Raw genomic sequence first — 62,659 nt, forward strand, 5'->3', positions numbered from 1 at the left:
CTCAAGTAGGCAGGGGGCTGGGAGGTTGCTATACCCAGTCCTGCATTAATCCACACATGTCCACTGAGTACCCTCCTGTCTGGGCACTCTGCTGGAACTGGGACTGCCCAGGCAGAGTAGGGCCAGCACCACCTTTCCCAGATGGGAGGGCAGGAAGAAACCATGCATGACTTCTGACACCCTCCACAACCCTTGACTGACATCGAGTTCAATCTGAAACACTCAGAGACAGTACAGACATTTCATTCTTCTCTCAGAGCCCAGGACTGGGGGATAGAAAAACAGTGGTCCAGCTCAACTCCCTGACTCATGTGTGACCCTGGGCAAATCCTATCCATCCTAGAGACCTCAGAGAGGAGAAAGGAAGGGCAATGGGGGCCAGTTATGCTTAAACCTAACCCTAAAACTAAGGAGCCCTAATCTCTAACCCTAACACTCTAACCCCAGACCTGTAGACCCTCTACTCTGACTCTCAAACCCTGACCCCTGACCCTTAAACCCTGACCTGACTCAAATGCCAGACCTAAACCCTAGCCCAGTGGATACTGAGGGACAACAGTACTCTGGAATAAACCAAGGGATTCATGACCTTGCATTTAGCAATAGTTTCTTAGATCTGACACTAAAGCACAAGCAATGAAAGAAAAAAAACAAATAATCTAGAGTTTCTCAAAATTACAAACCTCTGTACATCAAAAGAGGCTATCCAGAAAGTAAAAAGACAGCCCACAGAATGGAAGAAAATTTAGGCACATTATATATTTGATAAGAGTCTTTATCCAGAATATATCAAGAACTTTTACCACTCAGTAAAAGAGCAACACAATATTTGAAATGCACAAAGGACTTGCATGGACTGTTCTCCAGACAAGGCATACAAACGGTCAACAGGCACATGAAAAGATGTCAAACATCAGTAGTCATGATGGAAATGCAAATTAAAACCACAATGCGATACCCCTTCCCAACACTATAATGGTTATATTAAAAATAAACAAAAGTAACAAATGTTGGCAACAATGTATGGAAATGGGGACCCTTAACCTTTACTTATGGAAATGTAAAATGGTGCAATCTATGTGTACAAAATTTTGGCATTTTCTAAAAAATATAAAAATGTAATTATCATACGTTTCAACAACTCCACTCCTAGATATATACCCAAAGAACTGATAACGGGTGTTCAAATAAAAACTTGTACACAAATATTCATAGCAGCACTGTTCACAATAGGCCAAGGTAGAAACAATTAAAATGTCCACCAGTGGGTGAATGGATAAGCAAAATAAGGTAGATCCATAAGCTGCATTATTCTGTCATATAAAGGAATAAAGTAAAATTGTGCAACTGCTGTGGAAAACAGTATGGCGGCTCCTCAAAAACTTAAACATGGAATTAACATATAATCTCTCAATTCCGCTCCATGGTATATACCCAAAATATTAGAAAGCAAGGACTGGAACAGATATCTGTACTCCCATATTCATAGCAACATTATTCACAATAGCCAAAATGTGGAAGCAACACAAGTGTCCTTCAACAGATGAATGCATAAGTACAGTGTAGTATATACACAATGGAATATGATTCAACCTTTAAAACTAAGGTAATTCTCACACAGGTTGCAACGTGGATGAACCTTGAAGTCATTATGCTAAGTGAAACAAGCCAGACACAAAAGGACAAACATTCTATGATTCCACTAGTATGAGGTATCCAGATAAGTCAAATTCAAAGACAAAAAGTAGAATGTTTGCCAGGGGTTGAGGGGAATAAGTATTCAATGGTTACAGTTTCACTTCGGGGGAATGAAAACGTTCAGGAGATGGCTGGTAAGGATGTTTTTACAACAACGCAAATGTATTTAATGCTATAGACGTGTATACTTAAAATGACTTCAAAGATAAATATTATGTGTTTTCAATCACAATGAAAAAAAATGATACATGTTACAACATGGATAAACACTGAAAACATCCTAAGTGGAAGAAGCCATACAGGAAAAACCACCCAGATCATTCTCATCTGGTACACTTTAAATCCATGAAGGTTTTTTAAATGAGGGAAAGCCCCAGGGATGGTTCCAGAAAATGAAAACTGGATTAGAATGGACAAAGACATTTCCACAAAGTTGGGGCAGCTGGTGAAAGCTGAAGTGGTCCTGTGGATAGGATTATATTGTGGAAACCATAATTATCCCTCATTTTGAGGTTATGTCCTGGTTCCCTGGGAGACTGGCCCTGTTTTGGCTAAAACACACTGCAGTATTTGGTGTGAACGTAGAAAACTTTGTACTGCTATTTAAAGTTTAAACATTTGAAATTTACTAGAAAATACTTTTCAATACAGCCATGTCAGTAACATGGCAGCAAATCAGAGATGACATCAAACATTGCTAAAGAGGCCAAGACTCACCCAGACCAAATTCAAACAAAGCGGTGATGCTAATCACTTTGTCCACATGGTATTAAGAGGCACTGTGGGAAGATAATATTAGGATTCACTAGGTCTTGGGTGCTGTGGATGACCTGGATGTAGTGGAAAACAGTGGGATTTGTGAATTCTAGGTTTCCACATAAAACCACCAAAAAAATGGTCAGAACTAAAAAAATGAATTCAGTAAACTGCAGGATCATTTGTGATTCTATACCCTAATGACGAACTATCAGAAAGAGGAATTAAGAAAACAATTCCATTTATAATTTCATCCCTCAGAAAACTAGGAAAAAATTTAACCAAGAACTTGAAAGACCTGCACACTGAAAATGAAGACATTGATGAAAGAAACTGAACAGACACAAATCAATAGAAAGATATCCCATGCGCATGGGTGAAAATATTGCAAAAATGTCCATGCTACCCAAAGCAATGTACACATACACGAAACCACTACCAAAATTTCAATGACATTTCATAGAAACAAAACAATCTTAACATTTGTGTGGAGCCACAAAGGACCCAGAAGAGCCAAAGCGACCCTGAGGAAGGAGAACGGGCTGGAGGCATCTCGCTCCCTGACTTCACACTTCATTACAAAGCTACAGTCCCAAAAAAGTGGAATTGGCACAAAAACAGGCACACAGACCATAGGAACAGAGCAGAGAGCCCAGGAATAAACCTGAAGGCATGTGGTCAGTTAATTCACAAGAAAGGAGCCAAGAACATACACCAGGGAAAGGACAATCCCCCCAATAAACAGTGCTGGGAAAACCAGATGCCACACGCCAAAGAACAACACTGAACTCTGTCTATATCACAAAAAATGTGGCCAAAAACCCAGTTTTCCACATCAAGCCCTTCCCCTCCAGGGTCCTCTGAAGACAGACACCCTCAGCGGTCAGCCACACACAGGAACCTTCTCCCCACTTTTCCTCACCTTTTCCCTCAGTGCCATCACCTCCCGGCAGGTCCTGAGGAGACCAGGCTCCTGTCAGAGAGAAACGGACTCCACGATGTCCCAAAGCTGAAGGGCTAGCGGGTCCTGAGGAGACATGACTTCCGTTAGTGTGCACTGGACCCCGGGTTGTCCCAAAGCCCAGCCGTCAGCATGGACTCAGCCCCCCGTGTTCCAGAAGCCAAAGGCCCATTGGGTCCTGAGGAGACGGGGCTACCATCAGCTGTGCGCGGAGCCAAGTCCGAAGGCTGAACGCACATTCCAGCGGAGGGTCGGGGAAGCAGGCTCACGTTCCCTGCCAGCTAATGGGAACGTGCAGACCAAGCCGCCTCCCAATTCAGTGGAGGCCCCGCCCCCTGAGGACACTTCTGAGGCATCCACTAAACTGTGGAAATTCAAACTGAAATACAATGAAGTATCCCATGACTTCTCCAAAATAGTTAAGGAACAATTAACTGGAAACTGTATGAAATGACTGTAGACACAAACTTTAAAACTTACGCCAAACTCACTCAAATTTATTAACAGACATTTAAAATGTGAAACTGTAAAAATTACAGAGATAATCCTAGAAAATCTACATAACCTTGGGTTTGGTCTGGAGATCATGAGCTTTGAGTTTTAACACACAACACAAAAAGTCAATCCACAAAAGAAAAAAGTAATCATATGGACTTTATGAAATTAAAACTTTCTACTCTCAAAGACCTTCTTCAGAAAATCAAAAGACAAGCCACAAACTGGGAGAAAAATATTTGCAAAACTTGTATCTGATAAAGGATTTGGATTCAGAATAGACAAAGACCTCTAAAACAACCCCATAAAAAATGGGTTAGGATCTGAACAGACATCCAGACAAAAAAGATATACAGATAGTAAAAGTCATAATAAACATGGTCAACATCATACACCATTAGGGAATTACAAATTAAAATCATGAGATATCACAGCACACCTATTAGGACTGAGGCAGGAGATAGATGGGCTCCAGGTTAGACATTTACAACTGGCCTCCTGTTCACACTTCCTGGGGTGAGAAGAAGATGGGCTCCAGGCTGGACATTCATTACCAGCCCCCTGTTTACATTTCCTGAAGCAAGAGACAAATGGGCTCTAGGACTACATGTTTATGACTGGACTCCTGTCTATATTTCAAGATCTGCACCTCAATATAAAATCCAGCAACAGAAACAGGGTAAATAACTGGACAATGGATATTTTTATGGCAAGGACAGAGTGGGACTAAACCCTGTTAAAAGATCAAGAGGGCATACATTTTCTATCCTTGGGGCAAGGGAAACATTGCACATGTGCAGAAAGGCTCCTTGGGGGTCAAAAAGGAAGGGGCACCACCCCGTAATAGGTAATGCTAAGGCCACCCCATAGGTCTCTGGGCTGTAATCCATCTTGGAAAATGTTGCACACGTATGTTGGGCAGGGTCCTAGGGCAGGGCTGGTGTGGAAAAAGAAACCAGGTAATTGGCCAGAGGTAAACAGAGACCCGGAAGAACTGCCCTATATAAGTGACTTAACCGCCTCCTTACTGCGCTTCTCCTCATTGGGGGGATGCCCACACCCTTTCCCTCTGGGTGTGCATCTCTGCCTTGCTTCTGTCTTAACTAAACAAACTGTTCCTCTGTGTGCTCTCCCACCTGTTGTTGTGCTATGTCTCTAATAATAAACTTTGTACCTGTTTTTACAGTTTTGCCTCTGTAAGAAATGCATTTTTCACTGGGGGCAAGAGCCAGAGGGTGTAGTGGTTAGCATTCCTAGTTTTCATCCAGGCTAGCCAGGTTCAATTCCTGGGCAGGGAATTAAGATCTCACTTCACGCCACCACTCACTGGTGCCTCTGCAAGATCAGGACAGCCAAACTCAAAATAATGACAAGACCAATTGCTAGAGGGTGAGGAACAACAGGAACTCTCCCTGCTTATTGGTGGGATGCATGTGCAGCCACTTTGTAAGACAGTTTGTCACTTCTTTCCAAAGCTAAACAAGTCTCACCTTGGGATCCAACAATCATGCTTCCAGTATTTAGGCAACTGCTTTGAAAATCTATGTCCAAATGCAAACAAAGATGCAATTATACACAGCAGCTCTACTCATAATGGCTAAAAACTTGAGGAAATCAGAATGTCCTTCAATAGATGAATGCATAAGCAAACTGGGGTACATCCATGTCAAGGCAAGTAGAATATGCCACCCCAAAATATGCCTCTCTGGCATAAGGATTATTTCAGTTTGCTTTAAAAAAAAAAAGGAATCTCAGAAAGCTGAGTAGAGATTACCCTTTTCTGAAGGACATTTACAATAGAGAAGTCTCCATTTATAAGGGTATGTCCCTCTTTGCACCAGAAATAGAAGGATAATGAAATCTCAAGTAACTGTTATCAGTGAAGAAGTCCTGACTTAAATGTGCAAACAATCATACCCTTGTTTACTGTGCTACGCATGATAACCTACCATAACTGGCTTCCCCCTTCCCAACATCTTTCTTCTGTTTTTAGCTGAAGATGGTATTTAAGGTGATGGCTTTGGTCATTTCAGGGAGTGACTCATTTTTCCTTGGTATCTCCCCTGTATACAGGGGGTATACATGTTATTAAACTTCTGTTTTCCTCCTGGTAACCTGTCTTTTATTATTGGGGGGTGGGGGGGGATCTCAACCAAGAACCTAGAAAAGTAGAGGGAAATTTTTTTCCTCCCATACATGTGCAGTGGAATACTACTCAGCAGTAGAAAGGAATGCACCATCAACCTATGGAAAGACACGGATAAATCTTCAGTATATACTGCTAAGTGAAAGAACCCAGTCTGAGGAGGCTGCATACAGTATGATCCCACTGATGACATTCTAGGAAAGGCAAAGGTACATACATGATAAGCAGATCATGAGGTGGGGGGTTTGAAGTATTCCACGTGATACTCTAGGATGGATACCCGTCACTATGCATTTGTCTAAGCCCATAGATGTGTATAGTCCAAGGGGTCAATCATATAATCTATTCAAATTTAGTTATTTAGAATGTAGGAGTGTTGCAGGATAGAATACATAATGTGACAGAATCTAACTGTATTAGAAATATATGGAAAAAAACTCACTGTAGGTGATGGGGTAAAAGGTGCTGACCTAAGTTACCTTTGGAAATGAATGGAATCTGTAGACTAAAGGCAAAATGGACTGTACATAAACAGAGGGCTTTATTTTATGAAATTCTTTCCAGGGTGTAGTAGCTAACAATTCTGAAACCTCTGCACATGTAACCTGGAAAGGAGCAATGCATAGTTAAATGGCAGATGCTGGGAGCCAGGCTCCTTGCTGTGGGAGTGGGAAGTTACAAGTTATCAAGGGGAGAGCCTCTGCCCTGGTAATCCTGGATCTTCCTGGGCTTCCTGGGAGGAGGCTGACTGGCCGGGAGAATTTCACACCCCATCTTTCCACCCATACCTTCTGGAAACACTCAGTCCTTCATAATCAGTCAGTTGCAGATTTTAAGACATTATCACCCGTAGGCAGATAAAGGAGCATAAGGGTCTTGCTTACCCCTAAGCTGTCCCAGAATCCAGGCCCTGGGAATGGAGCCAGGTTGGAGATTCCTGGGCCTCTGACCAACAGGTGAGAGGAAGGAGGAGGACCAGTCCTGAGGGCAGAGGTTCCCTGAAGTCTGTGAGCCACGGTGCCCCGATGGGATACATTCCCAGTGCAGACATGGGCGGGGCCTGCAGTGGTTCTCTGTTCCCCCTGGGCCCTTTGATGAAGCCATGGCAGCACTGGCCCAAGAAGTCTCCTGGTGCTGTCTCAAACTCTGACACAGTGGTTTTACAAAAGAACAGGAGAATGAAGCTGAGCCCCTGACGGTCACTCCTTTCTGGCTCTGAGTTGCTTCCAACAGGACCGCAGTCACCTGCACGTAGTCAGCTGTGACTTACCTGCCCCCACTGGCCTTTCCTCTCCCTCCCTGCAATGATTCCAGTGACATTTCCAGCCTGGACCCCTCTCCCAGGCCAGACACCTCTGTCCAGCCACTGCATCCCCATCTCACCTTGGGGGCTAACAGGGCCCTCAGAGGACTGTGATCCTGCAGCTCTCCACACCCAGGAGCAGCCCCACCTTCCTGGTTTGCTGAGCCCAGGCACCAGGTGTAACCGAGCAGAACCCTATGGGGCCTTCCCAGGACAGACCCCTCCCCCACACCCACTGCTGTAGCTCCTGTCTGAAGTACCTGGATAATAGTATCTAATGAACGCTTCCTGAGTTGTTTTACAGATGCTAAAACCACCACCAAGTGGAAGAAATTAACTACTTGATGATCATGAACAGGTAGCCCCAGAGCTTCTGGTGCCTAAGAATTTACAGTGTTAACTGCCTGTTACCTCACCATCAACCAGAGAATTGTGCACCAGCTGATCACATACCATGTGACACCCCCCTCCTTAAACTGGCCTTAAAAATGCTTTGCTGAAATCCCGCAGGGAGTTCGGGCTTTTAGAGCACAAGCCACCTGTCCTCCTTGTATTGACACTTTTACACTTAAAGCTCTACTTTCCTTCACCACAACCGGTGTCTGTTGATTGGCTTTACTGCACTCGGGCAAGCGGACCCAAGTTTGGTTCGGTAACACTGGGGCCTCCCAGGCTCTCACTGTCCTTGTGCCCCAGTGACTGTCAGCTCCTCCTCCAGAGTCTGTGGCCAGTCCCCACACTATTTCACCTCTACACCCACAGCCCTGGCCCAAGCCCGATCCCTCCATTAGGCCCTGAAAATGCTCCCTGCCCCCAGGTGCCACTCAAATCCCACCCCAAAGAGTGGTCTTTCTGAAGCATAAATGAGACTTTGACTCTCTCCCACCTGTACACCCCCGCAAAGTTTTTCTCACTTTTTCTGATGTGTCTGGTGAGAGAGGCATCCATCATGGCCCTGAGAGTCCCCGGCATCCCCACTAGGCTGTTGGCTCCTGGGTTCCCTGACAATGAACATCTCAGCAGGCCAGGCGACACGGCACAAAACCCCAGAACTGTTCACCTCAGGAAGGGACTAGCAACACACTGTCACTGCCTGATCAAAGAGAGCAGAGAAGTGTTCCCCAGCTGGGACACAAACTCTGCACAAACTCTCCCTGAGCCATCGCATGATCCCCGTGAGACTTGAGGGAAGGAGAGACTGAGGCACATATTAGTTCCTAAGCAGAATGGTGTAGGCTTGGCCATGTCCCCCACAAATTCACATGTTGAATCCCTAACCCCCAGGACCCCAGGATGTGGCTGTATTTGGAGACGGGGTTTTCAAAGAGGCTATCAAGATAAAAATGTGGTCACTAGGGTGGATCCTAATCCAATAGAACTGATGTCCTACACGAGGAGATTAGGACACAGATAGGCACAGAGGGAGACCATGTGAGGACATGGGGAGAAGATGGCTGTCGACATGCCAAGGAGAGAAGCCTCAGAAGAAACACCTTGATCTCAGACAGCATCCAGGACTGGGAGATGTCTGTCGTTTTAAGCTGCCCTGTCTGTGGTATTTGTTTCGGCAGCCCCGAGCAGACTCACACACAGGGTAACTCAGGGCTCAGACTGGACGGGGCCCACTCTCCATTCCCCTGTCCATGAGTTACCGGAGCCTCAGGAACTGAGGAGGGGGTCCCCGAGGGGAGGCACAAGATAGAAGATGTTAGGCATTAACATGATTGCACTCATGTTAAACGTGCCTGAACTACATTCACACGAGATGGTTTTGTCCTGTATGTACATCGGCACCTTCAGTCTGAACTGCGGATATTTGGCTTCACCACCTCCACTGACAGCATTAGCTTTACCTGCGGTGGACCATCTCCTATAGGATTTCCGGAACCACAAAGCATCAAAGCTTCACAGGACCCAGAGTCTCTGCGCTAGCATCTGGGCAGCCCTCAGAGGAGAGCTGCCCAGCTGCCCATCAGAACCCATTTCCCTTTTTCCTGTTCACGGCTACCCTGCACCCCCAGCCTTCCTACCCCTTACAGCTGAGACCCAGTGTCTCGTGTTACCAAGGGGAAAGGGTGGAGGTGGTGAGGGGCTTGGCCAGCCTGCATTCTAGGATGGAGGGCATGATGTCCCCATGGTCACCCCACCCTGCTGGTTAGAGCCCTCACCTAGAAGCAGGGAGGAGAAACAAGGGGGACAGGGCCTGGCCTCTGACACCCACCTGCCGTGGACTCTAACAAGAAGGGGACAGAGACATCTTCAGCTTTGGCCCATTTTTGGGAGACACTTTGTTCCAGCAACAAACCTTTGCTCTAAAAGCCAAGGTGCTTTACAAACCCCTCCCCAGCTGTCACAGAAAGTCAGGCTTGATCTCATCACACTTTTCGCAAACTCCAGCTCATGATGAGACCACCACTCAGGTGATGGTGCTTCAGAGTATCCCATTTAAAGGATCCCTGGAGTTCAGCCCTCCCAGCCCTACCTTCAGTTTAGAAGAGAAGCTTCTTTGACAACCTTGAAAAACCTGCTCAGTTTCCTTGACAACCAAGCTTCGCAATCTCTCAAACTCTTCTCCTTGAAACATTCCTAATCTAGGCTTGCTGTGCCTAAACTGACAGTGCTCTCATCACGTACCAGAAAGCAATTCCTCCAAGCCCATAGTTATTGGTTACATGATGCTATTGATTGTGAAATCCCAGAAGAGCCAGCTTTGCAAGGTAACCACTTCAGGACTTGGCACTGGGTCCCTTTCCACGGACAGAGTGGAGTGGCTGTTTCCACAGGCCCCATGGTGGAAGAGCTCACTTTCTGATGAAGCCAGGCTTTGATCCTTTCCAGGTGACTCTAGGGTCCTCATCATCACCAGACCCCCCCACCCACATGACTGTTGTCTGTACCAACATATATGAGACCTTGGTAATCTCCTAAAATGAGGGTTATTTTATACACAGATAATGGATTGAATGGTGGCCCTAAAAGATGTGTCCCCCCAGAACACGTGAACAAGACCATATCTGGGTAAAGGGTCTTCGCACATGTAGTTAAGGATCTCGAGGGAGGTCATCTTGAGTTAGAGTGGCCCCCAATCCAATGACAGCATCCTTGTAAGAGACAAAAGAGGAGAGACCTAGATACAGGAGATGCCACGTGAAGACAAAGGCAGAGATGGGAGGGATACCACCACAAGCCTGGGGATGCCTGGAGCCCCCAGTAGCTGGAAAATGCAGGGAGAACCGTATCCTGGAGCCTCTGGAGGGACATCAGTCCTACAACACCTTGATCTCAGATGTCTGAACTCCTGGACTGGGGGAGGATGAATTCCTGTTGTTTTAAACCACCCAGCTTGTGGTCATTTGTTAGAGAAGACACAGAACAATCACACAGACCCTGCTCTGTAGGATCCTGGAAATGTGGGTCTCACTAAAGGCAGACAGAGGCTGGATTACGGAACACTTAGAGTCAGCACTGGGCCCCCAGAAATCCTAAAGCAGTGGTTGGACACCAGAATGTGGAGGGGTCAAGTCGGAAGCCCTAAGGGTGCTGTGTGCACACGGCCTCCCCAGGTTCTTACACCTGTACATGTGGGGGGTAAGTATTTCAATCCTGATTCAGGACTTTTAACATTACCATTCACATTGTTAATTAAGAACCCACCAGTAGAGACTGGTTCAAAATGGTGGAGTAGAAGGATGTGCTCTCACTCCCTCTTGCAAGAACACTGGAATCACAACTAAATGCTGAACAATCATTGACAAGAAGACACTGGAACTCACCAAAAAAGATACTCCACCTACAAAAACAAAGGAGAAGCCGCAATGAGACAGTAGGAGGGGCGCAATCACAATCAAATCAAATCCCATAACTGCTGGGTGGTTGACTCACAAACTGGAGAACACTCATACCACAGAAGTCCAACAAATGGAGTGAAGGTTCTGAGACCCATGTCAGGCTTCCTAACCTGGGGGGCCAGCAACGGGAGGAGGAATTCCTAGAGAATCAGACTTGGAAGACTAGCAGGATTTGATTGCAGGACTTTGACAGGACTGGAGCAAAAATAGACTCCACTCTTGGAGGGCACACACAAAGCAGTGTGCACATTGGGACCCAGGAGAAGGAACAGTGACCCCATAGGAGACTGAACCAGACCAACCTGCTAGGTTAGAGGGTCTTCTACAGAGGTGGGGGATGGCTGTGGCTCACCATGGGGACAAGGACACTGGCAGCAGTTCCGGGAAATACTGCTTGGAGTGAGCCTTCCCAGAATCTGCCATTAGCCCCACCAAAGAGCCAGGTAGGCTCCAGTGCTGGGTTGCCCCAGGCCAAACAACCAACAGGGAGGGAAACTAGCCCCACACATCATCAGACAAGCAGATTAAAGTTTTAATGAGCTCTGCCCACTGGTGCAACACCCAGCTCTACCCACCACCAGTCCCTCCCATCAGGAAGCTTGCACAAGCCTCTTACATAGCTTCGTCCACCAGAGGGCAGACAGCAGAAGCAAGAAGAACTACAATTATGGAGCCTGTGGAAGGGAAACCACATTCACAGAAAGATAGACAACATGAAGAGGCAGAGGATTTTGTACCAGATGAAGGAACAAGATAACCCCAGAAAAACAACTAAATGAGGTGGAGATAGGCAACCTTCCAGAAAGAGAATTCAGAATAATGATAGTGAAGATGATCCAGGACCTTGGAAAAAGAATGAGAGCAAAGATGGAGAAGATGCAAGAAATGTTTAACAAAGACCTAGAATAATTAAAGAACAAACACCTAGAAGATTTAAAGAACAAACAAACAAAGATGAACAGTACAATAACTGAAATGAAAAATACACTAGAAGGAATCAATAGTAGAATAACTGAGGCAGAAGAACGGATAAGTGACCTGGAAGACAGAATGGTGGAATTCACTGCCACAGAACAGAAAAAAGAATGAAAAGAAATGAAGATAGGATAGCCTAAGAGACCTCTGGGACAATATTAAATGCAACAACATTTGCATTATAGGGGTCCCCGAAGGAGAAGTGAAAGAGAAAGGACCCAAGAAAATATTTGAAGAGATTATAGTCAAAAACTTCGCTAACATGGGAAAGGAAATAGCCACCCAAGTCCAGGAAGAACAGAGAGTCCCAGTCAGGATAAACCCAGGGAGAAACATGCCGAGACACATAGTAATCAAATTGACAATAATTAAGGACTAAGAAAAATTACTGAAAGCAACAAGGGAAAACTGACAAATAACATACAAGGGAACAGCTGATTTCTCAGCAGAGACTCTACAAGACAGAAGGGAGTGGCACAATTATACTTAAAGTGATGAAAGAGAAAAACCTGCAACTAAGAGCACTCTATCGGGCAAGGATCTCATTCAGATTCAACAGAGAAATCAAAAACTTTACAGACAAGCAAAAGCTAAGAGATTTCAGCACCACCAAACCAGCTCTACAACAAATGCTAAAGGAACTTCTCTAAGTGGGAAAAACAAGAGAAGAAAAGGAACTACAAAAACAAATGCATAACAATTAAGAAAATGGTAATAGGAACATACATATCAATAATTACCTTAAACATGAATGGATTAAATGCTCCAACCAAAAGACACAAGCTTGCTGTATGGATACAAAAAGAAGAACCATATATATGCTGTCTACAAGAGACCCAAATCAGACAGAGGAAAACATACAGACTGAAAGTGAGGGGATGGAAAAAGATATTCCATGCAAATGGAAATCAAAAGAAAGCTGGAGTAGCAATACTCATATAAGATAAAATAGACTTTAAAATAAAAAAATGTTAAAAGAGACAAGGAAGGACACTACATAATGATCAAGGGATAAATCCAAGAAGAAGATATAACAATTATAAATATATGTGCACCCAACATAGGAGCACATCAATACATAAGGCAACTGCTAACAGCTATAAAAGAGGAAATCGCCAGGAACACAGTAATAGTGGGGGACTTCAACACCTCACTTACACCAATGGAGATCATCCAGACAGAAAATTAATAAGGAAACACAAGCTTTAAATGACACAACAGACCAGATAGATTTCATTGATATTTATAGGACATTCCATCCAAAAACAACAGATTACACTTTCTTCTCAAGTGCACATGGAACATTCTCCAGGATAGATCACATCTTGGGTCACAAATCAATCCTCAGTAAATTTAAGAAAATTGAAATCATATCAAGCAACTTTTCGACCACAATGCTATGAGAATAATAATCAATTACAAGGGAAAAATACGTAAAAAACACAAACACGTGGAGGCTAAACAATACGTTACTAAATAACCAAGAGATCACTGAAGAAATCGAAGAGGAAATCAAAAAATACCTAGAGACAAATGACAGCAAAAACACGGTGATCCAAAACGTATGGGATGCAGCAAAAGGAGTGCCAAGAAGGAAGTTTATAACAATACAAGCTTACCTGAAGAAACAAGAAAAAATCTCAAATAAACATTCTAAACTTACACCTAAAGGAACTAGCAAAAGAAGAACAAACAAAACCCAAAGTTAGTAGAAGGAAGGAAATCATAAAGATAGAGCAGAAATAAATGAAATAGAAATAAAGAAAACAATAGCAAAGATCAATAAAACTAAAAGCTGTTTCTCTGAGAAGATAACCAAAAATGATAAACTTTTAGCCAGACTTATCAAGAAAAAGAGGGAGAGGACTCAAACCAATAAAATTAGAAATGAAAAAGGAGAAGTTACAATGGACACCACAGAAATACAAAGCATCCTAAGAGACTACTACAAGCCATTGTAGTAGTCTCTATGCCATTAAAATGGACAACCTGGAAGAAATCGACAAATTCTTAGAAAGGTATAACCTTCCAAGACTGAACCAGGAAGAAATAGAAAATATGAACATACCAATCACAAGTAATGAAAATGAAACAGTGATTTAAAATCTTACAACAAACAAAAGTCCAGGACCAGATGGCTTCACAGGTGAATTCTATCAAACATTTAGAGACGGGCTAACACCCATCCTTCTCAAACTCTTCCAAAAAATTGCAGGGGAAGGAACACCCCCAAACTTCTTCTATGAGGCCCCCATCACTCTGATACCAAAACCAGAAAAAGATACTACAAAAAAAGAAAATAACAGACCAATATCACTGGCGAATATAGATGTAAAAATCCTCAACAAAATACTAGCAAACAGAATCCAACAACACATTAAAAGGATCATACACCATGATCAAAAAGGGTTTATCCCAGGCATGCAAGGATTCTTCAATACACACAAATCAATCAATGTGGTACACCATATTAACAAATCGTAAAATAGAAAACATATGATCATCTAAATAGATGCAGGAAAAGCTTTTGACAAAATTCAACACCCATTTATGATAAAAACTCTCCAGAAAGTGGACATAGAGGGAACCTACCTCAATATAATAAAGGCCATATAGGGCAAACCCACAGCAAACATCATTCTCAATGGTGAAAAACTGAAAGCATCTCATCTAAGATCAGAAATAAGACAAGGATGTCCACTCTCACCACTATTATTCAACATAGTTTTGGAAGTCCTAGCCACAGCAACCAGAGAAGAAAAAGAAATAAAAAGAATACAAATTTGAAAAGAGGAAGTAAAACTGTCACTGTTTGCAGATGACATGATACCATAGATAGAGAATCCTAAAGATGCCAGCAGAAAACTACTAGAGCTAGTCAATGAATTTGGTAAGGTTGCAGGATACAAAATTAATGCACAGAAATCTCTTGCATTCCTATACACTAACAATGAAAGATCAGAAAGAGAAATAAAGGAAACATTTACCATTGCAACAAAAAGAATAAAATACCTAGGAATAAACCTACCTAAGGAGGTAAAAGACTTGTACTCAGAAAACTATAAGACACTTATGGAAGAAATCAAAGATGATATAAACAGATGGAGAGATATACCATGTTCTTGGATTAGAAGAATCAATATTGTGAAAATGACTACACTACCCAAAGCAATCTACAGATTCAATGCAATCCCTATCAAATTACCAGTGGCATTTTTTACAGAACTAGAACAAAAAATCCTAAAATGTGTACGGAGACACAAAAGACACTGAATAGCCAAAGCAGTCTTGAGGGAAAAAAATGGGGCTGGAGGAATCAGACTCCCAGACTTCAGACTATACTACAAAGCTGCAGTAATCAAGACAATCTGGAACTGGCACAAAAACAGAAATATAGATCAATGGAAGAGGATAGAAAGCCCAAAGATAAGCCCACCTACCTATGGTCAACTAATCTATGACAAAGGTTGCAAGGATATACGATGGAGAAAAGACAGTCTCTTCAGTAAGTGGTGCTGGGAAAACTGGACACCTAAAGGTAAAATAATGAAATTAGAACACTCCCTAACATCATACACAAAAATAAACACAAAATGGATTAGAGACCTAAATATAAGACCAGACATTATAAAACTCTAAGAGGAAAACAGGCAGAGCACTCTGTTACATCAATCACAGCAAAATCCTTTTTGACCCACCTCCTAGAGAAATGGAAATAAAAACAAAAATAAACAAATGGGACCTAATGAAACTTAAAAGCTTTTGCACAGCAAAGGGAAACATATACAAGATGAAAAGACAACCCTCAAAATGGGAGAAAATATTTTCAAATGAAGCAACTGACAAAGGATTAATCTCCAAAATTTACAAGCAGCTCATGTAGCTCAATATCAAAACAACAAACAACCCAATCCAAAAATGGGCAGAAGACCTACATACACATTTCTGCAAAGAAGACATAGATTGCCAACAAACAAATGAAAGGATGCTGAACATAACTAATCATCAGAGAAACGTAAATCAAAACTACAATGAGGTATCACCTCACATCAATCAGAATGGCCATCATCAAAAAGCTCTACAAAGAATAACTGCTGGAGAGGCATTAATTGGAGAAAAGGGAACTCTCTTGAACAGTTGGTGGGAATGTAAATTGACATAACCACTATGGAGAACAGTATGGAGGTTCCTTAAAAAACCAAAAAGAGAACTACCACACGATCCAGCAATCCCACTACTAGGCATATACCCTGAGAAAACCATAATTCAAAAAGAGTGAAGGGCTTCCCTGGTGGCGCAGTGGTTGAGAGTCTGCCTGCCGATGCTGGGGACACGGGTTCATGCCCCAGCCTGGGAAGACGCCACATGCCACGGAGCGGCTGGGCCTGTGAGCCATGGCTGCTGAGCCTGCGCATCCGGAGCCTGTCTCTGCAATGGGAGAGGCCACAACAGTGAGAGGCCCACGTGCTGCAAAAAAAAAAAAAAAAAAAAAAAGAGTGATGTACCACAATGTTCATTGCAACTCTATTTACAATAGTCAGGACATGGAAGCAACCTAAGTGTCCATCAACAGATGAGTGGATAAAGAAGATGTGACACACATATACAATGGAATATTACTCAGCCATAAAAAGAAACGAAATTGAGTTATTTGTAGTGAGGTGGATGGACCTAGAGTCTGTTCTACAGAGTGAAGTAAGTCAGAAAGAGAAAAACAAATACCGTGTGCTAACACATATATATGGAATCAAAAAAAAAGTTTATGAAGAACCTAGGGTCAGGACAGGATTAAAGACACAGATGTAGAGGAAGGACCTGAGGACACAGGGAGGGGGAAAGTTAAGATGGGACAAAGTGAGAGAGTGGCATGGACATATATACACTACCAAATGTAAAAGCAGTAGCTACTGGGAAGCAGCCACATAGCAAAGGGAGATCAGCTCGGTGCTTTGTGAGCACCTAGAGGGGTGGGATAGGATGGGTGGGAGGGAGACGCAAGAGGGAGGGAATATGGGGATATATGTATACATATAGCTGATTCACTTTGGTATAAAGCAGAAACTAATAAACCATTGTAAAGCAATTATACTCCAATAAAGATGTAAAAAAAAAAATGCCCAGAGATAAACCTACACAGCGATGGTCCACTAATCTATGACAAAGGACCAAGGATATACAATGGAGAAAAGACAGTCTCTGCAATAAGTGGTGCTGGAAAAACTGGACAGCTACATGTAAAAGAATGAAATTAGAACACTCCCTAATACCATACACAAAAATAAACTCAAAATGGATTAGAGACCTAAATGTAACACCGGACACTATAAAACTCTTAGAGGAAAACATAGGAAGAATACTCTTTGACATAAATCACAGCAAGGTCTTTTTTGATCCACCTCTTAGAGTAATAGAATAAAAAACAAAAATAAACAAATGGGACCTAATGAAACTTAAAAGCTTTTGCAAAGCAAAGGAAACTGCAAACAAGACGAAAAGACAACATTCAGTATGGGAGAAAATATTTGCAAACGAATCAACGGACAAAGGATTAATCTCCAATATATATATAAACAGCTCATGCATCTCAATATTAAAAAAACAAACAACCCAATCCAAAAATGGGCAGAAGACGTAAACAGACATTTCTCCAAAGAAGACATACAGATGCCCAAGAAGCACATGAAAAGCTGCTCAACATCACTAATTATTAGAGAAATGTAAATCAAAACTACAATGAGGTATCACCTCACACTGGTTGGAATGGGCATCATCAGAAAATCTACAAACAACAAATGCTGGAGAGGGTGTGGAGAAAAGGGAACCCTCTTGGACTGTTGGTGGGAATGTAAATTGGTACAGCCACTGTGGAGAACAGTATGGAGGTTCCTTAAAAACTAAAAATAGAATTACCATATAACCCAGCAATCCCACTACTGGGCATATACCCAGATAAAACCATATTTCAAAAAGACACGTGCACCCCAATGTTCATTGCAGCACTATTTACAATAGCCAGGTCATGGAAGCAATCTAAATGCCATAGACAGACGAATGGATAAAGAAGATGTGGTACATATATACAGTGGAATATTACTCAGCCATAAAAAGAAATGAAATTGGGTCACTTTTACAGATGTGGATGGATCCAGAGTGAAGTAAGTCAGAAAGGGAAAAACAAATATCGTATATTAATGTATATATGTAGAACCTAGAAAAATAGTACAGGTGAACCGGCATGCAAGGCAGAAATAGAGACACAGATGTAGAGAACAAACGTATGGACACCAAGGGGTGAAAGTGGTGGGGGTGGGGGGTGGGATGAATTGGGAGACTGGGATTGACATAGTATACATATTAGTGTATAAATAGATAACTAAGAAGAACCTGCTGTATAAAAATATAAAGTTAAATTCAAAAATTAAAAAAATAAATCAGGTTAAAAAAATAAAACAGTTAAGACAAGTTCTTCCCTTCCCATAGACTTATTTATATGAATGAATTATTTCCATGCTTATATCTATAAATACAAAAACGAGGAATAACACCTACCTTGAACCAAAAAAAAGAAAGAAAGAAAGAAAAGAAAAAATAAACCAGAACCCACCAGTTATGCAGTTGAAAACGCTATTGGGACACTTGCTCCAGAGGTAAACAATTCTGAAGTTGGTCAGAGGTGGGGAATCGTCTCCCATGCAGCCAGCAGCCTCCCTGCAAGGAGCGTCCTCATTGCAAAGCTGGGGGACTGTGCGGAGGTGTCTGTGAGTAAACATGAGCTGAGTCCCAGGCCAGTTGCTGCTGAACTTTTTCCACCCTTCCCAGGTAAATCACTTGAATATGTACAAAGACTTTAAAGCCTAGAGGAAGGGGCTTAGGGCCACACCAGCAACAGCACGCAGGCCGACTTGGTGCCTGAAGGCCAGGCAGGATGGTACTGGCCCCGGGCGCTCTTCTGGAAGTTTTCCCTTCCCCTACCTGAGTTACCCCTCCTGTCCTGGCCCCCAGTGCTTTTTTCCTTCCTCACCTCTGCCCGGGGAGAAATTCCAACGGCAGGTATGGGTGACACATCGTCTTCCTTAGCAGGTGGCAGCCTGGCAACTCCTGCAGAACATCCAGCAGAGCCCCACTCACACCAGCCCACCCACAGAGCCGTGAGCCCTACTCCCTCCCACCAGCCCAGCCCTGAGACTGCTGACGGGGCAGAGAATATGGCGTCAGGCACAGCTGCAGGGGATCTTGCTGCCTGGAGTGGTGTTTATGTTGACCTCAACCCAGGCACACCTGGGGAGGACTGGCTGGCTGAGTCAGGCCACACAGGTCAGCCAATCCTTGCCCATCAGAGGCTCACAGCTGCAGAAAATGGGCCCTGCTGCACCGACCAGGTCGAAGGAACAGGTGTGGCGTCCTGAGGGTCAGGATAGACAAGGGGCTGCAGCTCTGGCTTGTTTTCTAATTATTTTATGTGGCCCATGAGTGGGAGACAACTTCACGAAGACCCTCTCCTAATGACAGGAACCCAGGAATCAGGGAGAGGAGGGGTGTTGGGTGGAGACAGAGGTCTGGTGTCCCGGCTACAGTGGAAGTGTCTTGAAGATCAGGCGGAGGGAGGCCGCACAGAGTGAAGCCCAGGGTCACAGACCTGTCCAGGAGCTGCTGTTTGTTAGTTCAGGTCCTGCTCTGAGGTGCTCAGGGTCAGCTCTGACCAACAGGTGAGCTAGGGGTGCTCTGTAACGAGGGCTATGTGCACGGTTCCTGTGTGCCCAGCCCTGCTGGGTGCCTGGCCAGGGGAGCTCTGTATCCTGGGAGGGACCTGACCACGAGAACCCCATGGGCTGGGAAGGGGACGTGTGTATGGGCGTCCTCTCTGTGCAGCCTGCACAGAGTTGCTTAGCAACTTCTCTGTTGGCAGCGCTGGGATGAGATGAGAACCAGGAGATGCCGCGGGCCGCATGAACTCCTGTCCATCCAGAGCGATGAGGTCAGTAGGTGGGTGCTGGCCACTGTGCTGCTTGAGGTAGGCCCCACGGGTCCCTCTTGTTTCTTCTACCTGACACCACGGAGGTCTCCCCCGGATAGAGCAGACAGCCTTCCTGGGACAGGTGGGAGCTCCTGGTGACCCTGCAGGGGACACGAGAGGGATGGACCAGGCAGGAGGGGGTGGAAGCCCAGGCATAGCCATGGGGCTCAAGCCGAGGGGGCCTTTGTGGGTCTGAGCTGGGAGTGGACGAGCAGGTGGTGAGTGTGATCCAGGAAAGCTGCCCTGGTGACGTGAGGCTGAACCTGCTTCAGAGTGACAAGCTTCCGGATGATCCCAAAACAGGATAGTGAGATGGATCCTGTTAGAAGAAGTTAAGTGAATCCCCCCAAGAGGAGGATCTGTGAGCTGGCCCCGGGAGGGGGGTGAAGGGAAGAGGTGTGGAACCTGCTGGGAGCAGGCAGTCCCCCTGGGCGGGCGGTGGGTGCAGACCCCACTCCGTGGCCGCACATCTGTGCTTCTGGCTGGATTACTTGGCTTCTCAGAGCCTCAGCTTCCTGGTCTGTTTGTGGGGTGATGGTAGCATGGATTGGCTAGTAATTTCCTCAGAACAGGGTAGAAAGTGGTCTAGTGGAAATTTCACGGAACACCGTCAGTATGGGAATCGCAGGCCCTGTTTCCTGCAGTTCTGTCTTCAGGATCGGGAGAGCAAATCCAAGCAGACTTGCAGCAGAGCCTGGGGATGGGCTCGGTTAGGTGGGTCCCCCGTTTGTGGAATCTCAGAAGGAGCAGGCTCCAGTGGGCCGTGGCAAGTTCGCCCCACCTGGAAGCATCCAGACCTCAAGGCCCAGCAGTCCCCAAGCCCTGTGTCTGGGCCCCCAGGAAGCAGACGAGACAGGCTGCCGTCCTCCTCGGCCCTCTTCCTGCCCAGAACAGGTGAGGTCCAGTCCGTCATTAGGGAGAAGCAGGGATGGGGGTGTCCCATGTGGGAAGAGGACACGGAGGAGCTTGTGTACGTGGACGTCCACACCAGGAATGTGGGTCTGCGGGACGCGGGCACTGGGAGGGGCAGATGGTGGGCCTGAGTAAGCAGGGCGGGGCCAGGGTTCCTGAGGAGGGGCTGCGACAAGCTTTGCCTGTGCCAGGCCTTAGACTCCCCTGGGCTTCCCTGTCCTGTTCACTGGGGAGGAGCAGCTGAGCAGCGTTGGTGGAGGGACCACTCTCGTCCCCAGGGCCTGGCAGCATCAGACCTTCAGGCTCTGGGTCAGGGAGCCTGAGGGGCGCAGGTCCAGCTGTGCCCACCAGGGAGGCCTGGAGGGGCTGGGCAGGAAGCACTGGTGTGGTCATCACCTGTACAGAAGCTTCCGAGCCAGTGTCCAGCGGAAGCTCTCACCTGGCATGTGGGTTTCAAGTCCACAGCTCAGATCACCTTCTAGCCGCTTGGTTTATTTTCTAGACACAAAGTCCTAATATCTCCTATGTCCCCTGCCCGTGAAAAGGCACGTGTGATCTGGCACCAGGTGCTGCCTCTTGTCCCCCATGACTGGACACTGAGCAGCCAGTGTCACCGCATCATGACTGTCAGGGGGTGTCAGGCGTGGGGGGATGAGAGCACACAGTCCAGGCCCATGAGGGGCCGTGCCATCCATGGAGCCGGTGCTGCGGTTGTACGTGTTCCCTCCCCCCACCCCACGGGCAGAGACCACCATCCCCTTACAGACTGTTACCAAGTTAAGTCATATGGACCTTGCTCAGGCCCTAGCCTGGCGAGGCTCTCTGCCTCAGAGGGGAAGGTTTCTTTTTTCCGTTTGGGTTCAAGTAGGCAAATAACAAAACCAAAGCTGAGACCACCACAGCACAGGCTCCATTCAGTGGCCAAAGAATGGAGAAGCGGGAACTAAGTTCACAGATCAACTTCTTGCCCTCCTCGAGAGAGTGGCTTAATTTGAAAGAGGGAGGAGGAGTGAGGCTAATGATGGGGATGAAGAGGCCTTCCAGGGAAGGGGCAGGGCTTTTTCCAAGGGAGTGGGGTACCACCTCTTTTCACCCGTTTTGGTCCTTCATGTCCAGTCATGGCCACCGGTAGGTATGTCACTTAATATGCTGATATAGTAAATTCAACCTGTGATGAGACGCAGGGTCTGTTGCAGGTCAGATTCGTTGCCATCTTGGTCCCAGCTGGTTCCGTCTGTTTTTTTGTTTGTAGCTTCCTTTCTTATCTCTGGACCCTTTAACTTAAATATATAGGTGAACTCCTGCTGAGGGTGGGGTGGAGGACAGCCCTGTTCAAGGTGGGTCCACAGGTTTTGACCAAGGGCCTGGAGCAGCTCTGACAACAAGAGGGGGAGGCTGAGACGGGCGGTCAGTCTGACGCCCGCACTGGGGCCTGTGGTCGGCATGCGGAAGTGGTCAGTAGGGGGCACGTGTCAGGGAAGGTTGTCGGTGTTTACACAGAAGATGTGGATGTGGGTCCACATGCAGAGCTGCCTGCAGACGCTGCTACAGAAACTGCTGATTCTTTCCTGAGAAAACTGGTGGGGGGGCATTCAGGCAACAGGGCAACCTGCTTGCTCTGGATGTTCTTGTGGGGAAGTGGGGGCACAGCAACAGGGGCTCAGCCCACAAAACCCCAGAACCCCTCCCGAACAGCTCCAGAACCGCTTCTGGAATGGCAAGGAGAAGGGGGTCTTCCACCTACTAGATGTATAGGAAAGGGGTGGGGTCTTCAGGGCCACCCTCACCTTCAGGTACTGGCTGGGAGGCTCACAGAACCCAGCACATACTTGTGGCTTGTGTGCTCACAGCTGAGATGGGTCACAGCACGCAGTAGGGATGCACGGGAGGGAGGGTCCCTGTTCCAGTCAGCTCATGACCCTTCATGCCCGCTCCTTCCCTCGAGGGTCTCTAGGGTGTCTCTTCCCCTAGCGACGAAGGGCAGAACCATGACAGTTACCCCCACCCCCGTCCCCCCAGGGAAGCTCACTAGAGACTTGGCACCTGGCTGGGGGCTGGTCATTTGATGTTCTCTGCCCTCACCATCCAAAATGCCAGTGCCCGGAAGGGGAGCCGGGGTTCAGCATGAACCACATAGTTTGTGCAAACAGCACAGGTGCTGGGGGCTGCCCATAACGGGAGGCGGGAGGGTTTAGATCAGGGCAGGGAGCTGCTCACCAGCTGAATTAACTTCCTGGGACAGCTGTGACAAATGACCACAAACGGAGGCTCAGAACAATAGAAACCTGTCATCTCTCAGTCCCGGAGACAAGATGTCTGAGGTCAAGGTGTCCCAGGGCTGCGCTCCCTCTGGAGGCTCCAGGGCAGGGTGCTGCCTGCCTCTTCCAGCTTCTGGGAGCTCCAGGTGTCCCTGGGCTTGTGACCACATCTCTCCCGTCTCTGCCTCCATCTTCACATGGTGTCTCCTGTGTGTCTGTGTCTCTCCTCTGGTCTCTTAGAAGGACACTGTCACTGATTTATGGCCAGCCTGATCCCGGATGACCTCATCTCCAGATCCGTAACTAATTATGCCTGCAAAGACCCTACTGCCAAAAAAGGTTCCATTCTCAGATTCTGGGGGGCATGATGTGGACGTAAATTTTGGGGGGACCCCCCATTCAACCCACTATAGCACCCAGTTCCCAGATGCCAGCTGACCTTCTTCAGCATCAGGCTGGTGATGTTCTATCTGCACAGAGCTGTCTTTTGTTTCTTGTGGTAACAGTGAGGTTGGGTTGGGGGCGTTGCTGGCCGACCTCCTGGTCATTCCAGGGACCATGCTGAAGTGTCCTTCCCAGGAGTGTGGGACCATGGCCAGGGCTCCCTGTGAATACTCCACACTGACTGCTTGGTGGTCAGACACCTGCATGGGCTGGACTGGTCCCCGGCACCTTCTACCACATCCACAGCCTGGTGGACTCTGTGCAGGCCTATGACCAGGAGGTGTGGACCGTTAAGATCGGTGGGAGCCCTCCTGCCTGCCACATGGCCTCCAGCCCACCACAGACCCTCCAGTCCTGCCATGGACATCCCCATCTCATAAACTCCAAAGAGGCCTTCTGGGAGGTGTTAGAACTTGGCCATGAAGAAGACAGGGCAGGCCCTAACTGCAGCAGGTGAAGGCAAGTACTAGGGGTGCTTGGCTGTTTGTCCCCCAAAGGCCCAGAATGTGGGCTCTGACTTGAGGGGTCCACCTCCACCTGGGCCCACCTGGGGGGGTCGCTGCAGAGAGAGCACATCCTTGGGTGATTTTCCAACTCTCTCCACCCCCAGCTTCACCCCCTGGCCCCCCCTGGCCCCATTAATAGTCTTTAAATTGTGTCTCTCACCCAACAGGCTTGCGTGGGAGATTTTAATATTGTGTGGGAGTCCAGTGGCCAGTGCCCATGTGTCCTGTGTGTCTTGGGAGGGGAAGGAGCCTCGCTCTCACGTTCCTGCCCCAGTGCACCTGGGGGCGGGGGCAGGAGGCCAAAGCTTTGTTTTGGCAGAAGCTCCCTTTCTGTGAACAAGTTTTCCCTCACTCCCGTTATCCTCACTGGAGGCTCAGGAGGCCACAGCATCGGGGCACCTCCAGCACCAGGACCCCACCCTAGGGAATTTCTCAAGAGCAGGGACCAGGCCTGGGGGCTGAGGGGAGGAGGGAGCCGACCTCTTTGGGATCCACGGGGGCTAGGATGCTTCCTACCCAGGAGGGCCTTGGACTCAGCTTAACTACCACCCAGGGTCTCCTACCCCTCCCCTGGTAGGGGGGCCCTTCAGATTCCAGGGCCCCAAGATCCTCCCCACCGTCTTCTAACCCTGACTGCAGAGTCGGGGACCCAGAGACCCCCTCCCCGGCTTCTTTTTCCTTGGAGGCTCCCAGAATTCCATGAAGCTGTGATACTCAGGGTATATTATGGTGAAGGATGCAAGTTAAAATCAGCGAGGACAGAGGGGACGAGCAGGGTCCAGCATCCTCGACTGTGGCAGCCCAGGGAAGCCCACCTGAGTCCTGAGGTTCAAGGTTTATTGGGGTCTGTCACGTCAATGTGGGGACCACCTGTGCCAGACCTTGGCCTCCAGCCCCTGGGGCGACTCAGGAAGCCCCACCATGCATAACCCCGTCAGCACACAGCAACCTGGAGCGAGGTCCATGGAACACGGACATTCCCATCAGACTCAAGGTGACCTCTGGGGCCAGGAGCAGAGGCCCGGCCTATCTGTGGGCAGGTGAACCCACACCGCACGGGTCCTGATGCAGTGCCCATTCCGTGTGGTCAGCATGGGTGCACGCAGGTCAGCCAGTGTCTGTGTGTCTCAGCCCGTGACCACTGACCATGCTGTCCTGCTCTGCTCACAAAAGCGAGGCCAATGGAGGGACAACGGGGGTGGGAACAAAGCCGGGTCATGGTCAGGCTGGGTGAGAAAGGGTCCACGGAGCAAGAATACTGCTGCCCTTGCCTGGTGAGCTGAGAGCTAACATCCGCCCTGTGGTCAGTCCATCTCCCCACATCAATAGGTAGAGCTGCCTTTCCTGCATCCTGGGGGAGGGTCATGTCTGTGTATACAGAAGGATGCACAGCAGAGCACGCAGCAGGCTTGATGCCTGTCCTTGGCATGTACTTGGGGGCTTGGTGAGGGTGGAACATACTGACAGGTCATGGAGCCTACCCCGGGGAGGATGTTGGGGTGAAGCCTTTGGGAGCATCTGGAGGGGATCCTCACCCGTCTGCACAGGTGGCTTGAGGACACTGACCAAGGCTGGGAATGGCGGCGGGGCCCAGGAAGGGTCCTGGGTCATCCCTGAGGCTGGACGAGGGGTGTGGAGCTGGAGGTGATGGCGGTGGCGAGGAGGGGCTGATCGCCGGACAGTGTGGAGAGGGACCATCTGAGGCAGTGGGGAAGGTGGAGACTGTGCCTGACGGGAGGACGGAGAGACCAGCAGGCAGCGCTGTAGGCGGGGTATCAGGGTTGATCCCTGCAGGGTGGCGCCCAAGCCCCACAGGGCTGGAAACCACCCAGTGTCCAGCAGGCAGCGGTGTAGGCGTGGGGATCAGGGCTGCTCCCTGCAGGGCGGCTCCTAGCCCCCCACCGCTGGAAGCCACCTGGTGTCCAGCCAGACCCCCGCCAGGAAGAGAAAGGAAGCCCCGTGTACACTGCTGAAAACACCAGTGCGGGACGTTTGTTCTCTTCACCCGGCGGGAAAACAGGCAAATTGAAGTGGAGAGTGATGGGGTTGAGGTGGGAAATGTGGGTGCTGGGAGCCTGGAGAGGAGGGTTTCTGGAGGGGGTGAGACCACAGGGCGCAGGAGAAGGACAGGGGGTGGGCAGGGGGACGGGCAGTGAGTGTCCGGCGCTGGAGCACATGCATCCTCCCTCAGGCCGGCCCCGCCTCCCCCGAAGGCTGGGTCTATTAACACAGGGGATGCTGGAAGAGGGTTTTCTGTCTGGCTGGTTCACTGAAGCTGGGTGTTTGTGGGGACATGGGCCAGTCTGGAAGCCCCGGTGAAGACATTGTTCACTCTGAGGGAATGAGGCGGACACTCAGTCCCCGGTCTGTGGGTGGTCTAGTCCTCTGGTTGTCATGTCTCTTCTTGGGGGTCACTGGGGCTTTATCCTCACTCCGTGGGGTACAGGCAGGGAGGGATGGATTTGGCTTGGCCTAGCTGTGCCTGGGCTCCTGGGGAGGACCTCTCTGGCCCACATATTCACAGGCCTCAGTCACCCCTGCTTGACACCCCCCTCCCGGAACTTGGCACAAGGACCTGCCCTGTGAAACGGGGCGCCTGGGTCGGGGGCTGGTGGATTGCTTCTCAGATGGCCACACTCAGGTCTCCGGGTGGGTGCGGTGGCCTGCGGCCACTCCCCGTGGTCACCACACCGCTGCAGCTCCTTTCTGGGGTCTGAGATGCCCCGGGGGTTGCTGGGTGAGGGGAGGAGGTCGCCGTGACAGGGACGTGTGGGACAGGGGTCCTGGGTCTCTCCCCGAGGAGAAGTGGGCGTCATGCCCAGAGGGGAGGCGGCCGGTGACGGTCCTGGGTGTCAGTAAGCACAGCGCCGCCCCCCGCAGGCCGGGTGTGGGATTCCTGCGGCCCTGGCACAGAACACCAGACGGGGTGTGGGGTTGGGACAGGGGCCGCCTACTCTCAGGCCTGGAGCCCGAGGTCAAGGTATTGGGGGCCCGCTCCTCTCACGGGTTCTGGGGTCAATAGGTCCCATGCCATTCCCAGCCCCAGCTGTGTCTCTGCCGTCACATCGCCTTCTCCCCCATGTGTCTGTGTCCAAATTCCTCCCATGAGGAACCCCCCAATTACAGGTCAGTGACGTCATCTCAACCCCGGCACCTCTGCGGTGGCCCATCTGCACACAAAGTCCCATTCTGAGGTCCCTGGGAGTCCGTCTTCCGGGACCTCTTGAGGTGACCAATCCTGGTGGTCGACACAGCTCGTGGGGGCGTGTGGGGGGCGGGGCCCCAGGCGGGAATCCAGGAGCCTCACGGAGGAAGTGGTGTCGTGACTCAGGGAAGATGGACGGACAGGCAGAGGTGAGAGGGAGGCCGAGGGGCGGTGAGCCCTTCCCTCCGGGGAGTGAGGAGTCTCTAGAAGGCCGGGCCGGAGCTGGCAGGGGGCGTGACGGTCAGAGGCGGACGGCCTGTTCTGCGAAGTGCGGGGTCACTTAGGGGCAGAGGCACGGGGGCCTCAGGGATGCCCTCTGTCTGCTCCTACGAAGGCGGCCGTCCGTTGGGCTCCCAGCCAGGTTGGGCCAAACGTGGAGCGGTTTGAAGATACATCCCAGGGCCGCCTTCGAGAAGTGCCTAGTACCTGGGGACACGGAGCCTCCAGCCTGACGGTGAGTGTGTGGGGTTGGTGGCACGTGGGGCTGCATCAGGGCCCTGAGGAGCTCGAGGTGCCTGCTTCAGGCCTCACCTGGCGGCTGTCCAGGGCCTCCTGCTTCAGGCACCGACCCTGGTCTGGGAGGGGCCAGCAGGTCCCCTGACCTGTCATTGCAGCCAAGCTGAGGCTGCTGAGCGGCCACGGCCGGAGCACGGCCTGTGGGTGGGATGTGCGTGGGGACGTCGCAGGACAGCGGTGGGGCGCCCGCATCAACAGAGGCGGGTCATCCACTGGACATACGACAGGAGTGAGCTGGACAGCAAGGCCAGCATGAGGCACAGCTCAGGTGGGGAGGCAGCTGCATGTCCTCCATCTTCAGCACCCAGACGTGTGTGTAGAGATGCTCATCCAGATACCGAGGGGCTCTTTCCTCAGATGCCTTGTGTCTCATCATCTGGCAGGTGTGGGGATCCTAGGGCGACCGTGACAACATGCCACAAGCTGGGGGGTTCACAAGAGCAGAGATTTCGCTCTCGCAGCTCTGGACGCTGGAAATACAAAATGAAGGTGTGGTTGGTTCCTGCTGGAACTTCAGGGAATCTGCCCTGGCCTCTCCCGGCTTCTCTGGTTTCCAGAAATCCTTGGCGCCCCTGGACTTGGGGCTGCATCACCCACACCTCTGCCTCCATCGTCACGTGGCTTCTCCTCTGTGTCTGTGTCCAGATTTCCCTCTTCTTATAAGGACCAGCTGTTGGATTTAGGGCTCTCCCTAATCCAGCATGACCTCATGTTAACCACATCTGCAGACACCCTGTTTCAGAAATAAGGCCTGATTCTGGGGTAGGAATGGATATAAATTTGGGGGGGGATACTATTGAACCCACAGTAGTAGGTGAGGTGTTAGAGGATGGAGGGAAAGAGAAGTGCCCACCGAACTGACAGGGCATCGTGAGACCGAAAACCGAGACAGGCAGCTCCAGGTAATTAAAGGATCAGTTTATCATTGGGTAGTTTACTCACAGGATGGGATTGGACAACAATTGGAAGGAAGCATGTGTAGCTGCACTCTGTATGGCCAAAGGGTCACCGGGACAATTTATGGTTAACTTGTGGGTGGGGGGTGCTTGGAAACAGGACGTACATTCCTAAGTCAAGGTTCATGAATGGGTAACTGGCCTCATGGGCACTGGGAACACATCAGTGAAGGTCTTCCTTGTTTAGGGACTAACAAAGCATAGAGGCCACCTGGTCCTGATAATTACTAAACAGCCTCTATTAACTAGAAAAGCCTTGAGGACAGAGAAGTGTTTGACCACACAGTACAGTCCTGGGTAAGGTCAGCGGAAGGACGAGCCCAGGATGGCATCAATTATGCTGACAGCCTTACATGGTGGGGAGGCAGGGCTGGGCAAGGTGCGGGTTTGAGTCCCGCAGGTGCCCCAGAGAAAGGGACGCGGGCCGGGCAGTGGGGTGGGCCTTGCACCTCGAGCGGGACAGGGGCATGGCCCAAAGAAGTAACCTGACACTTGTTCTTAGGGACCCAGTCTGTGCAGTGTGGGCATGCCTGTGTCCAGGGTCACATCCTGCTGCTTCAGGGCCCGACCTCTGTGTGACCTCTGCGGGCGGGCCTGAGTGGGAGTATATTGTGTCAGGAGCCTCAGGCAGGACACATCCTCAGGGTTTGGGGAGGATCCCCAGGAGGCCTTGGAGGTCAGTTCTGGTGGGGGAGGGGTAAGTGTTCAACTCTGCCACCATAAGGGCGGCGCCCACACATGAAGGGGGTGGTATTATCAGTTTACCTGAGAAAACACACTTTCAGGTCTCCTGTGCGTTACGGAAAATTCATGTTTCTAATATGCATGTTTGCAGGTAGCTGGAAGTGCTCCGGCCTTACTCTGTGGCTGGGCCTGTGCTCCTGCAGCTCCCAAGCACTGACTGCAGTGCCGTTTGCTTCACCTGGAAGGTCCCAGTCTTGGGGTGAGGGGGATCGGGCCACGGCCCTGGTGTCCAGGGCTGCAATCAGGCAGTACACGGCCACTGGCCCCATGGGGCTGTTCACAGTGCGATGATAAATCCAAATGGATTCTGTCCTGTGCTACTGGGGACGAGCCCTGGGTCTGCTTCTGGATCGTCCCTGTGAGGGGTTGTTCATGCCCTCATTTACACTCCACGGCCCACACGAGGTCACCCGGGGCCCCAGAAATCACATGGGCAAGCAGACAGGATCTCTTGGCAGAAATGGAAATTCCTTGAGGTGTCAAGATGTTGATGTGACGAATAATTATTTTTTTAGCTGTGATTAAAATATATGTAACATAAAATTCACCATTTACCATTAAATTGAACAACTCAGTGGTATTTATCACATTCACAGTGTTGTGCCAGCACCACCTCCATCTGGTTCTAAAACATTCTCATCCCCCAAAAAGGAGACCCCCTTCCACCTCCCCTAGCCCACTAACCCACTTCCTGTCTCTGTGGATTTGCCTTTTCTGGACATTTGATATAAATGGAATCAGTTTGTGGTTGTTCTTGACTGAATGTTTGTGTCCCTCCAAAATTCACTTGTTGAAATCCTTACCCCCAAGGTGATGGTATTAGGAGGTGGTGCCTTTGGGAAGTGATTAGGTCATGAGCGTGGAGCCCCTATTATGGGATTAGTGTCCTTATAAAAGAGACGTCAGAGAGCTCCCTCACATCTCCTCCATGTGAGGACACAGGGAGAAGATGCCACATACAACCAAGAAGAGATCCTCACCAGAACCTGACTGTAGTGGCACCCTGATATCAGACTTCTGTCCTCCAGAACTGTAGGAAATACATTTCTGTTGTTGAAGCCCCCAGCCTGGTAGTTTGCTATGGCAGCCCAAGCAGACTAAGACAGTGTCCTTCTGTGTCTGGCTTCTCTTACTGAGCATTGTGTTCTCGAGTTTTGTCAGCACTGTAGCGAGTGTCAGTGCTTCACTCCTTTTCATGGCTGAGTAATATTCTATTGTTTGGATGGAGCACATTGCGTTTATTTGTTCTCTGTTCACCTGTTGATGGTCATTTGGGTGGTTTCCACATTTTGGCTATTGTGAATCATGCTGCTATAAACATGCATGTACAAGTGTTTGTGTGGACGTGTGTTTTCCTTTCTCTTGGGTTTATACGTAGGAGTGGAATTGCTGGGTCTTGTAGTGACTACATGTTTGACATTTTGAGGAACTGCCAGACTGTCTTCCAAAATGGTGGCACCATTTCACATTCCCACTAGCGCTGTTTGAAGGTTCCAAGTTCTCTCCTTTTTATTGTCTGTCTTTTGGATTCTAGTACCTTAGAGGGAATGAAATGCTATGTCATGGGTATTCTGTCAGCCCATCAGACACTCACCCCTTTTATACCAAGTACTTTGTAATGCTCCCCTCACTTTCTGAAATCAGAGGCAGAGATAAGATAATCTCTCTACACATACAATTTAAGTATAGTTATGTATATGTGTGTATGCAGCTACAGTTACAATAGAGAGGAGAATTAAAGATAAATACATTTTAATGAAATAATACATAATATAATAGGTGAATGCTTGGCTTAAACTACACTAAGTAATCAGATGTTTGCTTAAATTTTTCTTCAATTTAGATTTAAGAAAAGGCAGGTAACATTCAACTCGCTTCAAACTTTATATTTAATGTTTTTAAATGAGGACAAATAGGCATTGTTGTATAGAATTCAAATTACTGTGGTGACAGCAATCCTGGTGCATTAACTGGCAATTCAGAAACTCTGAGCCACTTTACCAGGAGATTGGATTTTCCAAAATATCAGAGAATTCTTGGTAAACTTCTGAATAACTGTGAGAACAAGCTTTCCTAGAATCACGTCGTTGTTCTATTCCTGCAAAATTCAGCCTATCTTCAAGCCATATAGAAATAACTTGTGTGTAAAGTAGAACAGAGTCAGATTCTCAGCTCAGAAAATCATGAGCAGGTCCTTCCCAGGAAGGGCAGGCAGGCACAGGACAGCGTCTAAAACAATTGTCAAATGCATAGTTCTATAAGATCGGTGATTTTACTAGTATAACTCTAGATATGGGAAGACGCTACAAGAGGGAACCATTTCCTGGACCATAACAGACTAGTAGGACAGGTGACCCAGTGGCTTTGGGCTACTGTTAACAGGGCCTAGTCCAGTAACAGCACATTGAGTGGCCTATCAATGAAATCCTCACCTGAACTGGGAATGAGTGTTCCAGGTGCCGTGGGATAAATTGGTCATGAAATGCCTCCTAAACCTTGGTCAAAATTATGACCAAAAGAGGGGGGATTGTAACATAAAGAAAGTTGCCCACCATTCAGTTGGACAAGAATTAAGTCCTCAACCACCACAATCGCTGACTTACAGGACACCCTGAAAGGAATTCAGGGCTAAGATCAGGATGAGACACTTTGTACCCTGGGCCAGAAGTGGCCCTCAGAGAGTTCCACATTTTCAGGAGAAAATTTGTATGAACCTGGATTCTTGCCTCTTCCCACATTTAGAAAAGCACTAAAACCATTAGGGTATCTGTCCCTCCTGAATAGCAGTAACCTCCTACCAAGCTGTGTGCTTGGTTGCACGTACCCCTTCGTCAAATTCACACAAATGTGTCACTTTTTAAATACAAGCAGTTCTTTTCAGCTTTCACGTAGAGAAAAGCCGTTCATGAGCAGCATTTCACAGGAGTGCAAACTGAACGGGCCAATCGACAGTGGTGAGATGGTCCTCGACACACGCCTTGTCCTACGTGGTCTGAGGTCCCACGTGGCTCTCTTTTCACCCACCGTATTGGGGGAAGATGAACCAGAATGTCTGGCCCTGTGTGTCTGACATGGCCGCGCTGGCCCCCCTGGATATGAGGCTCCTGATGGGAGAAAGCACAGCCCCTCAAGTCCTTCTGTTTGGTCTCAGGTACAGGGACAAGCTCTCTGTGGCCCGGATGGCTTGGTGCAAGCAGGCACTGGCAGGGCCGGCCCCCACTGAAGCTGCAAAAGAGGAAGGTCGCCGTCACCACGGAGGTGACCCTTTTCAAGAACTACTTGCCCAGGGGAAGTACTCTGCGCAGGTGCAGCCACTGCGCGGTTGCGGACGTGGGAGCTGCTGGGGCACGTGGTGGGGGAGGGATGCTCCACACCAGGCAGGGTCAGTGGCTCGAGCCTGTGGCAGCACTGCAGCCCTGTGGTGCTCTGCCCGCTAAGATGCCACATGAACCTGATCACGTGAGTGTGTACTGCACCTGATCTCAGACATGTGTGCTCACTGCTGACCCATCACGTGTGCCTGATGTCATACACACAGATGTGCTCACCTGCTCACTGCAGGCCCATCACGTATACTTCATCACACACCCACTCACTGCTGCCTGTCGCCCCCACTCCATCTGGGTCGAGTCCTCTAAGGAGCTCGGGGTTGCCCTGCTGGACCTCATCAGCTGGTCCAGTGCTGCAGCTGCGAAGGGGAGCCTCACACGGGTGCTTCCTGGTGTCCTTCACACTGGGGTCCTGAGCCACACTCTCCTGCCCAGTCAGTTTCCAAGAGACCGGGCAGGCTCAGACCTCTTCGAGGGGCTGGCTTAGGTAAGGGGCTGGCTTGTTTCCTGGGCAACATTACTGTTATCTCAGACTGAAGGGGGATTGTGTACCGCCAGGGAAAGAGACATCCATGTCCTGACCCCAGGGCCTCAGGACATAACCTCATTTGGAAGTAGGGCCTGGTTGTGTATGTAGGTAAGACAAGGGCCTTAGGGTGGTCCCAATCCTGTGTAACTGTGTGCTTATATGATGAGTGGAGACAAAGACACAGAAGGGAAACCACATGAAGATGAAGGCAGAGATGGGAGGGATGAAGCTAGAAGCCCAGGGATGCCTGGGTCCCCAAGAAGCTGCAAGAAGCAGGAAGGACCCTCCCCTGGAGCCTCAGCACTTTCCACCTAGACAGTTAGTATGAGTGGGCCTGAAGTGAAGGCAGCACCGTGGTCCCTGACCAGTCTGTCTTGCCCCCTTGACACTGTGGGGAGCACCTCCCACGGAACGCTGACCAGTGAGTTGGTTTCCCATGAGACTGTAGGACGCTGGTCCCATAAACAGGCAGGCCCATCAAACCCTTCCTCCTGGGCTCTGGTCACACACGGCGACTGTGCACCCTGTGGGGCTGGGCTTTCAGCCTCTTCACAGGACCCCTTGGTGTTGGTTCAAAGTTCAGCTTACACCCCAAGAATGACGGAAGGTGAAATCCTCATCAGCCCTGTGCGGTGCAGGCAGGGAGACACAATTAATTGTAGAGTTAAAAGCAGAGAGGCTAAGGGTTACTCAGCCATGGAAAAGGAGTGAAGCACTGACACAGGCTATGGTGTACATGCACCTCGAAAACATGATGCTCAGTGAGAGAAGCCAGACAGAAAAAGACAATTAGTGGATTCCACGTACATGAGACATCCAGAACAGGCAAGCCCACAGAGACAGAACGTGGACCGGGGATGCCGGGGCTGTGGGAAATGAGGGGTGACCTCTAAAGAGTGGGGGTTTGGGGAGATGATGGAAATGTTGTCAAATGGATTATGCTGGTGGCTGCACAACCCTGTGAATATGCAGAACACCACTGAGCTTAAGACTTAAAATGGGTTAACTGTGTGGTATAGAAATTCAATCTCAATAAAGCTGTTATCAAAAGTGAAAAACTGGAGGCTTCCAGGCCCACCTCCAGAATCTGACAGCCAAGGTGCGGGGTCGCACAGGACCTGCATGTTTGAAAGCCCCATTGTGTCCAACCAGGTGGTCTGAGGGCACCTTGAGAAATTCTCCCTGTGGCATCAGAAGCGTGGGGCGCTAGTGTGGCCAGGCCTCAGGCAGAGAGGCTGGATTCTGTGGCCTTGCTGTCCTCTCTTAGGGAGTGTGGCATCATCTCCGTAGAAGGAGGTGGGTCAGCTTGAAGCCCGGTTCCCTCTTCTGCACGTTTCTTCTTTCTTTCCCAGCAATGATGCTGGCTGAGCTTTGCCAGAGCAACCAAGGCAAAAGCGTCATGCACAGAATGACTGAGCACTTTGACCAGGTGCCATGGACTCCTCAGAGGCAGTGACCCAGGACTGAGGCCCCAGAGCCTCCTTCTGAGTGTCATGGCCCCGGTGCCCCTCTCATGGGAGTTGTTGTCAGGCTTAATGGTTGAAGCAGCCATGGTGTCGAGATTTCACTGGTAGAAACTATTTCTTTTCTTCCTTGGGAGAAGCAGGTCTCCTTCTACTTTGTTGGGATACCCGCTTTTTAATAAACAAAAATGATAAGCTGTAAGTACATATTAAGGATTAGGTTATACATATGTAAAGAATAATCATAAAGATCAAGAAATAGAACCTGATGAGTGGACACCCAGGAGTGCCCTTCCCTCGTCACAGCCTCCTCCCCACCGTGAGGTCGCTGTTCTCCTGATGTTGTGTCAGTGACTTGTCCTCATAGCTTACGCCCAGGCACGCATCCCTAAATAACGCAGCCCAGCTTTGCCTAGTTCGAAAGTCCGTAAGTGGGTGGACCGTGCTTGCTGCTTTGTTGCTCTTGATGGCTCAGCATCGTGTCCATGAGATTCTTTCATCTTGTGAATATAGGGTTTTTTAAAAAATAATTTTTATAGTTTTACTACCTTTAAACAAAATGTACTCTGTTGCTGTGGAATATTCCTTCATAGGAGCGTGCAGGGTTCATTTCTGCATCCGCTTGTGATGGCCTTCAGGTTCTTTCAGGTTTGGCTCCTGTGGCTGCGGAGTCCATGTCCATGTGTCCTGGTGCAGGGCTGGGGGGGTGGTGTTCAGCTGGGAGGAGCACTGTGGGTCTGTGTGCACGGACTTCGCTCTCTGAGGCCTGATTGTTTCAGAAGTGTTTGCGCCGCCCGCTGCGCACCAGGCTTTCCATTGCTTTACATCCTGCTGATATTTGATACTGTGTCTTCATGTCTGCCATTCTGGTAGGTGTGTGTGCCGTAGTTTTCTTATGGTTTTAATCCCTCGGTTGTTAGTGAAGTTGTGAATCTTGTGGTATTCATGGATTACTTCCTGTTGTTTTTTAAAAAGTTTTAAAAATTTTGGTCAGATACACATATCATAAAATTTACTGTCTTAACCATGTTTAAGTGCACATTTCAGGGTCATGAAGTAATTTGCACTGTTGTACAACCCTGGCCGCCATCGTCCTCCAGAACATTTTCACCTTGCAAAACTGAAACAGTGCCCATTAAACACTCACTCCCCATTCTCCCTCCCAGAGCCCCTGCACCCACCATCCTGCTTTCTGTCTCTATGGTTCTGACTGCTCTATGGGCCTTGTATGAGTGGATCAAGCACTGTTTGTTTTTTTGTGTCTAGCTTGCATCACTGAGCATAATGCCCTCAAGGTTCATCCCTGCTGCAGCCTGTGTCAGAATTGCCTTCCCTTTTAGGCTGAATAACATTCCCTTGTATGGATGGACCATGTTTTGCTTCTCCATTCATTTGTTAATGAACACATGTGATATCTACATTCATTTCTCATGTCATATAATTTTTGTGGAATAACATCGGAAAGTCCTATGAATCAAAAGTCATTTGCCATTAACTTTTTTCTTAAACTTTTTATTGTGAAAAACAGCAAAGCTAAGAAAAAGGGAATAATACATGTCAGCTTCACTTGTGTTCAGGAATTAATGCTTTACGGTATTCACTTTATTCCCTGTGTGTGTGCTATGTGTGTGCATGTGCCTGTTTGCATACATGTGCTGTGCATGTGCATAGGTATGTGCATTTGCATGTTAGTGTGTGCATGGGCATATGCGTTCATGTGTGTTCATATGCTAGTGTGTGAATATATTTGTGCTGTGCACGTGCATGTGTTTGTGTGTGTGCTGTACCTGCCTGTGTGCACACCTGTGTGTTTGCTGGAACCACTTGCAAGTTGGTTGCAGACTGAATTGTGCCCCACATATGTCCGCACGCACCTGCTCAAACAATCCTGCATAGCCAGGTAAAGGTCACAGATCTCAGGGATTTAAATGGATGGAGCAGGATGTCCTGACACAGAGTCTGTCTTCCAATGACTGTCACTGTCTCAGTAACATGCTTCACACCTTCTTTAAGCCCCATTCAGTGTCCAGCTTAGGCCCCCATTACATTCAGTGACCTGCCCTGGATCCCCTATAAGCTACAATGTCACAGTTGGAGAGTCTGGCCAGGGCTGGGTGTGCCCCTCCTGTTGGCATGGCCTCCAGGCCCTTAACGTGGCTCCTGTGTTCCCATCTCTCAGCCAGGCCCCAACTGGAATGCGGGTGTCACCTCTTTCCTCACAGGGTCCCATCGCCCAGTCAAGGGGGTTCATTCTCCCCAAACACAGCATCAGGAGTGTGGGGGGGGGGTGACAGTCCCCGCTGGGTCTCCTTCATGTGAGACCCTGTGCTTTTGACAGAGCAGGCACTTTGCACCCAGGGGTGGTGGGGTGGTGGCATGCGGCCCACGATGGGCAGGCGAGTCACCAGGTGGGGATGAGCCACTGTGCAAGGAGTTCTGCGGTGGGTTCTCCTCTCCAACGGCTTCTGTGCCCCAGCCTCTCCCCGTGTCTCCCATCGAAGACAGCTCGGTGCCCGTGCTGGGTGTCAGCCCCAGGGCGTGAGGTCATCTGACCGGAGGCCATAGGTGCCATCAGCCACACACCCCCTCCACCCCCCCCACCTCCCGCACACGCTTCAGGGAAGCAGGACCTGAGTGCAGGGCTCTCAGCGGCCCTGAGTGCCCCGCCCGGAATCGGCCAGCGGAATGGACAGACGGGATCTCCCGGCCCGGACCATGCAGGACTGTCCTGCCTGGGCTTCCAGTGTGGCCGCCTCCTTCTGGAAGCCTGGGAGGCTGGAATCAGGCCACTTCTTGTCTGTCCTGGCAGCAGACTGGCCTGCACTCTAAGAAGTTCGTGGCTCACCCGTGGATCCTGACTATCAGGTGGCCAGAGAAATTGGTAACATTTTCGTTTTGCCTGTTGAAATGTTTAATGACAACGATTTTGTTCAGTTTCCTGATGTGGGTGTCCAAAGATGAGAGACCCATGTGTGTGATCTGTACCTCCTATGAGATCAGCCCTAAGCTAGTTTAAACATGATCAAGTTCTGTCTACACGGTAGATTTAGACCTCTGCATGTCCTGTCTACTGATTATGTTTAGAGCTGACCATGTGTTGTCTATAATAAGAAGATTTAGACCTGACCGTGTTCTGTGTACGCTAGGACTATGGGAACCTGGGTAGAGACCTGGCCTGGCCTCAGTACTGGGAAGCTCCGTGCATGCATCTGAAGGTCAGTGCTTAGATGTCTGGGTCTGGAGCTGAGGTGGGCTTGTCTAGGTAACAGCCTCTCTTCTGAGTGTGGTTACCTGGTCCTCCCAAGGGTCAGTGCTATGGTTGGGGCCTTAGTCTTAATCCCTGCAAGGTTCACCTTCCCTGGGGCTTGTGGAGAATCTGCAGGGGGGCTACCTGGCAATAATTCCAATTCACCAGCACGTGCATGGTGCGTAGGGAGGCAGGTTTAGCTGGTGAATTGATTGCAGGGCACACAGATTGGGCAAAAGGCCGATGGGCAACAGGTGAGGCTGCTGCTGAGCTCTCCTTCCAGTCTACCGTCCCTACTCAGCAGAGTCCAGAACTGCCTCTCGTCTTTCAGCCCTGCTGTCCTCTGAGTTTTCTCAACATGTAAGTGAGACGAGAAAGGACTGAGCCTGCCAGAACCAAGGTAGTGTGTTCAACTCTAGCATGAAAGCTTTAAAAACTGTTAAACTGTCCCAGAGGACTTCTCTGGGACAAGTGTGGGGAGAGGAGACCCACCTTACACTTTTTCCCATCCCAGGAGGTCCCAGGGACCCAGCTTGTTTCCACAGTAGGGGAGCCACCAGCAGAGCCATGGTGTCCTGACCAAGGGGACGTGTGACCCCAGGTGCAGTGTCTGGGGAGGTGGGGTCACCTGGTGAGTGTGGACCTGTGACCCCAGGTGTGGGGGTTCTGGGGAGGTGGGGTCACCCTGGAGGCTGTGCATGTGTGAACCAAGGTGAAGGGTCTGGGGAGGTGGGGTCACTCTGGAGACTGTGCACATGTGACCCCAGGTGGGGGTGTCTTGGGAGGTGGGGTCACCCTGGAGACTGTGCATGTGTGACCCCAGTTGAGGGTGTCTGGGGAGGTGGGGGTCATGCTGGCGACTGTGCACGTGTGACCCAGGTGGAGGGGTCTGGGTAGGTGGGGTCACCTGGTGAGTGAGAACGTGTGACTTTAGATGCAGGGTCTGGGGAGGTGGGTCCCCGTGGTGAGTGTGGATGGGCGACCCTAGGTATAGGGTGTGGGGACTGTGTGGGTCTCACCGCATCTGCATGTGTCGGGATCACATGTACGGGGAGACCCCATATCTGCTCTTTGCCTGAAGAGTTTCTTATCCCCTTTCAGATTTCCAACATCTGAATTAAGAGTGTTGCCCTGATTATCCTGTGGTTCCTTTTCTTCTCTTAATCTTGTCACATTCATATGAGGTCGGGCATGTTTGAGTGGGTTGCTGCTCTGTGTTCTGGTGAGTGACAACACTTGGTGGTATCATATTAATATCATAGCATATCATATGTCTAATGTATGGGGGTCACCACTGCCTGAGTCCCAATGGACAGAGGCCAGGTGAGCACAGACTAGCTCCCCACTAAGAATGGTCTCCCATGTGCCATGTGAAGATACTATGATGTCCCCTTAGGTGGGGGACTGTTTGGTCCTCTGACATTTGTGATGAAGGGGAGTCAAAATGGCATCTCAATTAACAAGACATTATTTTATGAATTTATTTTAAGTGAAATAAAACACACATCACATACCCTTTACCATCATCACCATTTTAAGTGCACGTTTCTGAGGCATCAGATATATTCACCTTCTCGTGGAGCCATCACCACCATTCCTAGAACTTTTCATCTTGCAAAACCAAACTTCCACAACCATGAAAGTCTCACTCCCCTTCCCCTCCCACTCGGCACCAATGTCCACTTTGGTCCCTGAGTTGTCGACTCCAGGGCACCCACTGGAGTGGAATCCTGCAGTGTTTGCTGATGGCTCACTTTGGAAGAGCTGACTTTCAGTCTGAAGCTCTGCCTGTTTGTATCTGAAGAATCTGCATTTAAGGAGAGGGTGTATGAGGAAGGGGGTGTATGAGGGACAAAGGTGTCTGGGGTGCAGATGAGCCAGGACCTGACCAGCTGCCTTTTGGGTCCTCTGGTTCCATCTCTTGGCCTGGGCCTCATCTGCATCATCACTGGCCCCACTGGCACCCCTGGGGTGTTGTTGTCTGAGTGAGATTCCCCTGGTGCCCCTGCTCTCCTTCCCTCCTCCTGCTGGTTGGGGAGGGAACTGCTTGCCGTGTGGTCTCTACTCCTGAGGCACAAAGGACCCTGCAGCATGGACCTGCAGAGTGTGGGTGTGGTCCCAAGAGCATGGGACCCACATAGGACACAGCATTGGGGTATGACAAGTGCTAGGGCTGCCTCATCACTGACAGGGAATGTTGCCAAGATCCTGCTCGGGAGGGCGTGGTGGGTGGCCTGGGACCCCAGAGGCCCCATTCCTATCCTGGAGCTTGGACAGTGCATCCCCATGGGCTCCAGATTCACCCCATATCTCAGCCATATCCCTCTGTCCTGTCTTTGGACTCAGGAAAATGACCTCTACTGATCATTGTCCACAACATAGGCCTGGCCCTGTCGGTATTAAGATTCTTTAATTTAGCCGTCCTGGGATAGCAGCTCTTTTTAGGTCTAAGAAGGAACAGCTCAGGAGTGTACAACAATTTCAGATGAAACTAATATTCAATGACTATCTCTATACTGCTAGGTTGTTGACTTCCATTAGTCATTATTCTCCTGGTTTTAGCTCTGATGTGGCGATTACAGAGGAGTCAACATTTAAATCTTCATAATCTGTGTATTTGTAGCTTCAGTAACATTACTGACCCATAGTTTGTATGGTTTGGGAAGAGTTATTGATTTCATGTAGCATGTAAAGGATTCACAATGATGACAGGGCAATTAAGATTACAATAATGGCTGGTAAATTGTTCAAATTTTCTCTACCTGTGCATCTATTGTACGTATATGAGTTAGTTTAGTTGTTAATATTAGTGAAATAATATAGAGGACTAGAGAACTTCTTTTAAAAATAACTATTAATGTGTGATTATGAAAATGTAAAAGTTCTTCCATAATCGGCGATGTTGCATCTTGAGAGCCTAGATGAAATTGATATGCCTTAGAGATATACAGGATTTTAGCCTATGATTTAACTTTGAAAAAGTGACATCACTTTTTACTTTTATCTCATTTATTGAGAAAGGCATAATTTTTCTGGTGTTGGCTTGAAACTGGTTGAAAAGGACTTGAGTACTTCCTTATTTTACATTTACGTAGGTAGGATCTTCAAACATAGTATATGGTGGAGGGCATCCATGTAACCATTCTAGGTTAGGAGTAGCAGTTTCCACTGCTGATACTTCTTGTTTGGACACAAAAGCTTTTCAGAGTATGAAGGTTATTAGCATTACTGGTGCTACTGAGATGAATGAGTCTAAAGACAAAATATTTCATGTTGTGTGTGCCTCAGCGTACTCAGACTAACGTAGTGACATCCCTGAGAGGCCAAGAAAGTGCTGCAGGATGTCATATTTACTACTACAAACATACTTGTGAAGTGAATTTTTGCTCATGCTGAGTTAAGTGTATAACCTGAGAATAGTGGGAATCAGTGTAGGCAGCCTCCTATAATAGTGAAGACTGCTCCCATGGACATTACGTCATGGAAGTGTGCTACTACATAGTGTGTATCCTGGAGGACAATGTCTGGGGATGAGTTGGCTAAGATGATTGCTGTCAAAGCACCTACTGTAAAAAGAAAAATCAAGCCTAAAACTCACAATATAGTGGGAGGTCATATAATACCTCCGTGAAGAGTTGCTAATCAGGGACTTCCCTGGTGACGCAGTGGTTAAGAATTCACCTGCCAATTCAGGGGACACGGGTTCAAGCCCTCGTCTGGGAAGATCCCACATGCTGCGGAGCAACAAAGCCCGTGCGCCACAACTACTGAACCTGCTCTCTAGAGCCTGAGAGCCTCAACTACTGAAGCCCACGTGCCAGAGCCCGTGCTCTGCAGCAAGAGAAGCCACTGCAATGAGAAGGCTGTGCACCGCAATGAAGAGTAGCCCCCGCTCACCAGAACTAGAGAAAGCCTGCGCGCAGCAACGAAGACCCAATGCAGCCAAGAAAAAAAAAAAATTAAAAAAGAGTTGCTAATCAGCTAGATACTTTTACTCCTGCAGGGATAGAAGTAATTGTGGTAGCTGATGCAAAGTATACTCCTGAGTCGACAGCTATCCCCATGGTAAACATATGATGGGCCCACAAGAGAAATCCTAAAAAGCCAGTGGACATGACTCATACTATTCCCAAATAGCTGAAAGGCACTTTTCGTCCTAAATAGTATGTAATGATATGTGAGATTATAACAACCTGGTAGGCCATGAATACAGACTTCAGGGTAACCAAAGAGTCAAAATAGGTGTTGGTATAGGATTTGGTCTCCTCCTGCAGGGTCAAAGAAAGTAGTGTTTAGATCTCTATCTCTTAACAGTATGGCAATTCTGGCTGCTCGGACTGACACTGGTAATTATAGTAATATGGCTATAGTTGGGGAAGATTAAACAAATACTGGTGTTTGGTATTGGGATATGACTGCTGGTTTTGTATTAAAGACTATAGTAATAAAAGTAATAGCACCAAGAATTGAAGAGACACCTGCTAAATATAAGGAGAAAATGGTTAGGTCAGCAGAGGCTCCTGTGTGGGCCAGATTGCTGGCTAGAGCTGAATATATGGTTCCACTTGTACCAGACCCAGCTTCTACTATTGGTGATATGAGTAGGAGTAAGAATGATGGGGGAAGTAGTCAAAAGTTTATATGATTTATTTGGGGAAATGCTACCTCAGGTGCCCCAGTTATTAGTGGCCTAAGTCAGTTTTCAAACCCTGCAATCATAATGGGTACAACTATAAAGAAAATTATTACAAGTGCAGGGACTGTTATGACTGCCTTACAGATTTGGGCATCTCCAAGTAGCACTCCAGGTTAGCATAGCTCAGCCTGGATTAATATACTTAAGGTGCTGCCTGCTACTCCAGCTCAAGCACCAAATAGTAAATATAAAATGCTGATATCTTTGTGATTTGTTGAAAATAATCAGCAGTGTATGAACAGAGGTAAAAAGACTGAGCTAGCATTCGACTGTAAATCTAAAGGCAGAGATTGAGCCCTCTTTCTCACAAACCCTGTGCTGAATCAACAAATTGAATTGTAACTTCAGAGAAGCAGCTTCAATTCTGCCCATGATTTTCCTGCCTTTTTTCTTTCTCAAAGGCAGAAGTGGATTGAAGCCAGTTGACTAGAGGATTTGCCTGTTAACTAAAATTTCCTGGGGTTAAAACTCATCAATCTTGTAAGGATTTGGCTTATGCATTCAATGTTTGCTTTGCATTCAATTGATGTAGGATAAAGTCCTGCAGTCCTTATTTTTAGAAATTAAGCAAATTGTACTTGTTTAGGGTTTTGAAAGCTCTTGGTCTAAACTAACCTAAATTCCTAGTCCAGCACCAATAGAATGGGTGTTATGGGTAGTAATCGTGTGGCTATTGTAAGGCCAACTGGCCCGAGGCAGGGGAACACAATCAAATTCACAGGTTGCATCAGACCGAAACTCTCCGGACCACCCAGTTCCAGAAACTGACCTGGAGACTTTCCGGACCACCCAGTTCCAGGAAATGACCTGGGGACTTTGAACCCAGCCTAGCCTTCCTGCCTTTCGAGGGGCGGGACCAACGGTCCCCCAGGATACCCGAAAAGACCACCAAATAAGGAATACCCTGCGCCCTCCCAGATTCACCACACCCCTTTCCCTTCTTCCCCTATAAAGTCTTGACCAGCCCTCGCCCGGGTGCGACTTCTCTGGCCCCTTTCTCTCGGACCAGTGAACCTCGCTCGGGAGCGCTCCCTAATAAAGCTCACTTGAAGCTTTCCTCTGTTTCGCGGTGCCGTTTGTTAAGATCCGACCTTACAGCTATTATGATTAGTAATGATAGGAAGGTTATTTGTTTTGTATGTTTGTATTTTTGTGTTGTTTATTGAAGGGAATATAGTTAGTGATGTGGAGTATGTTAGCTGCAAGTAGAAATCTTTGCTGAGTACTGTGATGGTCATTAGTGTTGGTAGAATGATGTTATCATTTTTGTTATCTCTTGGATAATTATTCATTTGGGTCCAAACCCTGATAATGGTGGGCAACCTCCTAATGACACTGTAATGGTGTGGATAAGGATTGTGATGGGAGGTGTTTTATCTCATGTGTGTGATAATGATACTCTTGTAGTACATGATCTGGGTATAAATAGGAAGAAGATAGTGTTGTTATGATATAAATTAGTATGTTTAGGATTGTTATAATTGGAATATACGTTATAATAGCTGTTATTCATCCTATATGGGCAATTGATGAGGAGGGTGTAATTTTTTGCAGGTGAGTATGGCTAAGTCTGCCTCAGCCTCCAGCTATGATTTATAATATCACTATGATTAACAGTATGTTTGATGGATGGTGACATGTGGTATAAAACTGATAGGGGTGCAATTTTGTCATGTTGATAGCATCAGGCCTGCTCTTCATGGAATGCCTTGAGTTACTTCGGGCAATAAGAAGTGAAATGGGGAAAGTCCCACTTTTTTTTTTTTTTTTTTTTTTTTTTTTTTTTGCGGTACGCGGGCCTCTCACTGCTGTGGCCTCCCCCGCCGCGGAGCACAGGCTTCGGACGCGCAGGCTTAGTGGCCATGGCTCACGGGCCTAGCCGCTCCGCGGCATGTGAGATCTTCCCGGACCAGGGAACGAACCCGTGTCCCCTGCATCGGCAGGCGGACTCTCAACCACTGCGCCACCAGGGAAGCCCGGAAAGTCCTACTTTTGTGACAAGGACGATTGCTATGATAGTGGATGCTGCTAGATTAAAGATTTGTGTAATTCATTGTGTTCTTTGACCAGAGTATATTAGATTAATGATAATAGCCATTATAAGTAGTATTGAAGTGGTGGATTGTTTTAGAAAATATTTGTTGGATGCTTCTGTAGCTTATGGGTTCATGTTTTTTATTAGAATGGGGATACCATTAACCAGTGTGAGCTTGTTACTACAATTATATTTCCTGAGATAATAGTCAGTAGAATGATAGTAAAAACAATGAGAGTTTATTAGTACAGGAAGTATATACAACAATTTTTTTGGGGTATGGGCCTTGAAGCTTTCTTAGAGAACCTTACTATATAGCATGTGGTGTAAAGTGGTAGCATGGAGAATGTAAAATTCTTAGGAAGAATTCAATTCCAGGAATAAGAGCATTTAAACCTCTATCATTTACTCTGTCAAAGTAACTCTTTTGTCAGACATATTTCTTAAGTTTGTGGTGGGTTGCCTGGTATGATGACAGGTAGTGAAAACTCTCATATACATAGGGCTAATGTTAGTAGTAAAAATATTTTTATAAGGGATGTATATGTTGATCATATCAAAATTGTGGGTAGGATGCTCGAATTCATAGAAAGGAGATTGTTAGATGTGTTTTAATGATGACTTGGGCTGTATATAATTCTGGCACATAGGGATTGTCGAATGCTCCTAAACATAGAATGTTGTGGAAATGTTTATTATAAGGAAATTGACATATTCTCTAGGAAGGATGGGGTGAATGGGCCTGCTACATTTTCTTCATTGAAGCCAAATACAGGTTTTGATTCTACTTCTGTTAAATCAAGTGGGGCTTCGTTGGATTTCTTCTACTGCAGAGATAATCAAATTCTGGGTAGGAGTCAGGAGAAAATTAGTCATAGGTGTTCTTGTGTAATAAATACTGTTGAAAGTGTAAGTGATCCATTTATCAGTAGGACTGAGAATAGAATACCTGCTAACAAGACTTCATATGAGATTGTGTGTGCTACTGTCCGTAGAGCTCCAGTGAGTGAGTATTTTGAATCTGAAGCTCATCTAGATCAGAGGATGGAATAAATGGCTAGGCTTGATATGGCTAATATAAATAGTATGCCTACATTTATATTAATTAATGGATAAGATATGGGAAGAGGAATTAATGTTGTGAGAGCCACGGTTAAGGCTAGCATTGGGGCAATAATACATAAGTTGATGATGTTGATGGTCATGGTGGTTCTTTAATAAATAATTTGAATGCCTCAGCAATGGGTTGTAATAATCCATAGGGGCTGATGATTTGGGGCCCTTTCTGGATTTGTATATAGCCTAGGATTCTCCATTTAGTTAATATGAGGAATGCTATGGTGAATTAAATTGGGTAATTTGTGAAAAAATGTTGATTATAAACATATTCTTAGGAAGAGGACTTGAACCACTGCAGATAAAGGTTTCAGTTTTACATAATTACTGGGCTCTGCCACCGTATCAAACCCTGTTCTACAGTAGGGTATGTATAAATTAATTGAATGTAGATTATATCATCATTTAGTTTGAAGACATTTTGTAAAGTAAGCAGTATTTCACTTGTCCTTTCCTACTGGGAGAAGTCTATAATAGACAGAAACCAACCAGGATAACCCAGTCTGAACTCCGATCACGTGGGACTTTAATCGTTGAACAAACAGACCATTAATAGCAGTTATACCATTGAAATGTCCTGATCCAGCATGAAGGTCATAAACCATATTGTCGATATGAAGTCTAGAATACGATTACACTGTTATCCCTAGTCTAACTTGTTACATTGATCAGTGTTTTAGAACAACAGGTGATAAAGCATTTTGACTTAGCTGGTCTAAATTTTAATCATTCAGAGGTGGTTTTATTCTCCAAAAAATAAATGGCGCACGGCTCAAAGCGCACCAGATTCAGTAGTTCTGGCTCATAGGCTCAGTAGTTGCAGCGCACTGGCTTAGTTGCTCTGTGGCACGTGGGATCTTCCCGGACCAGGGATCGAACCCATGTCCCCTGCATTGGCAGGCAAATTGTTAACCACTGCATCACCAGGGAAGTCCCAGAATTGCAGTCTCCCTTTTAATATACCTTAAACCCAAAGAATCCATTGAAAATTGTTACAGAAAATAAGAGAATAAAATATTGTAAGGACTATAACAGAAGCATATAGTACACAGTTCATATAGACACATCCCAAGCAGTTACAAAGTATATTAAAAAGGAGGTTGCAATTTTAAAATAATAAAATAAAATATACCCACAAACTCCCAATATTTCCTGAAAAGTTGCAACCTGAAACCCTACTGTAGGAAGCAGAAAATTCCAGGAGACATTCTACAAATGAAAGATCTAAACCCTGTGGTTGGATAAGGAATTCTGGAAGGAAGGTATCCTCACCCAAGGAGAGCAGGTTCCTATAGTTCTCTAACATCACATCCCTGTACAATTCCCACTGATCTTGGTCCAGGCATTCCCAGTCCTCTTGAGAGAAATCTATGGCCACATCCTGGAATGTCAGCAGTCCCTGAAATTAAAAGTACACAGTCCATGTGGCCACGGGAAGAGTTCATAATGTAACCCAAGAAGAAAACAACAAGTTAAAAGAACTGGTTTTAATTTAGAAGAGTGTTTTGAATTATCCACTTATATATATATATATATTTACAAAGTAACATTCTATACCTTATTTCTAACTACAAGTAAAGAGTATGACATGTGATCCACAAAACCAGTATAGAGACTATACTTATCTGGAAAAGAAATTACAAAATGATGGTTTCAACACAGGCATATGCATTTTTGAGTGTTTTATTTATGTCAAACTGGATAAAATGTGTATATTTCTCAGACAGAAAAGACATTTCGAGGTAGAAATGTACCTTTCAACTATTCATGGGTACACAAGCACACTAGGGAGATTGTAAAAGTGCAGATTCTGATTCAGTAGCTCTGGTGGGCCTGAATTCCATTTTTTTAACAAGCTCATTTTTAACTAGTGATGCTGCAGTCTCTAATTCATTAACCACAATTGTGAATAGCAGAGAGATAATAAGGAAAGGTAAAAATTCATATTTAACTTTGAACTTAAAGTGTTTTATGGATTTTACACGTTTAATAGAATAGTAAGCACAACAGCAACAATCATTTTTGAATATTTACTATAGACTGTATCTTTGTAACTTTTTGTGTAGGATTACAGTAAAAAGGCCTGGGCTGCGGTCACAGTGGGCGGGGCCCCCAGTGCGGGCCGCCCCTCCAGGACCCCCAAAGGGGCCTGCGCGCTCCTGGCGGCTCCCTCCCCCCGCACCCCATCCCTCCCGGAAGGCTTCGGGGCAGAGCCGTCCCACCCTCTGCGCCCAGAATGGAGCCCGCGCTTCCGCAGAGTTGGAGCTCCTGGCTTGGGTCTCTTCGCTCCGCCGTCACTGAACTGCCCCGGAGCCCGAGAGGAGGGCGGCCTCACTGAGGCTGCCGGCTCTGTAGGGGCCCCACCAGCCGAAGCCGCGACAGTCCTTGGGACCGCGCGCCAGGTAAGTGGACGCGGACCCTCCGCCTGGTTCGGTGCCGGGGCGGCAGAGCAAGACCAACTTCTGAGGGGCAGGGGTTCGCTGCCACCCGCCGCTGCTGTTTAGAAAGAGCTGCCTCCAGCATCTGGTCCTGGGGAACTTCGGTCCCTCCTCTCGCCCCTGCCCTCGGCCTGGCTCGCGGGGCCTGGTGGGCGTGGGGAGGGGGTCGGCCTGAGCGTCCTGAGGGGAAATCTGGGAAAGGGAGACGCAGGGTCCGGCTGGAGCGTCAGCGCCTCTCCTCCTGACTGCGGGGAAAGCGGCTTAAAACTCATCCCTAGGCTCGCAGGCCCTTATTCAACCAAGTCCCTCTGAGCCCCTTCCTCCCAGAATTAAAGTACCAGGGGGGAGGGGACAGGGCAGGGGACTGGCGCAGGTAATGGGGAACATCAAAAGATGATTGTTAACTAAGGAAAACCAGATATGCCAAGTTAAGGAATTTAGCGCTTTTCTTTGTATGGGAGGATTCAAGAGTCTGGGCTCACTGAAATCCTTCCTTTGATATTCACCTCAGCTCTCTGGGGCCTGCATTCTGTATCTGCATACCCTGAGTTTCCTCAGGGCCCACCGGCTGACATTGAAGGGCTGCAAGTGCTGATGACTGTGACATCCTTTGTTTACTGAGATGGCAAGAAATATTCCATTTCTCACAGGCTTGAGGGGCTGACAGTGAAAAAGAGTCGGAGAATCTCACTCAGCATGTACTTTGGCTTACATACAGATAATATTTATACTTAACTGTGCTAATAGAGGTTCTCAAGTCCAATCAACTTGTACCACTGCCCTCTATGTATGAATTTCATCAATATCATAAGATAAATGCTTATAGAATCGACTTAATCCATTTAAATAGGATAATGATTTTTAAAGGAAACATAATAGAAATATAACAACAAAACCTTTACCACTAAAGGCTGGGTCTGGATCAACCTAAATAATGTTCCATTGTTAAAATATTGAAAGATGTATTCAATAGAAATATCAACAAAAATGACAAATAATAAGGCTGGGTCTGGATCAACCTAAATAATGTTCCATTGTTAAAATATTGAAAGATGTATTCAATAGAAATATCAACAAAAATGACAAATAATAAGGGCAGCAGAATGTTGAAATGTTCTATCTTTATCATTAAAGTGGCAGAAAATCATTTATTAGTAGGCACTGGGGGCAGAAGATGCCTGATTTTATATCTTTGTCATATTTGTGCAGTTGTTTCAACAAGTAACTTAAAGACAAAATTGAAAAACAAGGAGGTTTGTGCCCGAGATCATGTTGATGTGAAACCAGGGATGGCCACCTTGTGCCAAGTGAGTTAAGTTTACCTGGCCAGGTAGACCGCAGAGCTCCTGAGAAGCCAGGGTTGGAATTTTTCTGCTGGGTGCCCCTTAGGTTCTGGGACTTGATTGATTGTGAGTCATGTTTCGGGAAAGACCTGATCACAGGGAAAGGGTGGGAATAGAGTGATTTGGGGAGCAGCTAACAACATTCATCACGGCTCATGGCCTGATTGAATTTTAAAGAAATAGGAAAACAAATGCTTCTCATGGAATCAGAGAATGTGAGGGCTGGACAATCCCAGAAAATGAGGAACACCTGTCCCATTTTCCAGATGAGAAAACAGAGGCCCAGCAAGGTGAAATCCCTCACCCAAGTTGCACCTGTCTCTCTTCCGCACTACATACTTCGTGAAAGCAGGACTCTTCCTGTCTTGATCACTGCTGAACCCCAAAGAGGGCCAGGCATCTAGCAGCTGCTTCAAAAATTTTGGTTGACTGTAGGAAAATGCTGTTTCTTTCTTTCTCACTCTTATTCAGGATTGTGCCAAGAACTCACCAGGTTGCAGTGTAATTCGATAAATGTCATTTTTAATTGAGTTTTGTTGTGATGAGGACTTAGGCTTTGAAGGTAACAGACTTGGTTCAGATCTTGGTTCTGCCACCCAACAGCTGTTTGGCTTTGGGAAAATTACTAAACCTCTCTGAGCTTACTTCCTTCTTTGTAAAGTGGCAATAAAGCTATCTGAGCCAGCAGAGCACCTGCATCAGAGATGTGCACTAAATATTGGTCTTTCTCACTCTCCCACACCATCTCTCTGTTCTTCCCAGAGAAGTTGTACAGAAGTACTTTAAAAAATAATAATAATAATTTATTTATTTTTGGCTGCGTTGGGTCTTCGTTACTACGCGTGGGCTTTCTCTAGTTGCGGCGAGCGGGGGCTACTCTTTGTTGCAGTGCACGGGCCTCTCACTGTGGTGGCTTCCCTTGCTGCGCTTGTTGTGGAGCACCGGCTCTAGGCACACGGGCTTCAGTAGGTGGCAGGCAGGCTCAGTAGTTGTGGTGCATGGGCTTAGCTGCTCCACGCCATGTGGGATCTTCCCGGACCAGGGCTCGAACCCATGTCCCCTGCCTTGGCTGGCAGATTGTTAACCACTGTGCCACCAGGGAAGTCCGATATAGTACTTTTTAAAAAGGGGTTTTGATTTATTTCAGATAGTATACATTTTTCTTGTAGAAAAGATTATTCCACTATAGAAACATAAACACGCAAAACCACTACAAATGCAATATTCTATGGGTTAGATATTATCAGTCACATTTTATAAATAATTGGGCAAATGCCAAAGCACTAGCAACTGGGGAGTAAGAGGACTCAAATCTGGGGTGCCCCCCACCCCAATTTCAAGAGCAGGGTGTGTTTTTCAAATCTGTATTTCATCTGGTCTTTGTTTCTCATCCATCCTCTGTGTCTGCCTTTCTCAAGAAGGCTCAGATCCTCCGCTTTCACACCTTCCTGGCTGGCTGTGCTGCAGCCCCCGCCCTGGAACATCTGCGTGCATGGGTGTGCCTGCTCTCCCAGTGCATCACCAGCTTTGCCAGGGAGCTGCTGTATCGTGCACTGCTTGCTGTACCCCAGAGTACCTAGACCCTTCTGATACATGAAGTACATCCTCATCACCATGTGTGCACGCCCATCCCCTTATCTTATACCCTGCCTCTAAGCCAGGCTTGGGGGTGACTGCAGTGTGCATTCAGCTATGTTAGGTGCTGGGATGAAAGTGAAGTTCCCAACTTTTGAAGTTGCAGGCTTGAGGGGCACACAGTGACTTAAAGTCGGGTCACCTGACTTAAAGGGGAGGCTGTTTGATTTAAAGCCAGGGCACCTGAATTGAAGCCTGCAGGACAAGACCAACTTTGGAGGTGTACGGGTTCGTTCCAAGCCAGCACTGCTGTTCAGGGAGAGCTTCCAGCAGCACCTTAGTCCATGGGAACTTGGTCCGTTGTCTTGCCCCTGCCCTCAGAGGGGGGCCACCTGCTCTTATTGAGGAGAATCAGGGAGGGGGAAATGCACAGTCCTGGCTGGAGTTGCAGCAACCCTTGTCTGATGGCAGGGAAGGTGGGCCAGGGGCTGTGTGGTGTCCTGGGGCTGGACTCGCCAGATTGACTCAGCCTCTCAGCCTCCTTACCTCCCACCACACACCCTACAGTAGTTTCCAATAATATTTAATTGTGCCTTAGGTTCTTGGTCTTCAAACTCATACACAGTCTCACAGGTCCCTTGATTCAGCCAATTCTTCTGTGCTCTTTCTTCTATTAGATGAAGTACCAGAGGGAGGGGCTGGGGGATGGGAGTGGAGGGACCCCGGCAGCACTAGCCTCAGCTGACTAAAGAGAGCCGGGGCCTGCGCTATCACACATGTGTGAGGACCCTTAAGGTGGAATCGAGGGGGCCAGTTAGAAGCAGTCCTTGATGCCTCAAGTGAGTATGGATCACCGTCGGGTGGGGAGCACGCTGACTCCTGAGAAGTACTGTTAGGAGGATGTGTTCCTCCCTCGGCTTCAAGGACATGAGGGGGCTTCGGAGCTCCAGTTCCCCTCCAGCCCTCCAGTCTGAATGCACCCCAGAGGCCTTGAAGACCTGCCTTCCTGTCCCAGAACTTGCCAGGCTCCAGAATCCAGACTGCAGAGATGGTGCCTGAGCGCTCCAGCTTAAGAAGTGCTGTCCCTGGGGACCCAACAGTGGAGGGAGGAAGGGTGAAGGGAGTAGGGGGTGGGGCAGGGAGGGGTGACGGCCCTGGGAGACTTTGAGAGGAATATATCCCCACCCCCATCCCCTGCCCGCTGCAACTGACGCATTGATGCCATAGGATCTCAGGGCCGTTTAGTCAGAGATGCCTCTGCTTCTTTACTCCTGTGTTCAAAACTATGCAAAACCAACTCTTCATCCTCTTGCTGCCTTGCCAGGACCTTTAAAGCACTGTTCTCTTGAAGCACTCATTCCCTAAACTGCAGTTTGGAGCTGTCCCAGCTATTTAAAAGTGTTCTCCTTAAACTGAGATTAAATCCTACTCTTTTGGAAAAACGACCTTCACTTTGGAGGAGATCGTCTTTTCTGCCCATTAATTCCTTCTACTGCCCTCTTAAGAACCCCTTTGCTCAAAGAGCTTGGTGATTTATTTTTTGCTTGATGTCAAAAAAAAAACCTTCCCCCACGCACCCCAAAAAGCTTTCCTGGAACATAAGTGTTTCAAAACCATGACAGAGTTTTGACATTAGTATACATTGGGTAGACTGCCTAGCAATCCCTCCAAGAGCCAGAGGTGAGCAACACCTTTACTTATTTGATTGGATGACCTTCAAGTTTAGGAAGGTCTCATTCTTATGACCCAGCAGATAAGACAGAGCCCTGGATGGCTGTGGCTGTGATTAGATAACTTCTGGTGATTTTATTTCCCTTACTGAGCTGCTGCTTCTAGGTTAAATTCATTTTATTACCTGTCCATTTTAAAAGAAAGACTGACAAAGTCACTGTAATAGGTCAGGAGTCTGAGCTCAGGGTTGGTCAAAAGTACTCACAGGGTGGAAATTGGATAAAAATAGGTGGATAAAATAGGAGGGTTGGCAAGTACAGCCAGGACACCTGTGTTCATCGTGCATACTAATAAAGGCCAGAATCTCCTCATTTATCTCTGGTGGGAAGTTCTGATGGTTTCACAGGACCAAACTCAAATCATATTCAAACTAGGGGATTTCCCCTGAGCATAAAAGGTAGTATCCATCCCTAGCAGGAGTCACTGCAGAGGAATAAAGATGCAGATGTAGAGAATGGACTTAAGGACATGGGGAGAGGGAAGAGTAAGCTGGGATTAAGTGAGAGAGTGGCATGGACATATATACACTAGCAAAGGTAAAATAGATAGCTAGTGGGGAGCAGCCGCATAGCACAGGGAGATCAGCTCAGTGCTTTGTGACCACCTAGAGGGGTGGGATAGGGAGGGTGGGAGGGAGACGAAAGAGGGAGGGGATATGGGTATATATGTATAGAATAGCTGATTCACTTTGTTATACAGCAGAAGCTAACACAACATGGTAAAGCAATTATACTCCAATAAAGATGTTAACAACAACAAAAAAAACCCCAAAAAACTGTCAGTCAAGCCAACGGAGACATTGTATGTGTTTACAGTTCAAGAAATCCACAAGAGAATCCTTTATTCTGTATGCAATGAATGGTCCATTCGAAAAGAAAAAAATTTTCTAAAATGTTTTTCCATTTATTGTTCAGAACATCATTTTTATACCTCTGCATTTCTTACTCTTCAAAACCAAGTCATGTGAGTTACAGGGAAGCAGCTGATTGATTTAAAGTTGGGTCATGTGACTTAAAAACCAGTAGCAGCTGATTGATTTAAATCCCAGTCATATGACAAGAGGAGGGGGTACTAAAAACTGCTTTTTCATCTCTGGCTCAGAATATCATATTTATAACTTCGTTTTTCTTATGATTTAGAAAACTTGAGCTGTCTCTCCTTGGAATCATCAGGAGACAAATACAGTATTTCAGGTTCATTCTTGAAACCAACTTCTCACGGTTAAGGTGTATTGACTAAAAGATCTTCCTTCTTCAAAATATTCCAAACCTCTGTAAAACACTTAATTGTAATTGGAGAAGAAAGAAGAATGAAATCAGGCCAGCAGCTGCAGGAGGCCAAGGCATCCCCCAGGACTAGGGAAGGAGGAGGAGGAAAGGCTGAGAGTTGCCATTATTGCAGACAACCTCCAGAGGGCGCTGAAGCAGCGGCAGAGTCCACCTGCCACTCCCAGTTTGGCACTCCAGGGTCAGATTTGGGTTTGGAGATGGGGTTGCTGTAACCCCAAGGAGGTGAGTAGAGAGGAGTTGATTACCGGTCTCCTCTGACTCTCTGGCCCAAATTGCCTGGCTTCACAGCAGGGACAGAGTTTTGCTTTCAGCAACTGACGGAGCACTTCCAGGCTGGTCGGGTTGCCCAGTGGCCCGACAGCCTGATGGGCTGACTGCGGTGTGACCGCCCTTTGTTTCTCCAGAATCTGTACATCAGGAGGTGCATGGCTGCGGGAGCCCATTCACCACCTTCCCCCCAAGGGGGATGGCACGTTCCCTGGCTGTACCCTATGATCACCAGGTACTTGAAATGAATGCAAGTTTTTTGACTTCAAGGAAAAGCCCACATAACCACTTCTGCCTCATAATGTGTGCGATTTACTATAATGGAAGGACATTATAAAGAACAGGTAGAAAACTCACCTGTTGGTCTCTATGTAGGAGTTTATTTTGCATGAATCCCTCCTACACGAGTAGATAGCAGAGGTTTATTTTTGTTCCTGTGTGTGTAGTTGTGGCAGAGGATGTAGGTATGGTGATTTGAAGCCCTCCAAGAAATATTTTCAGAATTCTCAAGACTTCTCTTGATTGGAACCGAAAGAGACCTGGAAAAGGAGAAGAAAAGGAGGAGGGAGAACGAATGACTGTTTCTCAGTAAATTCACCTTCCTGGTTGATTGTTCTGTCTTCTCATTTCTTTTAACTTCTATGTATGTCTAATGGAATAATGTAGAAAGGCTGATTTTTATGCTTTAAAAGATTTTACATCACAAAGAAACTAGAAGTGTCTAACAGAACTTATTCAAATCAGTTTTAGATAGAGACTTTGATATTAAATTTGTATACTAAACTTGGTTAATCCATATTTTCTCTTTCTTTTTGAGTGAATATTTGTAACATATTTTTGTACATAATAATTTATCCTAGATATACAAAATTGTGAGAATGGGTAACATTTTTTACCACTTAAATGATTTCTTTTAAATGAATAGATTGTACACTTTAAATGCCAATGTTATGTCTTACATGTTGTTTTTGATTTCCAAAACTTGTGTTTATGTAATTGATTTCTATCTAATAATCTGTCTCCCCTTTATTGTTTCTCTATATCTTATTGATCTATAGTTAATTTACATTATTATATCAGTTTCAGAGGTACAACATAGTGATTCATACATGTTTAGGTTCTTCTCTATTTATACTTATTATAAAAGAGTGGCTATATTCCCCATGCTATACACTACATAATTGTAGTTTATTGATTTTATACATAGTGGATTATACCTCAAAATCTCCTACCACTCTTTTGTTCCTCCACCCTATCTCTCCCTGCTGGTAACCACTAGTCTGTTCTTTAATCTGTGAATCTGTTTTTTTTTGTTGTTGTTTTATTCAATTTTTTAGATGTCACGTGTAATTGATAACATACCATGCTTGTTTTCTCTGCTGCTTATTTTACTAAGCATAATACCCTCCAAGTCCATCCATGTTCTTGCAAATGGCAAAATTTCATTTTTTGTCGAAGTCATCATAAAAAATCTTTTTTATCCCCTAACCTATTGATGAACACTTAGTTTGACTCTGTATTTTGGCTATGGCAAATAACACTGTTATGAACATTGGTGTGCAGTTATTTTTTTGAAATAGTGTTTTTGTTTTCTTCTGATATATACCCGAGTGAAATTGCTGGATATTATGGTAGTTCTATTTTTAGTTTTTTGTGGAACCTCCATTCTGCTTTCCACAGTAGCTGCACTAATTCACATTCACATCAAGAGTGTACAAGAGTTTCCCTTTCTCCACATCCTCACTAACCTTTGTTATTTGTGAACTTTTTGATGACAGCCATTCTGACAAGACTGAGGTGATATATCTCATAGTTATGATTTGCATTTTACTGCCGATTAGCTATGTTTAGCATCTTTGTGAGTTCTGGCTGTCTATCTGTATTTTTTCCTTGGAAAAAATGTCTCTAGGTCTTCTCATTTTTTAAAAAAAGATTTTGGGTGTTTTTTTGATATTCAGTTGTATGTGCTGTTTCTGTATTTTAGATATTAACCCTTGCTTGGTCATGTTTTTGGTGTTAACCTCTTATCATGTGCAAATATTTTCTCTCCTTCAGCAGGTTGTCTTTTCATTTCATCTTTGGTTTCCTTTGCTGTGCAAAATCTTTTAAGTTTAGTGAAGTCCCATTTGTTTATTTTTGCTTTTGTTTCATTTGCCTTAGTAGACTGAACGTAAAACTGTTGCTGTCATTTATGTTGAAGAATGTTCTATATTTTCCTCTAGGGACTTTATGGTTTCTGGTCTTACATTTAGGTCTTTATTCACTTTTGAGTTTATTTTATATATGGTGTGCTAAAATACTCTAATTTTATTCTTTTCCATGTAGCTGACCAGTTTTCCCAGTACCACTTATTGAAGAGACAGTTTTTTCTCCATACTGCCTGCTTTGTCATAAATCAATTAAATATAAGTGTGTGGGCTTATTTCTGGGATCTCTATTCTATTCTAGTGATCTTTGTGTCTGTTTTTGCTCTGGTGCGATTTTCTTTGATTACTGTCACTTTGCAGTATAGTCTGAAGTCAAGGTGCGTGATGCCTCCAGCTCTGTTCTTTCTCAAGATTGTTTGGCTATTTGGGGTCTTTGTGTTTCTATACCAATTTTAAAATTACTTTTTCAAGTTCTGTGAAAATGCTTTGGTATTCTGATAGGGATTGCATTAAATCTGTAGATTGTCTTTGGTAGTATGGTGATTTTAACAGTATTAATTCTTCCAGTCCATGCACATGCTATATTTTCCCATCTTTTTCTGTTGCCTTCAACTTCTTTCACCAATGGCTGGTAGATTTCTGAGTATGTGTCTTTTACCTGCTTAGGTGTGTTTGTTCCTACATATCTTATTCTTTTTGATGTGATTGCATATGGTATTGTTTTCTTAATTCTTTTCTTTCTGGCAGCTTTGAGTTTTGCTTTTTCTTCTTTTTCTAATTCCTTCAGGTGTAATGTTAGGTTGTTTATTTGATATTTTTCTTGTTTCCTCAGAATAAGCTTGTATCACTATAACTTCCCCCTGTGAACTGCGTTGGCTATGTCCCATAGATTTTGGGTCATTGTGTGTTCATTTTCATTTGTCTCTGGGTATTTTTAGAATCCCTCTTTAATTTCTTCAGTGTTCCTTTCTTCCCCTTTTATTCCCTTCATCTGTGATGTGAGGACTATCTTTAATATTATGTTTGGATTTCTTTCAGTTGTGTGTGTGTGTGTGTGTGTTTGTGTGATTATTTTAAGTTGCTGAGCTCTTAATTTCACATGGACACTAACAACGCTGCACTGTTACTCTGCTCTCCCAGAGTTACTGAATTTGACCTTATATTTTACATCTACTTGTTTTGTGTGTCCCTTAACTTCTTGTTGTGAATATAGATGATTTTTTTACTGTTTTCTTTCATCCTTCCTGTTAGCTGTGTACATGGTTGATTTACTACCTTTGTTGAATATTTGCCTTAACCAATGAGGTTTTTCCTTTAGTAAGTTTCTTTTCATAATTTTTATGTTTCAGTCGTGGCCTTTTCTTTTTCACTTAGAAAAGCCCCTTTAGGATTTCTCATAAAGCTGGTTTGGCAATGCTGAGCTCTTTTATTTTTGCTTCTCTGTAAAACTTTAGATCTCACCATCAAATCTGAAGGAGAGCCTTGCTGGGTAGAGTATTTTTGGTTATAGGCTTTTCCCTTTCATGACTTTAAATATACCATGCCACTCCCTTCTGGCATGCAGAAAAGTCAGCTAATAACTTTAGGCAAGTTCCCATGATTGTAACTTGTTGCTTTTCCTTTGCTCCGTTTAATAGTGTCTTTTTATCTTTACTTTTTTTTGCCATTTTAATTACAGTGAGTCTTGTTGTGGTCCTCTTTGGGTTGATTCTGTTTTGGCCTTATTGTGTGTACTGGACTTTGTTGTCTGTTTTCTTTCCCAGGTTAGGGAAGTTTTCAGCTCTTATGTCTTCAGGTATGTTCTACACTGCTTTCTCTTTCCTTTTTGCTTCTGGGACCAGTATAATGCAAATGTTAGTATACTTGATGTTGTTCACAGGTCTGTTCAACTTTCCTCATTTCATTTTATTCTATTGTTTTACCGTTCATCTTCAGTGATTGCCAGTACTCTGTCCTTCAGTTTTCTGATTCATTCCTCTGGATCATTTAGTCTACAATAGTTTCCTTTTAGTGTATTTTTCATTTCAGTTATTGTATTCCTTATCTCTGTTTTGTTGTTCTTTAATGGTCTAACTTTTTTCAAACATTCTAACTTCTTGCTCTGGTTGTCGGTTCTTCTCCTGAGTTCTTTGATCATCTTTACAGTCCTTACCTTGAACTCTTTCTTGAGTAGATTGGCTGTCTCCACTTTACTTAGATCTTCTTCTGAGTTCTTATCTCGTTCCTTCATTTGGATAGTGTTTCTGTGTCACCTCATTTTTCTTAACTTGCTGTTTTTATTGCTATGTATGTAGTAGGCTCGTTACATTTCCTGACCTTGGAGAAGTGGCCTTTTGTAGGAGATGTACTATGTGTCCCAGCAGCCCATTCTCCCCTGCTCACTAGAACTATATGCTCTAGGTGTTCCCCCTATGTGGGCTGCTTGGGCTCTTCTGTTGTGGTGGGCTGACTACTGTGGGTGGTCTGGTAGGCTTGGCTGCCCCCAGAGTGCATGTTTGCCAGACCCTGCCTAGTATGGAGGCTGTCTGTGCTGCTTGGTGAGGCTAAATCATAAGGCAGCTGGCTGCACATCTCTGGGGGACACCAAATCTAGTGCTGGATCATTTATGGGTTGAATTGCAGTCCAGGTGATATCAGGGCTAGTGCCCAGTCACTGGTCCTGGGGCGATGCTGGCTACTGGGAGGAAGACACAGGTCCTGAGTTCTGGCTGCAGGACCCAGGAGTCACAGAGTTGGTGTTGGATCACTGTTCCTGACACAACTATCTGCAGGGTCTGCAGTATCCCTAATCTTGTATTGGCATTCTGATGGGCAGGGTCAGGACCCAGCTGAGTCCATGGCTGCTTCTGGCCTGCAAGTGAGTGTTCTGGTCACACCGGCTGCTGGGCTGTGGTATTCCTGGAGATGGTGCGTGCCTGTTGGTGTATGAGGCTGATCGCACTGCTAGAGCAGGTTTGCTGTTGGGTAAGTCCAAGCTCCATCCAGTCCCTGTGCAGTAAACACCTGCCAACGGTGAGGCTGATTCCGAGGCCAGAGCAGGCTCACTTGTCAGAGGGGCCAGGGACTCTGGGGCGGCTGGTGCCTGTCCACTGAGGTGTGGAGGCTGGTCCTGGGGCTTTTGGTCGCTGGGCCCATGTCCAGGGGCAGCTGTGCATTGAGAGGGTCTGAAGGCAGCCTGTTTGCTGGTAGATGGGACTATGCTCCTGCTCAGTTAGTTGCTTGGCCTGCAGCATCCTAGTACTTGTGTCTATAGTCTGGTGGAAATGGGTAGGACTAGGTCCTGAGGCTAAAAAGATAGAGGGAGGATTCTGAAATTATGCTTGCTGGTACCAGTGGCCACAAGGTAGAAGGAACTCCCCCAAACTGCTGCTGCCAGTGTCTATGTCCTTGAGGCTGTGCTGTAGTTGCCCCTTGCCTCTCTGGGAGATTCTCCAACATCAGGAGGTAGGTGTGACCCAGGATCCTTTCACATGACTGCCTCTGTTCTGATTCTCGGATCATGTGGGATTTTGTGAGCATCTTTTTTTTAAATTAATTAATTAATTTATTTTTGGCTGTGTTGGGTCTTCGTTTCTGTGCGAGGGCTTTCTTTAGTTGTGGCTAGCGGGGGCCACTCTTCATCGCGGTGCGCGGGCCTCTCACTATCGCAGGCTTTCTTGTTGCGGAGCACAGGCTCCAGACGCGCAGGCTCAGTAGTTGTGGCTCACGGGCCTAGTTGCTCCACGGCATGTGGGATCTTCCCAGACCAGGGCTCGAACCCATGTCCCCTGCATTGGCAGGCAGATTCTCAACCACTGCGCCACCAGGAAAGCCCTGTGAGCATCTTTTTCCTTTTTTTTTTTTTTTTTTTTTTTTTTTTGCGGTACGCAGGCCTCTCACTGTTGTGGCCTCTCCCATTGCAGAGCACCAGGCTCCAGACGCACAGGCTCAGCGTCCATGGCTCACGGGCGCAGCCGCTCCGCGGCATGTGGGATCTTCCCGGACCGGGGCACGAACCCGCGTCCCCTGCATCAGCAGGCGGACTCTCAACCACTGTGCCACCAGGGAAGCCCTGTGAGCATTTTTTAAGAGTGGAATCTCTATTTCCCACAACCCTCTGGAACTCTGGAAAATAAGCACTACTGGTCTTCAAAGCCCAACTTTCTAGGAACTCTTCTTTCCAGCACAGGATCCCTGGGTTTGGGAGCCTGATGTTGGGTTCATACCCCTTGCTACCTGGGAGCACCTCTGAAATTTTAATTATTTTCCCATTTGTGGGCCACCCATGGTGGTATGGGTCTTGACTATATTGAGATTTCCCCCTTCCTTCCTGTCTTGTCGTGGTGCCTTCCTTATGTCTTTAGCTGTAAAACATCTTTTATGGTAGGTTCCGGCCTTTTTCATCAATTGCTGTTCTGTAAATATTTGTGACTTTGGTGTGCCCATGAGAGGCATCAAGCTCTGGGTCTTTCTATGCTACCATCTAGGACAATCTCTCCACTTCATTCTTAAATCATATTATTTAATTTTTCTTAGTATCTTATTTGATTAGCGACAGTTTGAAATTTATTATCACTCATGTTTACTTCGCCTGTTTTAAAAAATTGAATAGTGCATTCATTCATTTTGAAATGTAGCTAAATAGCTACCATATGTAGCTACCATACCTCAGAAATCTAGGATAGGACAAAAGCCTTTTCTACCTGTGTTACCCTCAAACTCTGCACCCCACCCCAGCCTGGGGATTAACCTCTTGCACCCATGCTCACCTTCTGTTTTTGGACTGTTAACCATCATATTGCATCTGTATGTGTGTTGACAAAGTGAACTCTAGTCTTTCCAGTTTTTGTGTTTTGTTTTTTGGTTTAGGGAACAGTCCTACTATGAATGTACATTTACTGCTCTGCTGAAGTTCATATATCAACCTGTCAAGCACATTACCAGAATTGGAATTGCTTGTATATATACTTTGATAAATTTTAGAGACAATGGTAGAACAGAAGTAAATTGTATTTCAAATCCCACAATATTCTCACACCATGAAATCCCTTCCCCTTTTAATATATTTGTGTGTAGTTTATCTTTATGTCCATACTATATTTCCCAGAGATGGGTAAGTGTTATGTTTCTTGCTAGCACATTTACCGTGTTGTTCAAAGTCAGGCGTTTACTGGTTTTAGCATGATCATATTTCCATGAACTCGGAAATACAAGATCTTCTCTCACACTGTCTTTTACTCCCTGCTGTTTTATATTGCCCTCCTAATTCTCAGTCCTGGTCTTTCTTTCTGTTCTTTATCAACCTGGATAGGTTATACTATTTTCTCCCTTATTCAAGACCAATAGAATAGAATACGACACCCAGAAATAAACCCTGATATATGGCCAAATGGTTTTTGACAAGTTGCCAAGATTTTTCAAAGTAGAAAGTATAGTATTTTCAACAAATGGTGCTGAGAAGTCTTGTTGTCAACATGCAAAAGAAGGAAGATGGACCCTTACCTAACATCATATGCAAAAATTGATGAAAACGTATCAAGAAACTAAATATAAGACCTAATAAAATAAAAATTCTTAGAAGAAGACACAGGACAAGAGCTTCATGACATTGGATTTGGCAGTGTTTTCCTCAATATGCAACGAAGGAACAACAAAAGTACAGCTGACAAAAAAATAAACAATTTGCAGTACATAATTTAAAAAAATGTGTATCAAAGAAATGTAAACAGAATAAAATG

At 46.7% G+C, this 62,659-nt stretch overlaps 1 pseudogene; it reads right to left on the reverse strand.

Annotated features, from left to right (window-relative positions):
* Positions 1-40,714: 40,714 nt before the first annotated feature.
* Positions 40,715-42,369, reverse strand: LOC125963960 (cytochrome c oxidase subunit 2-like; annotated as a pseudogene).
* Between the last annotated feature and the right edge of the window lie 20,290 nt (positions 42,370-62,659).

This window comes from Orcinus orca, chromosome 3 (genome assembly GCF_937001465.1).
Source record: "Orcinus orca chromosome 3, mOrcOrc1.1, whole genome shotgun sequence".
Taxonomy (NCBI): Eukaryota; Metazoa; Chordata; class Mammalia; order Artiodactyla; family Delphinidae; genus Orcinus; species Orcinus orca.